This window comes from Cannabis sativa, chromosome 1 (assembly GCF_029168945.1).
Source record: "Cannabis sativa cultivar Pink pepper isolate KNU-18-1 chromosome 1, ASM2916894v1, whole genome shotgun sequence".
In the NCBI taxonomy this organism is placed as follows: domain Eukaryota; kingdom Viridiplantae; phylum Streptophyta; class Magnoliopsida; order Rosales; family Cannabaceae; genus Cannabis; species Cannabis sativa.
This window is the reverse complement of record NC_083601.1, coordinates 70,942,739-71,014,827: the sequence shown is the minus strand read 5'-3', so window position 1 is coordinate 71,014,827 and position 72,089 is coordinate 70,942,739. Positions and strand designations below refer to the sequence as shown.

Genomic DNA, 72,089 nt, shown 5'->3' with positions numbered 1-72,089 from the left:
CAAGTATACGCAATCAAGTAGTAAAATCTCACACAGGTGAGGTCGATCCCACAGGGAATTGGATTAAGTACCACTAAATTATACTTATGATTCTATTCGGTAAATCAAAAGTAATTATGGTTTAAAAACAGTAAAATTTGAAAGAAATTCAGAAAACTTAATAACACAGTTTAAAGTTGAGCAAGATGAGACAATAGGGAGGAGAATCCTGTTGTTGTTTACCCAAATTGTTAATGATTAATTACTATCCTATTCTTGGGGTGAATGACAGATTATAAAATAACCTAGCTCCTTTCAGATCTTCTAGATTCTAAATCACATGTTATCTAATTAATTCCTTAATTAAACTAACATGAAATCAGCATTAAGCAATAATCTACTCGTCACATAAGTCATGTAAATACTTTCGTTTCACATAGAACATCGATTATCTTAATTTTAGCATTCTCAATTCTCACTTTTCAGATTTTGAATTGAGATCATAGAGCATGCACAAGGTGATCAATCTTAAACATGAAATTAAACACAAATTAAGATAATTTCACACACACAAGAATTGAGGAATGGTAATTAAACATTAACTAGGAAAACATTAAACAACAATCATCATCCTCCCTAAATGGGAAATTTAGTTCAGAAACAAATCCATAACCATTCCTATAGCAATATTCAACATTAATAAATTAAAGAGGAATAAAGAAAAGAACTGTTTAAGGGTGAATTCTGGATCTTCACTTGAATCTCTACGCTCTTCCTGCCGCTCTCAGCTGTGTTTTAGGGTTCCAAATCGCTCTCCCTGACTTCCAATCGCAGTTTTCTATTTATACTTGAAATTTAGGGTTCGATGGACGAAATTACCCTCGGTCCGTACGGGATCTCGCCGCGGCGACACTTCCTCTCGCCGCGGCGAGAATGTGCCAAATTCTGCCTCTTTCTGCTTCTCGTATCTCGCCGCGGCGAGACTCTTCATCGCCGCGGCCAGATATGCAAAAACTCAAAATATGAAGTTTTTCTTCGGCTCAGCACGTCTTTCAGTGAATTTCTGCACCCGAGACCTCTTTTACTCCAAAGAACCTGAAAACATAGAAAACAAGCGTAATTCCGTCCCAACACAGCTAAGAATGCACATAAATCGGATCCAAAACATAGGCTAAAAATAGCCTAACAAACTCCCCCAAACTGACTCTTTACTCGTCCCCGAGTAAACTAAGACTAAACTAAAAAAAACTAAAAATGATAGCTGAACTTTCCAACAATTAAATTGTTACCACCACCTGCACAACTTCAATCCCTCAATAACCAGAATTTCAACTTGCGAACTCTAAGAACTAAGTTGAATGTGCAGTTTACAAGTAAGTAATTCATACAAACATAAAGCATCGCAATTCCCATCAATATCACAACTGTTCTAACTTTCCAACATCCCACTAACACATGATCAATAAGTTTGAATGACATACCTCTCTCCACTAATGTTGACAAATTTCTACCTGGAATCAATAGGTCTTTTTCGGTTAAAATCACATGGCTTAGGTACATGGGTAGATGAGAAGTCATTTAGGCTAAACTATACCATAAGCACTATTAACCAAGCAAGCCTAGACATTTATTTTGCTTTCTTTCCATATATCCCAAAAACAGAAATAAGAGATTGCAGTTTTTTTTCTTGTGTGTGCACCTCATAATTTTCTTAACTTTTTTTTTTTTTAGACACATTTTTTTCTTTTTTTTTTTTTTTCATAGGCACAACACACAATATTCTTATTATTTTTTTTTCACTCTCTCATTCCTACACTTTATATATTTTTTTTCACTTACAGCACTTATTTCCCCCCCAAACTTGCTTCAAGGCTTATGGCATAACAAAATATGTTCAGGGTGAAAAGAGTTTAGAATAACGAATTCAGCTCCGTGAAGTGGTGAAAATTTTAAAACAGGCTAAGGCTCAACTTTGGGTATACTAAGGAAAATTTTTTCAGGTAGGCTTGAAAGGCTCAATCGCTCCAAAGAAAATTTGCCTAAATCATTTTCCAAACAAAAATCATCAAGGATTTCGCTTCAAGAGAGTATGTCAAACAAATTCTATTCCATGTTCAATCAATCATTCCACAATCCAAATAGAACACAAGTGATATGTGAGAATAGCAAATGTTTTAAACCTACATGAATCACTTCCTAGCACACATCCAATTTAATTCAAACAGTTGCAAGTCAAGCACACAGTTATGTTTCAATCCATTGCACAAGTGAATAACAACAATTCAATCCATTTTTCAATTTAGCTATCACGCAAGACTAAAAAAAACTAAAACAAACTAAACTAAAACAAATAAACGCGAAAAAATAGATTAAATTAAATTAAATTAAGTTTCCCCCCCCCAAACTAAAATGCACATTGTCCCCAATGTGTGAAAATAAACCAGGAGGAGAGAAACTTACCTGAGCCCCTTAAAAGGGGTTTGGCGGCGGTGGCTGGTCATACGGGTTGAAACGGGGTGGCATGGGAAAATAGTTTGGATCATCCACACCGATGTTCATCCTCGTGACAAGGGTGTTCAATTGAGCCACCTGCTGCTCATCGAAGATACTCCTCTGGGCCATGTAATTCTGCATATGAATGTTCTGCTGAATCAGATAATTCAGCTGATTGTGAGTGTACTGCATGGCAGGGTCAAGAGGCCCGACAAGACGTGGTGGTTCGATGTCCTCACGTTCTTCTTCTTCTCTTGCCGGAGGACCTCCTTGAACTGGCGGTTGACCATGAGGATGAGGAGGTTTGAAGCGCAGAACAGTCGCCAAAGTAATAGGGCGCTGGGGCGGTACCTTTGTATCATATGAGTACTGTGGTACTCCATGTTTCTCACAGAGGTCAGTGATTATTCCAGCCAACCCCAGTCCTCCACCGGAAGATCCCTCAACCATAATATCAAAGGTTGTTCGAACAATATCCCCCACATTCAGATTATACCCTTTCATAATACCGTAAACCCATTTAAGTCTGTCCATTTGAGCATCAGAAAAATGCTTGTTGGGGAGCAGCCTTGCACTAACAAAGTATAGCCAAGCCTTGGCCACTGGATTGAGTTCACATCGGTATAATTGGTATGGTACCCCACTAAGCTCATGGAACCTAAGGCCAGGATACCCTAGAGTCTCAGCCATATCCACATAATTCGTACTTCTATTATAGAATTGTTGTTTCAATTGCTGTTCTTCATAGGTGAAAGTTCGGAGATCATAAAGGGCATGAATAGCTTCTACGGTAGCAGGCACTCTAACCCCCCTAACTCTAACTTTTCCCTCCTCTCTTTCAGGCCAGTTGGCTAAAAACTCCAAAGCTAGAGTTTGATTACCACGCTCAGTAACATCGACGAACTTAGTCCACTGCCTCTCTAGGATTTGATCCCTAATAGATGCAAAAGCAGGGGGAATATTGGCAGTTTGGCTTAGGTTGACTATGTCTATCCCTCTATCTTCAATGAACGCCCTATCTTTCAATTTTAAAAACCTCTCTTGAGCCTCTACGTTGGCAAACCTAACTCTATCAAGGTTAGGGCGTCCCCTAGATGGGTTGGATGATGAAGCTCCCTCTTCATTGACCCTTGACCTTTTTGGACCCATAACTCCCAAATTTTTTCTAACTTTCAAGATTTTTCAAAATTTTGACAGCACTTCCCCTTAAAAATTGACTTCCCGGGATTAAAATCCCTTTCAATTTAACCCAATGCTATTCACACAATCAATTTCAACAATGTATATAGCAAAAATCCCAAATATCCACCAAATAATTCAAAACTATCCAACAAATTCAGAAATTTTTCAATAAAAATTGGAATGGAAGTCTTAGAATCAATACCTCAATGAAAATCACTCTTTAGTCAACCTCCATTGATGAGAACCTTGAAGCTTTAGGGAAGAAGAAGATGAATAGTGATTTTTCTGAAATTTGGGTGAGGTTTAGGGATTTTGGAATGGATTTTTAGAGGAAAAGAGTGTTAGATGAGAGAAATAAGGGATTATGATGATTTGGGATGAAAGTTTATGGGTAATTTTGAGGAAAATTGGTTTGAATGGGATTAGATGAAGAAATTAGGGTGAAAAGAGGTGTTTTTCGGCTGGGAGAAGAAGGTGTTTGAATGAGGTGTGATTTTGAAATGTTAGGGTTTTTGGGATTTAAAAAGGGAAATCTGGCAATCTCGCCGCGGCGACCTATACCCTCGCCGCGGCGAGAATTCGTGAAAAACTGGGTGGTTCTGGAAGTCCATTCTCGCCGCGGCGGCCTTTACCCTCGCCGCGGCGAGAAATGTCGAAAATATGCTCCTTTCTGTCAAACAATTCTGGCCGCGGCCAGACATTTCATGGCCGCGGCTACTGACCCAAAAACCAAAATTTTTTTTTTTTTTTTTTTTTTTTCAGTAACGAAACAGAATGAACATCAAGAAAAATAAAAGTAAACTTAAAAAGAGAGTTCAACTAAATCAAAAGAACACTTGGGTTGCCTCCCAATTAGCGCTAACTTTATCGTCGCTCAGCTAGACGTTGATCGAGATCTTCAAAGTGGCGCCAGAATCATGGCGGACTTGGTTTGATCAAATTGACCCCCCAAGTAGAGCTTTAATCGTTGTCCATTTACTTTGAAAGTATTAGGACTTTCACCTTTTAGTTCCACTGCTCCGTAGGGAAACACTTTGATCACCGTAAATGGCCCTGACCACCTTGATTTTAATTTACCAGGAAACAACTTTAGCCTTGAGTTAAAGAGTAGAACTTGTTGACCAGGTTGAAACTCTTTTCTGACTAGATTTCTGTCGTGCCATCTCTTAGTTCTTTCCTTGTAAATCTTGGCGTTCTCATATGCTTCATTTCGAAATTCTTCCAACTCATCCAACTGTAGTAGTCTTTTCTGCCCAGCAGCTTTTAAGTCCATGTTCAGAGTTCTCATTGCCCAATACGCCTTGTGTTCTAGTTCCACCGGTAAATGACACGCCTTTCCAAACACCAACCGATATGGTGACATCCCGATTGGCGTCTTGAACGCTGTTCTATAAGCCCACAATGCGTCATCCAACTTTCTTGACCAATCTTTCCTTGATCTCTGCACCGTTTTCTCCAGAATCATCTTTATTTCTCGGTTAGAAATCTCAGCTTGGCCATTACTTTGCGGATGATAAGGTAGAGCTGTTCTATGACGAACACCATATCTCGAAAGGAGTGCTTCGAATTGTTTGTTGCAAAAGTGACTCCCTTCATCGCTTATGATTGCTCGGGGAGTTCCAAACCGAGTGAATATGTTCTTTTGAAGGAACCGAAGGACTGTTTTACCATCATTAGCTGGTGTGGCTGCAGCTTCCACCCATTTTGACACATAATCCACAGCTAATAGGATGTATAAATTGCTAAACGATGAAGGAAAAGGACCCATAAAATCTATCCCCCATACATCAAACAATTCAACTTCCAAGATTCCTGTCAAAGGCATTTCGTTTCTCCTTGAGATGTTTCCTGTACGCTGACAACGATCACATGCCTTCACAAAAGTACTAGCATCTTTGAAAAGCGTTGGCCAAAAGAATCCACTTTGCAACACCTTGGCAGCTGTTCTAGTTCCACTGAAGTGTCCCCCACATGGTAAAGCATGACAGTGATTAAGAATAGAATACATCTCCTCTTCAGGCACACACCTTCTTATTATCTGATCTGCACAGTGCTTGTAGAGGATTGGCTCTTCCCAATAATAATGTTTCACCTCAGAAAAGAACTTCTTTAGTTGTTGACGAGATAGCTCAGGAGGAGTGATATTGGCAGCCAAGAAGTTAACATAATCAGCATACCATGGTACCATCAGACTTTCCCTCACACTAAAGAGTTGTTCATCGGGAAATTGTTCATTTATTTGTACCTCTTTTGCATTCTGACTTTCTTCCAGCTCTAGTCTTGACAAGTGATCTGCCACCAAGTTCTCAGTACCCTTCTTGTCTTTTATATCTAGATCAAATTCTTGCAAAAGAAGAACCCATCGAATCAGTCGTGGTTTGGCATCCTTCTTAGTCATCAAGTATTTGATTGCTGAATGATCTGTATACACTATCACTTTATTACCAATTAAGTAGGGTCGAAATTTGTCACAAGCAAATACTATGGCCAGCATCTCTTTTTCTGTAGTAGCGTAGTTTAGTTGGGCATCATTCAAGGTTTTGCTTGCATAATAAATGGTTCTGAATACCTTGTCAACCCGTTGTCCCAAGACTGCTCCAATAGCATAATCACTTGCATCGCACATGATTTCAAAAGGTAGTTCCCAGTTTGGTGTAGTCACAATCGGTGCTGAGATTAACTTCTCCTTGAGAATTTGGAATGCTTCAAGACAATCTTTCCCAAATTCAAAAGGAACTCCACTAGCAAGAAGATTGGATAGCGGTTTGGCCACTTTGGAGAAATCTTTGATGAATCTTCTATAAAACCCGGCATGACCCAAAAAGCTTCGAACTCCCTTCACTGAAATTGGAGGAGGCAAGTTCTCAATTGTAGATACTTTGGCTCTGTCAACCTCAATACCTTCTTTTGAGATTTTATGTCCCAGCACTATTCCTTCTGTAACCATGAAATGGCACTTTTCCCAGTTCAGCACCAAATTAGAGTCTTCACATCTTGCTAAAACCAACTCCAAGTTACTCAGACATTGGTCAAACGATGAGCCAAACACTGAAAAATCATCCATGAACACCTCGATGCACTTTTCTATCAAATCAGAAAATATAGCCATCATACACCTCTGAAATGTTGCTGGAGCATTACATAGCCCAAATGGCATTCGTCGAAAAGCAAAAGTACCATATGGACATGTGAATGTTGTTTTCTCTTGATCCTCCGGTGCTATAGCTATTTGGTGATACCCTGAGTACCCATCAAGGAAACAATAGTACTCTTGTCCTGCCAACTTGTCTAACATCTGATCAATGAATGGGAGTGGAAAGTGATCTTTTCTTGTGGCCTTGTTGAGTTTTCGGTAGTCAATGCAAATTCTCCATCCCGTGACAGTTCTGGTTGGGATGAGTTCATTCTTCTCATTCTTCACCACCGTCATCCCTCCTTTCTTTGGAACAACTTGAACTGGACTCACCCATTTACTGTCTGAAATAGGATACGCTACCCCGGCATCTAACCACTTCAAAACTTCTTTTCTGACAACCTCCTTCATTGGTGGGTTCAATCTACGTTGTGCATCAATGGTTGGTTTCACTCCTTCCTCCATTAAGATTCTATGCATTACAGTTGAAGGGCTGATCCCTTTAATATCTGCTAAAGTCCATCCAATGGCTTTTGAATGCTTCCTTAAAACCCGTAATAGCTTATCTGTCTCTACAGAAGATAGGGAAGAAGCCACAATAACAGGAAGTGTCTTATTTTCACCCAAATATTCATACCTGAGATGCTCTGGTAGGACTTTTAACTCTAGTTGAGGAGGCTTTTCAGTAGATGGGGTAGGCTTTGTTGGTATGACTCCTAACTCTTCATAATACTTTCTATTCAGCGGTCCATAAGAATCGAGCCACATAGCATATTCAAAAGCTTCCTTACCATCTTGTTCTACCACCTCTTCTTGTACCAAAGTCAGATTAAGAGGATCTTCAGCATGTGTCTTTGTCTCCACCAACTGATCCACCACATCTATTGCAAAACAGTTGTCACTAGCTGTAGGATAGGTCATTGCTTTGAGTACATTAAATACAACTTCATCTCCTTGTACCCTTAGCTTTAACTCTCCTTTCTGAACATCAATTAGTGCTTTCCCTGTTGCCAAGAAAGGTCTCCCCAGAATGATAGGAACATTACTGTCTTCTTCCATATCCAGAACAATGAAATCAGCTGGGAAGATGAACTTGTCCACCTTTACTAACACATCCTCAATGACTCCTCTAGGGTGAGCTAGCGATCGATCTGCCAATTGAAGAGTTACAGTAGTTGGCTTTGCTTCACCTAGCTGCAATCTTTTGAACACTGACAAGGGCATTAAGTTAATACTGGCTCCCAAATCACATAGTGCATTTATCCCTTCAATTTTACCAATAGTACAAGGAATAGTGAAACTCCCTGGATCTCTGAGTTTTGGAGGGAGTTTCTTCTGTAGAATAGCGCTACACTCTTCAGTTAGAGCCACTGTCTCATAGTCTTCCATCTTCCTCTTCTTTGACAAAATTTCCTTCATAAACTTCACATAACTTGGCATCTGCTCTAGAGCTTCAGCAAAAGGAATGTTAATGTGAAGTCTTTTGAAGACTTCTAGAAACTTGGTGAACTGCTTGTCTAAGCTTGACTTTCTCAGCCTCTGAGGATATGGTATCTTTACATGATGATCAATACTAATCGGTGGAGATTGTTGTGGTGGTGCTGGGCTATCAGTAGCCTTCTCTGCTGTCGGTGTTGGTGTTGGCACTGGTTGAGCATTTATTTCTACATCTACCTCAACTGGTTGTGGTAACTCAGGCCCATTATACTTCTTACCGCTCCTCAGGGTAATTGCCTTGCGCTTTTCTTTAGGATTAACTTCGGTGGTGCTAGGCAAATTTCCTTGAGGGCGGGTTGCTACCTGAGTTGCCACCGGCCCATCCGAGTCTGTGTCTTTAATTGAAGATCTAGTTTCGGTCATGAATTGGAGCAAGAAATCTGTCCGCAAACTAGAACTTCCACCGCAGGATTGTTTCTGATTAAACTGTTGGTTCTGATTTCTTTGTTGATAGAACCCACTATTTCTTCGGTTGTTATTCTGGTTGAACCCATAATTGTTGTTGTTGTTCTGTGAAAAATTCCCAATGGCCTTAGCTTCATCCATTGGCAAATCATCCACATCTGCTTGGCACTCCGAAAAGTGATGACTTCCTCCACATAACTCACAAACAATTTGGGCTTGCTTAGCTTGCCCTGCAATGATTTTAGTCAATGCCTCAACTCGAGCCGTTAATTTTGTGATGGCATCGACTTCTAACACACCGGCTACTTTCTTGGATTGACTCCTTTCGCTTGGCCACCGCTGGTTGTTTAAAGCCATCTCCTCCAATAGATCATATGCCTCATTAGCACTCTTTCTCATAAAAGCTCCACCAAACTCGCCGCATCTATTAGAGTTCTAGTATTACCACCCAACCCGTTGTAGAAGTTGTGAACCAAAGATCCACTTCTCTATACCATGATGGGGACACCTCCCGATCGGTATCTTTAAACCTCTCCCAAGCCTCATGGAGAGATTCATTATCGTGTTGGCGTAAATTATTAATTTCTCCTCTCGCTTTGCGGACTTCGCCGGAGGAAAGAACTTTGACAAGAATTTTGTTGCCGATCATTCCATGTAGCAATAGAATTCGGTGGCAAAGAATTCAACCAACTCTTGGCTCGTTCTCTGAGAGAGAATGGAAACAACCTCAATCTAATGGCATCGTCGCTAACTCCATTAACTTTAAAAGTTTCACAAAGTTCCATGAAGTTAGAGAGATGCAAATTAGGATCTTCAGAAGGGAGACCACCAAACTGAACTGAAGACTGCACCATTTGAAGGATGGCAGGTTTGATCTCGAAGTTGTTTGCATCCATCGCCGTGGCCTAATACATGACCGCACTCCCGTCGAGTAGGGAGAATGTAATCTCTCAAGCTTCGGCCATTAGCTTGATCTTCCACAAATGCCGCCACCATTATTACCATTATTACGCCCATTGTTCCCAACATTATTGTTCACATTGGCAGCCATGATTTCTGATGTTTCAGCAGTTGCTGAAACTCTTTCTTGCCTCTTGTTCTTTCGATTCTTCCTGCAGGTTTTCTCAATTTCAGGATCAACTGGTAATATGACTGATTGTCCTTGACGGCGCATGCACTTAGGATTCCTGAGATAAATAAAGAAAATATTGCAAGAAAAAGGTTAGAAAAATCAGCAAGAGAAAATATACCAAAGTAGAAGTTAGTATAATTTTATGTAATATTAATCTTTAAACAATTCCCCGGCAACGGCGCCAAAAACTTGTTGCTATATTTTTAAACGCTACGCAAGTATACGCAATCAAGTAGTAAAATCTCACACAGGTGAGGTCGATCCCACAGGGAATTGGATTAAGTACCACTAAATTATACTTATGATTCTATTCGGTAAATCAAAAGTAATTATGGTTTAAAAACAGTAAAATTTGAAAGAAATTCAGAAAACTTAATAACACAGTTAAAGTTGAGCAAGATGAGACAATAGGGAGGAGAATCCTGTTGTTGTTTACCCAAATTGTTAATGATTAATTACTATCCTATTCTTGGGGTGAATGACAGATTATAAAATAACCTAGCTCCTTTCAGATCTTCTAGATTCTAAATCACATGTTATCTAATTAATTCCTTAATTAAACTAACATGAAATCAGCATTAAGCAATAATCTACTCGTCACATAAGTCATGTAAATACTTTCGTTTCACATAGAACATCGATTATCTTAATTTTAGCATTCTCAATTCTCACTTTTCAGATTTTGAATTGAGATCATAGAGCATGCACAAGGTGATCAATCTTAAACATGAAATTAAACACAAATTAAGATAATTTCACACACACAAGAATTGAGGAATGGTAATTAAACATTAACTAGGAAAACATTAAACAACAATCATCATCCTCCCTAAATGGGAAATTTAGTTCAGAAACAAATCCATAACCATTCCTATAGCAATATTCAACATTAATAAATTAAAGAGGAATAAAGAAAAGAACTGTTTAAGGGTGAATTCTGGATCTTCACTTGAATCTCTACGCTCTTCCTGCCGCTCTCAGCTGTGGTTTAGGGTTCCAAATCGCTCTCCCTGACTTCCAATCGCAGTTTTCTATTTATACTTGAAATTTAGGGTTCGATGGACGAAATTACCCTCGATCCGTACGGGATCTCGCCGCGGCGACACTTCCTCTCGCCGCGGCGAGAATGTGCCAAATTCTGCCTCTTTCTGTTTCTCGTATCTCGCCGCGGCGAGACTCTTCATCGCCGCGGCCAGATATGCAAAAACTCAAAATATGAAGTTTTTCTTCGGCTCAGCACGTCTTTCAGTGAATTTCTGCACCCGAGACCTCTTTTACTCCAAAGAACCTGAAAACATAGAAAACAAGCGTAATTCCGTCCCAACACAGCTAAGAATGCACATAAATCGGATCCAAAACATAGGCTAAAAATAGCCTAACAACCCCTGAATGTACATCCATCTGCGAATGAGATGAACTTAATTTCAGTGGATATAGGCATATTAACTCTTTGCAGAGAATGATCTTGTCAAAACCACTATGACCAAGATACAAATGCCATAGATTTATAAAATATGTGGTTGTATCTTTTGATGACTTACTTTAGTTACATCAAAGAGTTCTTAGAATAGTGCATGTGGATTCTGGTCACAGAATACTAAACTCATACAGTTTGAATCCATTGAAAGAAAAATGGTTATGAAACACTTGTGAAAGTGGAACTGTATAATTAGTAATTCTTTCTTGGACCACCACTACTAATCTAACTCTATGATTTGCCTATACAAGTAGGAGATATCTAAGATTGAGGATATATATCATTTTGGGATAGAATTCCGGGAATATAATCATATGCGTTATCTAGTTTCTTAAGAGAAAATAAGACTATATGATTTATAGACCATTCATCCAATGATATGTTATTAAGCTAATTCGAAATGAATAAGCTAAGAGGAATTAGGATAATTTCGTTTTAAATAAGAATCCAACGATGCTCCGATTAGCGAGAGTCAAAGTAATCTTATTTATACAATCTTCTTGTTTCATATTGTAAAACACTAGTCTAAGATGTCATCAATTGATGAACAACTAGACCTTGCGTATACAATATTTATCTTTCGAGATCTAACACTATTATGTTAGTCTAATGGTGAAAATCCATTAGGGATTTATCTCATTAGAAAAACAAATCAAGTTAGACCAACAATGAAGATTCGAAATTAAACTACAATTTAATAACAGAAAATAACATGGTTCAATAAAAATTCATACACAATTCAGAAATTATGAAGCACATAGCAAGTAGGAATGACAAGTGAAAATACTAAAACATACAATCCTAAATAATTTCCAAGGTTTTAAACAAAATGATATCAGTGTCCCGTTTAGGCGAGAGTCAAAGCTATCATCCATTGAATAAAGTTGTCAGCTCATCTAAAATGTCAAACATTCTAGCAACCTTTTATTCGATCAAGATGTGAATCCGCGTTGTCCCGTTTAGGTGAGAGTCAAGGCTATTCTATCTTATGAGCTTCCACCATTGTTTCATATTCTTGCAAGTCTTATACAGTCGCCACCATTAGGGTGAGCATAAACTATATAAAAAAAAACTTACGAGATTACTTATCTTTCTAGATTAAACGGTGCTAACTTGCTAATGAACGTTCCTCCATTAGGAAGGATTACTCACTAAAACAATAGCTATGTAAAACCAACAATGGAGATCGAATATCCTTATAATAATAAAGCTCATTATTTAATGAAGGTTTGTATTTTCTTCTAATATTTATTTTAATCCATTTATTTTAAATATATATTTATTTAATTAAAATTTCCAATTTAGAATGAAAAATTCCAAATATAAATTTTAATTTAATATTTATAAATTATACTTAGATGGATAAATAACGAGAATTATTTCCATCTTAGTAATAATTTCCATAAATATTTAGAAAATTATTCAATTTAAGTTGTTTCAAAATTAATTTAAATTAATTTACAACTCAAATTTAATTTTCTATAAATATATATTGCATTTCGAAAATGCTTTAAAATAAAATAAAATAAATCCTGGAAAATTACTCTAATTTTATGTTGGCCCAAAATTAATTAATAAAAATTAATTTTCAACAAAAAATATAATTTTCCTATTTAATTAAATATCTAAGAAAAATTTCAAATATTTAAGTATCATGATTAAAAAATCAACTTAAATATTAATTTTCTATTTGTTGACCGAGATTTTCGGCAACTATTAAAATATAATTATAATATTGAGCTGTAAGAAAGTGAGATGAGGATTTTACGTGGTTGGGGCGTTAATGAGCCTTAGTCCACGAGTCGTTGTTATTAATGGATGTATTTAATACAGATTCCACACTTGAGGGAATGTTACCCTATCAAACACAGAGAATGTTCTTGGTGAGTATTTGCTCTTCTTGCTTATATGCAACCCAAGATTCTCGATCCCATTAAATGAGCTTTGAGGGGGTATTTATAGTGTTTTGGTGGGGTAATCCCTAGGATTGTTCTTACAAACGTATCTGTAAGTATCCATAAAGTTGGGTATTCCCAATGAATATACCATGGGTGATGCATGATCAAATCCCTAGGTGCTGTAGGGTTTTTATGAGGAATGTCCTTTTTGCCTTGTGATTGACGTGACTCTTCGCAGAGTAGCCGTCGCTAGACTTAAATGATCATTACTGTGGCGCTGCTGTTTGGGGGTTGTGCCGTCAGACTTTATTGCGTGTTGCAGTCCCAACACACTTCCTCCCATGTGGCATTAAATGCGACTTGATTGCTCAGGAGTAGCCTGACACTTCGCGGAGAGGTTTTATGCCATGCGAGCGTCCGGGACTACCTTGTACTCCGGGTCCCTCCTCCGGGACTTATGCCCAGGGTGCTCCCTTGTGGCATACAAAGACTTTAACAAATATTTACAAGTAATTTGATCCACGTGTCCCTGTTCGATTGGTCCACGTATATTGGGCGAAATCAGGGGCAACATTTACCCCCCAAGCCTTGTTTACTTGGAAAATAAACCAAGGCTTGCTTAGGTGCCTCTGGTTGACTCCTCGGTTCCCTGGCTCAAGCTCAGAGCGCGTGGGAGCTCATTTAATGATGACATTTAATGCAGCGATTCGCTTTTTGCAGAGGCGTCTCCGGCCGCCTCCTCGGTTTCCCGGCACGAGCTTGGGGCGCGTGAGGGTGCATCTAATGATGGCATTAAATGCAGCGATTCGCTTTTCTGCAGAGGTCGATTCGTTTCACGCCCTTTGATTGATGCGGCGCATTAATGGTGTCAGACGGATACTCAAACGTTTCCACCGCCTTTATGGTAACTCGATCTGATCCGTTGATCTTTGGGTATTTGAATCGTGCATTTCCCCCACCGTACGATTGGTAGGTGGTGACGCCTGTTCCTCATGCACTTTTGCCTATAAAAGCCACCATCTTTCCTTCATTTCGGTTACTTTCCATTCCTTGCCATTTTTGCTCGAATTTCCCAGAGAGAAAATTCTTCAAAAACAGCACGAACCTTCTTAACACTTCGCCATTTTTTCCAGTTTTTCCTTGTTTGCTATCGTCAGTCCTTCTCGACTTTACTCGACTAAATTCAGGACTCCCAGTTCAACACTTTACTGTAAGTTTCTTGCATCCTTTGGTAATGACATGCTTTTACTTGCTTTGTTTGTTTTTTCTAGGTTCGCATTTTGAGATTTCTGGGCATGCAAGTGTTTAGGTTCTTCAGGTGTTCTGTTTCGTGTTTATTGCTTTAGTTGTAGGATCGCCATTATCATGCCTCTGTTATTATCGTGCATTTTTATTGAAGTAAACCATATGTTCTTCGTTCAACGGTTGCTTAGGGCATAGAATGGGGGCTTTTTCCTTCTGTTTCTCTTACTGTGTAAAACCACTTTCTGCGATTTTACTGCACCCGACACTTGTTCAGGGAATCTTTCTAGGGTTTCCCATGTGACACGTGTCCGGAGGGGGCCTCTTTCCAGCGGCTAGGGGACCCCCACTCCCTTTTTCTTGACTTAGGGTTTGGTATGGGACCTAACTGCTGGAATTTTTCTCTTTCTTTTTTTTTGTTTTTCACAGAATACAAAATGTCTGCCTCTGGTTCGAAATCTTCGAAGAAGAGCGGGAAGCGCATGGCCACTCTGGAGGAGGTTTCCCTGGGACCCGTTGCCCAGGAGGGGTACAAATCCCGAGCGACCGGGTGGGAAGCGGCTGAGCTTCATTCCACCCTAACCTGTCCTCACCAGCTGCAGAATATTATGGACGTTGCTGGGATCAAACCTTCCACTTCAGGGACCTATCACCGGCCACCCGCGACTCGGAGACGCCTAATCACAATTACGACGGCTTCGGGGCCTGGAGCCAGACACACCTGATGGCCGGTGCCATGCTCCCGCTTCAAGATTATTTTGTTAATTTCCTTGTATTTGTCGGCCTTGCGCCATACCAACTCATTCCTCAAGCTTATCGCCTGCTTTCAGGCTTATTTATTTTTTATGCCGCCCGCGGATGGGGATCTCCCAGCCCGGTGGAAATTTTATATTTTTATGAACTTGTATCCGTCCCTAAGAAAGGGGACAAACTTAAGGACGGTTTCTATGGGTTCCGGATCCATCCCGCTAACGAGGGGGTGGTTCCATATAATAGGCAGACTCACGTTAAGGAGTATCGCCACCGCTTTTTCTTTTCCTCCGGGTTCAGGGCCGTGGACCACCCGGAGCTCCTTACTGAGTGGGTGAGGATCCCACCTTATCAGCGGACGGCCCCTACTCAGACCTTCCTCCGGAGGGCCCAAGCCTTTGCCTCCTACGACCGCGCCGATATCGATGTCGGGGGTTTGGTCACCACGGAGAACTGCAGGAAGGCCAAACTTATCCTTCCTCATCAATCCGTGGAGGACTCCAACCTCTCACGGGTCATCTGTCCCAACGTAAGGGCGCCGGTTGCGGAGAAGGCCTTCCGGGATGAGCTTATCGCCACGGCAGAGAAAAAGTACCAAGATTATCTCTACCGGAAGGCCCAGGAGAAGGCATACTCTCAGGCCCAGGCTGCCTCTGGGAGGGGACTTCGCGTGGGGAGTCCGGTGGTGCGAAGGAGCCAGGCGATTGCCGGGAAGTCCGAAGCTAAATTTTTTGACAAGATTCTTCAAGAAGAGATTGGGGATTGTCCTGCCAGGAGGCCCCTTCGTATTGAGGATTCTTCGGAGAGGCAAACCCCCCGGCCACAGCCTTCGGTCCCAGAGCCAAACTCGGGGGCTCTTGGTGCTAGCACCTCCGGTGCTGGCGGTAAGTCTCCTTTGATAATTCGTTATGTTCCTTCCGTTGGTGAATACGCCAATCATAGGCTTGTAGGGTTCGACCAGCGTCTTCATAGGTTTAGGATGCCATCGACCCGGTGGGGGGATCGTTTGAAGGAATTTTATTTTTCAAACTTAGGAGATTTCCTAGGTCGGTCCCGGATGGGCTCCGGCCCTCCGGAACCTATTCCCTTAGGTCCTTCAGCTTACATATCGTCCTGCTGGTTCCGGCCCTCAGACAGTTATCTCGGAGATGATGCTGCCAGCATTAAAGTTCAGGATTTTGCTAGGGCCGAATTAGGAAGTTCGGGTAGGAGTAGCTTATTTGTTGTATCTTGTATAAGCGGTTCCCCACGGACATCTAACACTTGCTTATTTTGTGAAACAGGTGTCTCCATGGATGCCATCTTGGAACAGTTTGCTGGAGTTCACACTCCCGTGGCTCCTCCGGCCTTTACCTCTTCCCCCCCGGCCCCTTCCCTGAAGGTCTCTTCCAGCGCTCCCCCCGACACTATTGATTTAGTGGATGACGAGGAGGTGCTTCCGGGAGAAGGCCAAGGGAAGCAGTGGGACTTCTCCGAGGAAGTCGCTGAGGGTACGGGAGAGCCCCGAGCCCTTCCGGAGGAAGCTGAAGAAGGCGAAGAGGAGCCTGAGCTGGCTCTGATTCGTAACCGCAAGGGCAAAATGATTGCCCAGGACGAGCCCAAGAAGCCTCGGAGAGCTGACACTCCTGCCCATGGACTTGACGGCGGGGTCTCCCCTATGGAAGAAAATCCTGCTCCTCCCAACATCGTGCTTACTCCGGTCCCGGGGGATGAGGTGAGACAAGAGCTTCGGATAGCCAAGCATAACTATGCCATGGACGAGTACTCCCGAGGGTACGCCGAGGTGGAAGCCCTTAGGAGGGTTCTGCGGGCTGAGGTTGAGGCGAGCATCAACCACCCGGAGTACCAGGATCCGTGGGACCTTAACCTGGACCCCCTATCGGACTGGTTCCGTCGCTTCCTTCGGCCCACCTTGGCTCCTTTTGCCGCGGAGATGACCGGCGAGTTCGCTTCTCAGCTCACTCGATGCGCGCCTAAGCGGTTCGCCACCTGTGCTTCCCTGAACTCTATCTTCCAGGTCCAGGACCTCAGCCATTCTCTTACTGTGGTAAGTACTTCGCAATTTTGCTTTTCCTTTTATTTTTCTTCTTGAGAAACTCTTCTTTCTTACACTTGTATTATTGTTCAGCTTGCTGCTGAGGCTGGCCGCCTCTCCAAGAACATCATAAATCATGGCTTCGTTCTGTCCGACTTTGGGGACATGAACGATGTCAGGAAGGTCCTTCAGGACCTCACAGCGGAGAGGCAGATCTACCAGGAGGCTGCCGAGCGCCAGGAGGCGGCTGCCAAGGCCAAGGAAGAGGAGGCCAAACGGAGGGAGGCTCAGGCGGAGGCCATGATCCGGGACGAGGCCCAGCGGAGGGACAGGATGGAAGCCCAACAACAGGAGGAACTGAGGGCTCAAAGCGAGGCTGCTGATAAGGCCAGGCGAGACCTCCGGGAGGCCAGGGAGGCTTTGGATGAAATGGTCGCCAAGGTGAGATCCTTAGAGGAAACTCACCAGGCGAACATAGAGTCCAAGGCCGCTCTAGCTGCGGAGCTGAAGGAGCTCAGGGACTTCAAAGAACAATCCATCAAGAAGGCCAAAAGAGCCGAGCTCCTCTCTCCTGTTTCCTGCGCCCGGTGTCCGAAGCGCTTTGACGATGGAGTCTACATGGCTTGGTCCACCAACGACCAAAATATCAAGCTTACTTTTTATCCCAAACCCGAGGAAATGATTGCCAAATTTCGGGAAAAGAAGAAGAAGCTTGATGCCGTGTTAGAGGCACGTATCGGACCTCGCCTTCCTCCGCGCGCTGACTGAGCTGCCGTACAACCGACCCAGTATAACCAAGATTCCACCCGCTTCTTTTATTATTCTTTTTTTTTTGTACATATTTGCTGCTGCCTTAGAACAATATATATATATATATAGGTAGCAGTTTTTATTCGAAGGGGAGACAATTATATTTTAAGGCCTATCCCCGGGCCATTTATATGTATATGACCTGCCCTTTGGGCTAGGATATTTTATATGTGATCTTTCTTTTGCCACATACTTATGTTTTTTTTTTTTAACATGTCCTTTGGATCAGGGTTTTTATACTTATGCTTTTTATTTTTGTGCATACTTTTTGACCTGCCCTTTGGGTCAGGATATTTTACTTACTTTGTTTTTCTATTTGTCCGTGCGGTATACCCTAGTACCCCCCTGAGTGGCATAGAAACTTTGTTTTTAAGGCACTCAGTTTTATTTAATATGTAGAGGAGGTATACATTTGGACGGTACAAACCCTTTGAACAAAGTCTAAGTTTTATTTCGCTACTGGTGATATTTTCTGAGGTGATCGGCATTCCAGGCTCTTGGGACGGTGGTTCCGTCCATTCTTTTTAGTTTGTAAGTGCCGGAACCGATCTCGTCCTCAATCTCATATGGTCCTTCCCAATTTGGCCCAAGTACCCCCACTCCGGGTTCTTTGGTGGCTGGGAAAACCCTTCTTAGGACCATATCCCCAATAGCGAATTTTCTGTTTTTAACCTTAGAGTTAAAATACTTGGTCACCTTCTTTTGATAAGCAGCCATCCGTATTTGAGACTCATCCCGGAGTTCTTCGACTTAATCCAAAGCTTCTTGGAGCAGTGCCTGATTAGTGGCAGGATCGTAAGTCGTCCTCCTGTGGGATGGGAATAATGTTTCTACCGGGACCATTGCTTCACAACCGTACGCCATTGAGAAAGGCGAGTGGCCGGTTGTGGTTCTGGGGGTCGTCCGGTAGGCCCATAATACCCTTGGCAATTCTTCAGGCCAGTTATTTTTACAGGCCAGCAGCTTCTTCTTCAAGGTGACCTTTAGGATTTTATTGACCGCTTCCGCCTGGCCGTTTGTTTGAGGCCTGGCTACCGCGGAGAAGCTTTTCACTACTCCGTGTTGGTTGCAGAAGTCAGTAAATTCCTCGCAATCAAATTGCTTTCCATTGTCTGAGACTATTTTGTGAGGCAAGCCGTATCGACACACTATGTTTTTGATAACAAAGTCCAATGCCTTCTTGGCAGTTATTGTCTTCATAGGCTCAACCTCTGTCCATTTGGTGAAGTAGTCTACTGCTACTATTGCATACTTTACCCCTCCTTTTCCTGTAGGGAGAGACCCGATGAGATCTATTCCCCAGACCGCGAAGGGCCAGGGACTGGTCATCAGGGTGATCTCGTTTGGAGGAGCTCTCGGTATGTTCACGTACCTTTGGCACGAGTCACACTTTTGGACATAGTCTATACAATCTTTTTTCATTGTTGGCCAGAGGTACCCTTGCCTCAATATTTTCTTTGAGAGGCTGGGTCCTCCCGTATGATCTCCACAGAACCCTTCATGGACCTCTAGCATGATTTGTCTAGCTTCAGGGTCCGATACACACCTTAAATAAGGCATGCTGAGTCCTCTCCGGTAGAGAATTTGGTCCATCATTACATAACGATGAGCCTGATACTGAATCTTTCGAGACAGTGCCCTCTCTTGGGGCAACTCACCTGTGGTTATGTATTTTATGATGGGGACCATCCAGCTGGGTTCTTGCCCAACCGTTCATGTGGTCTCTTTTATTTTGATGCTTGGCTCTGCCAAGCGTTCCACTGGTACTACCCCCAGCTCTTCGATTTCGCTATCCGAGGCTAACTTAGCCAGACAGTCCGCGTGAGCGTTCTTTTCTTGGGGGATTCTTTCTATTTTATAGTCCGCGAACTCGTGGAGCAGTTCTCGGACTATTGTTACGTACGCGGCCATCCGCTCGCCGCGAGTTTGGTATTCTCCGGATACCTGGTTTACGACCAGTTGAGAGTCACTGTAGATTTCCACTCTTTTGGCCCCTACAGCTTTTGCCAACTTCAGCCCCGCTATCAAGGCTTCATATTCGGCCTCGTTGTTTGAAGCTGTGAAGTCAAATCGGAGGGCCGCCTGGAGCTGCAGTCCAGTTGGTGATATCATAGCCACTCCGGCTCCTGACCCGTTCTCATTAGAAGCTCCGTCTACAAATACCCTCCAGGTGGGGATTGGTGGTACCGGCGTATTCGCTGTTGCCTCGGCTTCGTTGCATTCGGTAATGAAGTCTGCCAAGGCTTGGCCTTTTATGGAAATTCGGGGGACGTAGTGTAAGTCGAATTGACTTAGCTCCATCGCCCACTTGAGGAGTCTTCCGGACGCTTCAGGCTTCTGGAGAACTTGCCGGAGCGGATGATTGGTTAGGATCTTGATTGGATGGGCTTGGAAGTATGGCCTTAACTTCCTTGACGCCATCAGGAGGCAAAATACTAATTTTTCGATGACCGGGTACCTTGTTTCGGCCCCTATCATGCGCTTACTGACATAGTACACGGGATGCTGAGTTTTTTCTTCCTCTCGGACCAGGGCAGCGCTGACTGCGTGCTCGGAGACGGCCAAGTAAAGAAACAAGTCTTCTCCAAGGACGGGTTTCGATAGGATAGGAGGTTTGGCCATGTGATCTTTTAGCCTTTTGAATGCCTCCTCGCATTCGTCCGACCATTCGAACTTTTGGCATTTCTTTAGCACGTTGAAGAAGGGTATGCACTTGTCCGTGGATCGTGAGATAAAGCGACTCAGTGCGGCTACCTTTCCAGTCAAGCTCTGCACGTCTTTATGCTTCTTGGGGGATGGCATGTCCAGGAGAGCCTGGATTTTCTCCGGGTTTGCTTCAATCCCCCTTTGGTTGACTATGAAACCCAGGAATTTTCCTGACTTGACCCCAAAGGTGCACTTTTTTGGGTTGAGTTTCATACCGTATCTCCGGACGACTTCGAAACATTCTTCTAAGTCGCTTGCATGGCTGTTGCATGCTTTGGATTTGACGAGCATGTCGTCTACGTACACCTCCATGTTTCGTCCCAGGAGGCTTTTAAACATCCGGTTAACCATTCTTTGATAGGTTGCTCCGGCGTTTTTCAGTCCGAAAGGCATGACTAGGTAGCAGTATACCCCCTTATCGGTCCTGAAGCTAGTGCATTCCTGGTCTGCCGTATGCATTTTTATCTGATTGTACCCAGCATAGGCATCCATGAAAGATAACAGTTTAAATCCGGAAGTGGCGTCTACCATTTGATCGATCCTGGGTAGCGGGAAGCAGTCCTTTGGACAAGCTTTGTTTAGATCAGTGAAGTCTATACAAACTCGCCATGTCCCGTTCGGCTTGGGCACCAGGACTGGATTGGCCAGCCATTCCGGATAGTACACGTCGCGGATCATGCCGTTGGTCAAAAGTTTGTCCACCTCTTTCTCTAGAGCCTCGGCCTTCACCGAGTCGAGCGGGCGTCTCTTTTGCTATACAGGAGGCATGTCCGGGTTGACATTGAGTACATGGGTGATGACATGAGGGCTTATGCCTGTCATGTCTTCTTGGCGCCATGCAAAGATGTCGATGGCGCCCTTCAGTGTTTTTATTATTTTGTCCTTTTCCTCCGGGTCCAGGTTCTTCCCTATCCGGCGTACTTTGGTGGAGTCGTCGTCGCACACTGGTATTTCTTCAACGTCCTCCATTGGTTCCACGACCCTTTCGGATCCTACACGAGGATCCAACTCATCCTCTTCAGCTTTCTCTACCTCTGGGGACTCCCGGACCATGAGTACGGGTAGGTGGGTGGCAACATTGTAACATTGCCTTGCTTCCCCCTGATTTCCCCTCACAGTTCCGACTCCAGCTTCCTGGGTAGGGAATTTTAGGCACAGATGTCGGATGGAAGTGATTGCACCAAAGTCCACTAGGGCCGGCCGGCCGAGGATCGCGTTGTAGGCTTTCGGTTAGTCTACCACCACGAAGGTGCAATATTTAAATGTGCTCTGGGGGGTATCTGGGCACAGAGTAACCGGGAGCCTTAATTTTCCCATCGGGATAAGCGTCGTCCCGTTAAACCCCGTGAGCTGCGACCCACTAGGCGAGAGGTCCCGGTCGGTCAACCCTATCGCAGTGAAGGCTTCTTTGAAGACCAGGTTCACGGAACTCCCATTGTCAATTAAGACCCTGGCCACCACTTTATTTGCGATGGGGGTCTCTATGACCAGCGGGTCGTGATGAGGAAAACGCACCGTCTTGGCGTCTTCTTCCGTGAACGTGATGGGTTGGTCCATCAGCCGAGGCCTTTGAGCTGGGAGTTGAGTAACTTCCCATATCTCATTGTGCTTCGCGACCTCGGCGTATCGTTTTCGCTCCTTACGAGTGTTCCCTCCGATATGGGGACCTCCAGAGATCATGGCTACCCGCCCATTAGGCCGGGGCGGTAGCCCGGGAATATGCTGGGCGTCACCTACGGGAGCAGCTGGAGCCAATACTCCTGCTGTACCCCCTGGTGTTCCCGGAGGCATACCCCCAGCCACCTGTCCCGGATTAAGGTGGGGCAACCTATTTTTGATCCACTCATAGAGGTGGCCCAAACGAATTAGATTTTCAATCTCGTCCTTGAGATTCTTACACTCATTGGTGCTATGACCAATGTCGTTGTGGTACTCGCATCTTTTGCTCGGATCTCTCCGGGAGCTGTCTTTGTACAACGGTTGTGGTCTCCGGTAGTGCGTATTTTGCCTAGTGGCGAAGTACACACGTTCCTGAGAGTCCGATAACTCCGTGTACTGAGTATATTGGGGTGTGAACCCCTTCTTCTGGCGCTTCTCTCCCGTTCGGGTGCTGCCTTTGGAGGACCTTTTGCTCCTTGACCCCTGAGTAGGGCCTGTTAAGCTAGCAGTCGGGGCAACCTGTGAAGGAGCTTGTCCATTCACCCCGGATGGGTTGCCATAATGGGAAGATGCTGGCGCCAAAGCTTGGCCCTGGCTATACCCGGGGGTAGCAGAGAACTGTATTCCACTCACTTGTGGAGTCGCGGTCGGGGTAGTACCCGAGGGCGATACTCCGGGCATGTACCCTGCTATCCCGGTGGGATAATAGCCTCCATAAGCCACGATCTGGGCTTCTTCGAGGTTGATATACTTTTGGACTCTTTTCTGGAAGTCCTGGAGGCTAGCAGCCCCTTCTTGCTGCAACTCATTCCAGAAGGGAGTCCCAGTGCGGATTCCTGCTTGGAGAAGTGCAAGCTGTTGTCCGTCATCAACCTTCTTGGTCTTCGAGGCTTCCTCTCGGAACCTCTTGATGTAATTCTTCAAGGTCTCAGTGGGCAGCTGCTTGATATTGGTCAAGGCACTAACCTCCAAGTTAACCTTTCTGGCGGCGACAAACTGTCTTCGGAAGTTGGTCTGGAGTTTGTTCCAACAGCCCACGGATCCTGGTTCCAGCTTTTTGAACCATTCCTCCGCTGACCCACTCAGAGTGAGTGGGAAGCACAGACATTTGGCATCATTGCTGACCCGCATGACTGTCATGACACGGTTGAACCGCGACAGGTGGTCACTGGGATCGGAGTTCCCGGTATATGCCGCCATTTCGGGCATCTTGAAGTTTTTAGGGAGCTCCACCTCCAGGATGTGCTTGGCACATGGCTCCCGATCCTCGCTGTCCGAATCGGAGTCGTCTCCCTTCTGCCTCCGGGAGACTCGAGCAATGTCCTTTCGAAGTATGGCGAGTTCCGCCATAATCCCTTCGTTTAACGTACCCGAGGAAACCACGGGCCCGTATCTTTTTTGGTCAAGGTGGTCCCGGAGGTCACCTTGATTCCCATTAATTTGATTTCTCAGATCAATGGGAGGGCATCTCTGTCCCCTTCTCCCTCTACCCCCTGGTTCCTGGTGCACAGAAACGCTTTTCCGGTCCCCTCGATCCTGAGGGCCAAGACTCCCTTTTTGGGGCTTGCCCCTCCGCGGACCTTTCCCTTTAGGGAAATCTGAGCAGACCCTTCGCGGATCCTGCACCTTTTTCTTTCGCCCAGGGGTAGAAGTAGGGTTTTTTGTCTGATTTTCCTCAGCAGGGTACCTTATAGGGCTAGGTTCCCTAGATTTCTGCTGTTGGGAATTAGGCGAAGACGTCGCTGGCTCCCTGTTGAGCCCAGCGGTCATTGCCTTGGGGTGCACGTGAATGCCAGCTGCCTCCATGGCTTTCTGCATGGCTAGCATCACTTCCTGCATTTTCTAGTTTTGCGCTTTCTGAGCTTCGATCTCGGCTTCATGATCGATAGCTTTTTGTCTGAGAAGAACCAGCTCTGAGTAACTTCCTTCGTCATAGGCATACTCGTCGAGGTTCCCCTCGTAGTCTTCGTCGGGGACTATTTCTTCTTCTTCCTCGGACTCCTCTACTGCTCTTGAGGCTACATCTTCCTCATTTGGATCTTGAGCATCTTCCAGAGGGCGAGGCTGACGTGTACTTCTTGTCTCCACCATTTTTGTGAAGTCAAATGCTTGTTATGTAGCAGCTTTCCTTAGCTCTCAATGAAAGCACCAAAATTTTGACCGAGATGTTCGGCAACTATTAAAATATAATTATAATATTGAGCTGTAAGAAAGTGAGATGAGGATTTTTACGTGGTTGGGGCGTTAATGAGCCTTAGTCCACGAGTCGTTGTTATTAATGGATGTATTTAATACAGATTCCACACTTGAGGGAATGTTACCCTATCAAACACAGAGAATGTTCTTGGTGAGTATTTGCTCTTCTTGCTTATATGCAACCCAAGATTCTCGATCCCATTAAATGAGCTTTGAGGGGGTATTTATAGTGTTTTGGTGGGGTAATCCCTAGGATTGTTCTTACAAACGTATCTGTAAGTATCCATAAAGTTGGGTATTCCCAATGAATATACCATGGGTGATGCATGGTCAAATCCCTAGGTGCTGTAGGGTTTTTATGAGGAATGCCCTTTTTGCCTTGTGATTGACGTGACTCTTCGCAGAGTAGCCGTCGCTAGACTTAAATGATCATTACTATGGCGCTGCTGTTTGGGGGTTGTGCCGTCAGACTTTATTTGTGTTGCAGTCCCAACACGCTTCCTCCCATGCGGCATTAAATGCGATTTGATTGCTCAGGAGGAGCCTGACACTTCGCGGAGAGGTTTTATGCCATGCGAGCGTCCGGGAGTACCTTGTACTCCGGGTCCCTCCTCCGGGACTTATGCCCAGGGTGCTCCCTTGTGGCATCACTGTTCGATTGGTCCACGTATATTGGGCGAAATCAGGGGCAACACTATTTAATTAAATATCACTAGAAAAATACTTCAAGCAAAACAGATAATATCTATCTAGACTTTCATAGACTAATTAATCCAATTTCTAATTATAATATATTTTAGTTCATTTATTTTAATTAACCATTAAATTAAAAAGTCATTGATTTAAGTTGGTCCAAAATTAAATAAATCATTTTTAACTTTAATCTATTTTTCAAATAAAATTCGAAATTTCTACATTAAAGAAATGTAATTTCGAAATTTTGGGAAATGATTAATAAAATAAAATAAAATATATTCTGAAAATTATTCAAACTTAAGTTATTCTGAAATAAGATTCCAAACTTAAAATAATTTTCAACTTTAATTAAATAACATGAAAATAACAATATTAAAGTATCATGATGAAAATCAACTTAGATATTGAAATTTTCAATTTAATTAAATGTATTAAATTCAAGAAATATAATTAAGTAAAGAGGAAACTTAATTATTAATTCTAGTTTAATACTAGGAAAATATTCTAAACTTAGATTGTACCAAAATTAATTAGGAAACAATTAATTTCACAATCTATGATATTTTCCTATTTAATATTAGAAATAATAACTAGTACTAGAAATAACTATCTAGAATATATCATTGACTAAGTGTTTTTCTAAAATTAACTTTAAAATATTACAGTGAAAAATAAATTTCATATATTTTAAAAGTTAATTATGTTCCTAATTCAATTTTAATTAGGTTAGACTAATATAATTAATCTAATACAATTATTTAAATAAGGCAAATGGGCCTTCACAATTGGGGTAGTTCATGTGAGGGGGAGCTGGGTTCAGTATGTCGTACCCACTTCTATGGCCCCCAACTCTCACACAAGGCCCAAAAGAGAGGAATTTAACCTTAAAATAAACAATTGTTATTCATTGAATAAGCCCAAATCTAATTGGGCCTAAATAAATTTCCTTATGTCAAAATTTATTTTAGCAACCTAGTCCATTTACTTAGTAAAAACTTAAATGGGCTCCCTATATGTATCTAAGCCCAAAAGCAAACATATAGGCTCACACAGGTCAAATGATTTGGATGGACCCTATCATGTTACTAGGTTTACACAGATGAAAGAAGTACAAAATTTACCTGTTACAAATTATTTATAAGATCTATCGTCAATTGGACTATGATTAAAATCAGATCATTGGATCATGATCTGTCAACAAGTTAATCATAGCAATTTAGATCAGATAAATAATAGGTTTCTTAAAAAGTTTTGAATAAACAATATAAGTAAAAAAACATTGTCCATGTAACAGATGTGAATCAAGATATTAATATAATTAAATTATTATTCTTAAACTAACCAAATAAAGGAAACTAATTTTAAAATATCTAGGTTTATTTGAATCAAATTAAATATCTAATAAGATCAATGATTTGAAAGGAAAGAATCTTCAATATCACTTTCAGATCTTATAATTTAATAAAATAAACCAATTTTAAAATAGATTTGGTTAGATAATTATTATTTTAGGAATAAAATAATAAATGAATAATAATTACCATAATTATATGTCAAAATATCTCAAATTAAGCAATATTCAAATCTCTACAAAAATATCTATGTTATTTAAATATTTAAGATATGATTTATAAATTTCTAATAAGGAAAAAATGATATATATATATATATATAGAAAAAATATTATTTTTAAACTTATAATTTATAAATAATTAAATATTTAACAAAATAACAAATTTTTGAATTTGAAAAACATTATGGTAAGTATATCTATAAAAATATCTATGTTAATTTCAAATTTATTAATTATTTAATTTGTCATATAAGATAATTTTAATATAATATTTTAAATAGAAAGATAAAGTTATCTTTTAATTTAAAATATCTTAAATATCAAAATATCCAATCTTATAATTAAATAACAAATAAATATTAAAGAAGTTAACAAATTTTTAAATCTCACCATAATAAGAAATATTTAAAATTGGAAACATTCCAAAATAAAAATATTTAAAATTGGAAAAATAAATTTTGGGAAACAATCCCATGAAAAAATTGGATTTTTGGGGAAAAAACCTCAAAAATTCGCAATGTGTAGGGAACTGCCAAGATAGGCTGCATGCAGCAACCATGATTTCCAATCTTCCAAAATTCATATCATTCTCAATTTTTATCGGAATCGAGTTCCGTAAAAAACAAAATTGCTTAATTTTTCACAAGGAATCCAAATAAAATATTTTCAAAAATTGAAAAAATATATTTCATGGAAAAATTTCGTACAACATAAACATTCATCACATAAGCACATAAACCAACATGAAACCATCCAAATCAACACAGAAACATGCAATCATCGTTTTAATTCATATTACATGAAAGTAAATCATTACCATGGCTCTGACGCCAGTTGTTGGAAATTATATTTTACCAGGATCTAGATTTACTAACAAGTATGTTGGATTAACAACCTAATATGAATTCTAAAACAATGAAAATAAACACATATAAAGTTAGAAAACCTTACAGTGGGTGCAGCGGAATAATATGACTCCTTCCGTTCAGATCTCTAGCCCTTGATTCCTTTCTGTAGCAGAGCATCACCAAGATCTGAACCTGGATCTCCTTTTCTCCTTGTTTGATGCAGAAATTCCATAGTGTTCGATACTATGATTGAGATACCACTTGATGTGTGTGGGCACTACTCATCTCACAAGGATTTCGAAAATTCTCTCTCTTTTCTCTCTTAATTTCGTGGCTGGTCATGCATGCAAGAGAAGAGAACAAGGTTGCTTTATATAGGGAGAAGGGAGAGCACAACTTTCCAAATAAAACAGTTTCCTCTTTTACTGTGTAATTGATTAACTGCCTTATTTAGTGTGATCCACCACTTTCCTATTATAGCTAGGCTTTGATTAGTAATTACATGACAATTAAAATTGAAAATAATAATTGGGAAATAAGCAAAGAGGTGCCGGCCATAGGGAGATATGGGCCTCACTTGGATTTTGCAGTTTCCTCAATTTTATTTCAATTTCTCCAGAAATGCCATTTTTCCAATTCTAATCATTTAAATGCCAAAACTAATTATTTAATAACTAAAATAGATCATTAAATAATATTCTCATTTAAAATAATTATTAATTAGACATACAAAGTCTCTTAATTAATAATTAAACCTAGAAACCCTTTTCTTTACGATTTCATCCTTAAACTGTGAGAATTCATAAAGTAGACATAGTCTAACTTTTAGAATTATAATTGATTAATTAAAATCAATTAACTGAGTCTTACAAGTAGTATGGTCTCAACTAGTATGGGGACCATGGGTCTATATAACCGAGCTTCCAATAAGTCGAACCGAATTTACCAAGTAAATTCCCTAACTTATTAATTCCTCATTGAATCCACACTTAGAACTTGGAATTGCACTCTCAGTCCTATAGAAACGCTCTATATGTTCCACGATATAGACACGTCATTAGTTATCCATTGTTATAACCCTAATGTGATCAATGATCCTCTATATAGATGATTTACACTGTACAGGGATTAAATTACCGTAACACCCTACAATGTATTTTATCCTTAAAACACTTAACCCTGTATAAATGATATTTCACCTAAGTGAAATAAGATCTCCACCATTTATCTTCATTTGGTTAAGCTCGAAGGAAATCATCCTTTACTTCTATTTGCCAAATAGAAGCTATAGATTCCATATTTATGTTCGCGCTCCCACTCAATTGCACTACCGCGTTCCCAAAATGTACGTATCACCCTGATACAAAACTAGGCTTAACTAACAAATCAAAGAACACGAGTAACACTCTTGAAATTGAGCCTAACCATATCAGGATTTCGATCATGTGATCTAGGATCAACAGGTGATATTGAATAGAATAGATACTACGGTAAATTTCAAAATCTAATTCAAAGTTCAATATCGGTCCATTCCAATGTATACTCCATACATCCGATACTGGTAAACTTTGCCAATGTCCTGGAAAGGACATAACACTTTTCCAAGGTGTAAGAATACCTATCGCTGATTATACCATGTCAGTCTAAATCCAGTGTTCTGACAAATCAGGGAATAAACTTTTGAACATATAATAAAGATTATATTCCACTGTGCTGACAACACTATAATCTTTAACCAACTCATATGTTTTGGACTTAAAAAGAATTCATACATTATATACCTATAATCATGAAATAAATCATGTGAACCATGCAACATAAAATGTTATTTCTGATCTTTATTAATAAGTAAATCTGATTATATGAAATGAGTTTTATTTAAGGCATAAAACCCAACATGAATCTCATTAAAAGATGTCTGAAGCTAATTAGTGAAGGTACAAGGAATATGCCTTCCTATAGTGAGATGGATCCCTCGCTATTAGTTGTTCAGATTCATCCAAATGTTATACTTAGTGTAAAGACCGCTTAGTTTAATTTGGAAATTAGCAGTTAATTATGTTTAATTATGAAAATTATTTATAGATATTTAAATAATTATTTATACTGTTATTTTTGAATTCTGAATGCATTTTTTTATGTCATATAGTGAAATTTCATAATTTTGCATTTTCAGTGTCCAGCATCATGGAACTCGGTGTATGGCTCAGTAGAATAACAAATTAATATTTCAGTATAGTGGGACGGTTTATTTAGACATTGGGAATGTCGGGATTAGTCGGGAATTTAAAGTTTTCCGAGAATACCCCTAAGTACCCTTTTATGCCTTTTATTGTGGAAAGGGCAAAATGGTCTTTTTGCCATTTTGTATGTTTGTCTTTTAGTGAATTTTATGTTAGTGGGAAATCAGATTTTTAAAGTTTATTTTGGCTGAAGTAATTTAATAAAACTATCATTTTATCCAATTTTATCCATTTCTCTAAAAAATCAAAGAAAAGAAGCAACTTTTGCATTTTCTCTCAAGAGCTCTCTCTCTCTCTCTTTTCGGTTTTGATTGGGGCTGCTGGGGCTTGGATTTTGCTCTGAAATTCTTGATTATTTCAGATTGTTGGTAGTGATTCAAGCTAAGAAGGTATGGTTCTTGAAAAATTCTTGGTGTTCTTGATTTGTTTGAAGAAAAATAAGTGCATGCTTGGTGATTTAATGTTGATAGCTGCTGTTGGTTGTTGTTGTTGTTTTCTATAGTTTAAAAATGTTTAATTGAATGAAATAAAATAGATTTTTATGCATGATTAGTTGATTTTAAGCAAGTGTGAAGTTTTAACTCAAAACTATGGTTTTTATGGAAATATGTTGAATCTGTTGCTCTGCGTGCTGTTGTTCTTTGCTGCTATCTTCAGAGGCTTAATTATGCATATTTGAGTAGGTTCTAGCAGGTTTTGATGCATGTGAATGGGGTTTATCGAAGCTTGAGTTTTGAACTCAAAGCTTGGAGCTTTAATGGCATTTTTTGTATTTGTGCATGAAGCTTTGTTTTATCACTTGAAAAATGTTTATTAGGGTCTAATTAGCAGGTCTGGAAAGTTTGGTTAAGTTTGGAAACGTTTTGGTTGGAGAATTTATTTTTGGTGTTTTTTGGGTAAAACCGGTTAACCGGTTTTACACTGCTTGTAAAACCGGCTACCTGGATTTTGCAGTAGGGTGAGAAACCGGTTTTTCTCAACTTGTCGTTTTGTGCTAGTTTCGGGTTTTCTGGCAGTTTGTTCTCTGCTAGTTTGGGGTATTTTTGTATATTGATACAGTAGGTTAAGTTTGGTTTTAAAACTTTTGTCCCGGTTGTGATTTAGCGTGGCACTTATCGGTGTTGTGATTTTTACAGTTTAGGAGCCTGAAATCCGCCGAGCTGATAGTTCCACTCAGGTTGACCCGCACACCTGAATTCAAAATTGAGGTAAGATTAGTATAACAGTATGCATATGTATTACATGTTTAGCGTGCATGTAGGAAGCCTGTTAGATTACATTAGATATGTATTTTGGCTTCGAACCATCCGACTGTGTCACATCGGTACAGGCTAGAGTATGACTAGCAACTGGAGTATGACCAGTGTACCGAGTATAGGCTGACACTATATCACATCGGTACAGGCTAGAGTAGGACTAGCAGCTGGAGTATGACCAGTGAACCGAGTATAGGCTGATACTATGGTTGGTGGTACTGTACTATTTGACCGTATCACATCGGTTAGGCTAGAGTATGACTAGCAGCTGGAGTATGACCAGTGAACCGAGTATAGGCTGATACTGTAACACATCGGTACAGGCTAGAGTATGACTAGCAGCTGGAGTATGACCAGTGTACCGAGTATAGGCTGTTACTTGTCAATAGTACTGTCTTATGAACGTTCGGGACTCAGTATCGTGTGGGACACGGCAGTTAGGGTTATGGTCAGGGGTATGGGCGTCTGATCATAACCTGAGATTTATGTATGTTTATGATTTATGCTTTTCTTACTGAGTCTGTCAACTCACAGTCCTATGTTTATGTGTAGGTAAGGGCAAGGCTAAGGCTTAAGAACCGTGAGAGCGAGCCGGTGAAGATTGTACATGTCGGGGCGGTTAGGCTTGGAGCGTACGATCCTCGGGAGAGCAAGGCTTTTTGTAATTAGTCGCTAGGCGACAAGTATTTTGTTTAGTCAGTAAACTTTTGTAAAATGTTTTATAATCGGGATCTCGAGTATTTTTGTATAAATATTTTATAAGTTTAATTAAAAAGCAAAAATTTTAATTGATCACGATTCCCATAAACCTCGTTGATTAGCAACGAGCTGCACAACATGTTTAAAAATCACGTAATACGCCTATGCTATTTAGGATGTTACAATTTGGTATCAGAGCCGCCAGGTTGTCTTCCGAAGATCGTCACGACATGTACAATCATCATCACCAGTTAGCTCGTTCTACGGTTCAGTAAGCTTTTATTGCTTTAGTAGCTTATTTAATTATTATGAAATAAGAAAAGCCTGATAGGAAGCATGTTAGTAGCCTGATAGTAGAATAGGCGCATGTTTTTAATTTCCAAATTAAGCAGCATTAGTAAGCTCTCGTTGGTCATGACCTGATGTGCCAACTCTGGGCTTCGAGGCTGTTCAGACTAGACGGACGCCAGGCGAAATACCAGGAGTCAGGGCAACTCGGTCGGGTAAAATCAGGGTCAAGGAGCTCGTTTCCCCCGAATGTTAGGGGCCGTGGTAGAGGTCCTAGGGGTAGGGCTCGTGGTCGGGGTGATGTTAACCCGCCACAGGCTGCCCAAGCCAATCAGGAAGCCCAGAATTGGGAAATTAGGTTTGCTGAAATGCAAGCCAGAATAGAGGAGCAAGATAATGAGATTCAAAGATTAAGACAGCAGGGTGCTCCTGCAGTGCCTGTGCCAGAAGTTCCAGTGACACCTGCCCCTGTTGTCTAGGCCGAACCAGTAGTAGCGGCGAATAGAATGGAACCCCTGTATGAAGGGTTCCGGAAGCAGGCACCCCTGGTTTTTCCTGGGAGGTTTGGATGTCATGAAAGCCAAACAGTGGCTAACAGTGATTACGAGAATAGTGAATTATATGAGTGTGATAGAGTACAATACCCAGTTTGATCGGGTGGCGAGGTTGGCCTCGGGAATTGTGCCAACCGATTCCAGTAAGAAGAAAAAAATAAAGATTCAGCTTCAGGGGTTACTTGACATATGGTTTATTTGGCCTAGTGTGTCACCCTGGGGAGCCCCGGTTTTGTTCGTCAAGAAGAAAGATGGAACTATGAGAATGTGTATCGATTACAGAGAATTAAACAAGCTAACAATGAAGAATAAATATCCACTACCTAGGATCGATGATCTTTTTGATCAACTTCAGGGGAAGACGGTCTTTTCCAAGATTGATCTCTGATCAGGTTATCATCAGTTAAGAATCTGAGAGGAGGACATTCCGAAGACAGCTTTCCGTACTAGGTATGGACATTACGAATTCTTGGTTATGTCGTTTGGACTAACCAATGCTCCTGCTGCCTTTATGGATTTAATGAATAGGGTATTCAAGGATTTCCTCGATATCTGTGTTATCATGTTTATCGACGACATCCTTGTGTACTCTCAGTCAGAAGAGGAGCATGAGTTACATCTTCAGATGGTTTTGCAGCGGCTTCGGGAACACAAGCTTTACGCCAAATTCAAGAAATGTGAATTTTGGCTATCTCAGGTTTCCTTCTTAGAGCACATTGTTAGCAAAGATGGGATCAAGGTGGATCCCGGGAAAATAGAATCCGTTAGGGATTGGCCGAGACCGAAGACAGTGACAGAAATTAGAAGCTTCTTGGGTTTAGCTGGGTATTATCGTAGGTTCGTGGAAGGGTTTTCTAAGATTTTAACACCCTTAACCGAACTTACAAAGAAGAATCAGCGATTTGTCTGGTCAGATAAGTGCGAAGCTAGTTTTCAGGAGCTGAAACAGAGATTGATTACCGCTCCACTGCTAGCTTTGCCTTCCCACAAAGAGAAAATTTGTAGTCTATTGCGATGCATCCAGACAGGGTCTGGGGTGTGTGCTAATGCAAGCCGATCGGGTTATCGCTTATGCCTTTCGTCAGTTAAAGGATTATGAACAGTGATACCCGACTCATGATCTAGAGTTGGCCGCGGTGGTCTTTGTATTGAAAATCTGGCGGCATTACCTTTATGGAGAAAGCTGTGAAATCTATAGCGACTATAAAAGTCTCAAGTATTTCTTTACTTAGAAAGAATTGAATATGAGACAAAGGCGTCGGTTGGAGTTAGTGAAAGATTACGACTGTGAGATTCTCAATCACCTTGGGAAGGCCAATGTAGTGGCCGATGCCCTGAGCAGGAAGGGTCCCAGGCAGGTAGCTAGCATGATTCAAATCTCACCTCAGTTAGCTGAAGACATGGTTAGATCCAGCATTGAGTTTGTGGTAGGTCAGCTTCACAACTTGACGCTGCAATCTGATCGGTTGGAAAGAATTAAAGCCGCTCAGATGTATGATCCAGAGTTAGTGAAAATCAGAGATAAGGTTTTGGCTGGTCAAGCCAAGGATTTCTCAGTGTCAAACAACGGGATGCTTCTGTATAAAGCTAGGGTTTGTGTTCCGAGTAGTGTGGAACTCAGGAATGAGATCTTTGAGGAGGCTCATTCTACCCCTTATTCTTTGCATCCCAGCACCACTAAGATGTACCAGGATCTTAAACCGTACTTCTAGTGGAGCGGTATGAAGAAGAATTTGGTAGAATTCATATCGAGATGCCTCACTTGTCAGCAAATAAAGGCTGAACATCAGAGACCAGCAAGGTTGTTGCAGCCTTTAACCTTACCGGATTGGAAGTGGGAAGTATCACGATGGATTACGTGGTTGGGTTACCTAGAACAACGGGTTTGTTCGATTCCATCTGGGTTGTGGTGGATCGATTCACGAAATCTGCTCATTTTCTCCCTGTTAGAACAACCTTTACAGTGGATCAGTTGGCAGAATTGTACGTTAGAGAGATTGTAAGACTTCACGGGGTACCGAAGTCTATAGTTTTGGATAGAGATCCGAAGTTCACCTCCAAATTTTGGTAGAGTTTGCAATGAGCAATGCGTACAAAACTAAAATTCAGTACAGCATTCCATCCTCAGACAGATGGGCAGTCCGAAAGGACAATTTAGATATTGGAGGACATGTTACGAGCCTGTGTTATGGATTTGGAAGGCTCTTGGAACAAATATCTACCGTTGATAGAATTTTCTTACAACAACAGTTATCAGAGTACGATAGGGATGGCTCCCTATGAACTGTTATACGGTAGGAAGTATAGATCTCCCATCCACTGGGATGAGACAGGGGAGAGGAAATACCTAGGTCTGGAGTCAGTGCAGTGGACCAACGAGGCAATTGAAAAAATAAAAGCTAGAATGCTTGCCTCACAGAGTAGACAAAAAAGTTACGCAGATCAGAAGCGCAAAGATGTTGAGTTTCGAGTAGGGGACCATGTGTTTTTACAAGTATCTCAAATGAAGGGGATCAAACGCTTCGGGAAATGAGGCAAGTTGTGCCCTAGATTTATAGGACCTTTCGAGATTCTCGAGAAGATAGGTCAAGTGGCATACCAGTTAGCATTGCCTCCAGCTTTATCAGCAGTTCACAACGTATTCCATGTCTCTATGTTTAGAAAATACGTTTCAGATCCCTCTCATATACTCAGTTATGAGAGCCTTGAACTGCAGCCAGATATGTCTTAAGAAGAACAGCCAGTGCAGATCCTGGATAGAAAAGATAAAGTCCTTCAGAATAAGACCATAGCTTTGGTCAAAGTACTGTGGAGAAACAGCAAGGTGGAGGAAGCCACCTGGGAGCTAGAGTCAAATATGAGAGCTTAATATCCAGAGTTATTCAGGTTAGATTTCGGGGACAAAATCCTTTTAAGGGGGAATAGTTGTAAAAACCGCTTAGTTTAATTTGGAAATTAGCAGTTAATTATGTTCAATTATGAAAATTATTTATAGATATTTAAATAATTATTTATACTGTTATTTTTGAATTCTGAATGCATTTTTTTATGTCATATAGTGAAATTTCATAATTTTGCATTTTCGGTGTCCGACAACATGGAACTCGGTGTATGGCTCAGTAGAATCACAAATTAGTATTTCAGTATAGTGGGACGGTTTACTGAGACATTGGAAATGTCGAGATTAGTCGGGAATTTAGAGTTTTCCCAGAATACCCCTAAGTACCCTTTTATGCCTTTTAGTGTGGAAAGGGCAAAATGGTCTTTTTGCCCATTTGTATGTTTGTCTTTTAGTGAATTTTATGTTAATGGGAAATCAGATTTTTAAAGTTTATTTTGGCTGAAGTAATTTAATAAAACTATCATTTTATCCCATTTTATCCATTTTTCTAAAAAATCAAAGAAAAGAAGCAACTTTTGCATTTTCTTTCAAGAGCTCTCTCTCTCTCTTTTCGGTTTTGATTGGGGCTGCTAGGGCTTGGATTTTGCTCTGAAATTCTTGATTATTTCAGCTTGTTGGTAGTGATTCAAGCTATGAGAGCCTTGAACTGCAGCCAGATATGTCTTAAGAAGAACAGCCAGTGCAGATCCTAGATAGAAAAGATAAAGTCCTTCGTAATAAGACCATAGCTTTGGTCAAAGTACTCTGGAGAAACAGCAAGGTGGAGGAAGCCACCTGGGAGCTAGAGTCCAATATGAGATCTCAATATCCAGAGTTATTCAGGTTAGATTTCGGGGACGAAATCCTTTTAAGGGGGGAATAGTTGTAAAGACCGCTTAGTTTAATTTGGAAATTAGTAGTTAATTATGTTTAATTATGAAAATTATTTATAGATATTTAAATAATTATTTATACTGTTATTTTTGAATTCTGAATGCATTTTTTATGTCATATAGTGAAATTTCATAATTTTGCATTTTCGGTGTCCAGCATCATGGAACTCGGTGTATGGCTCAGTAGAATCACAAATTAGTATCTCAGTATAGTGGGACGGTTTATTTAGACATTAGGAATGTCGGGATAAGTCGGGAATGTAGAGCTTTCCCAGAATACCCCTAAGTACCCTTTTATGCCTTTTATTGTGGAAAGGGCAAAATGGTCTTTTTGCCATTTTGTATGTTTGTCTTTTAGTGAATTTTATGTTAATGGGAAATCAGATTTTTAAAGTTTATTTTGGCTAAAGTAATTTAATAAACTATCATTTTATCCCATTTTATCCATTTTTCTAAAAAATCAAAGAAAAGAAGCAACTTTTGCATTTTCTCTCAAGAGCTCTCTCTCTTTCTTTTCGGTTTTGATTGGGGCTGCTAGGGCTTGGATTTTGCTCTAAAATTCTTGATTATTTCAGATTGTTGGTAGTGATTCAAGCTAAGAAGGTATGGTTCTTGAAACCTTCTTGGTGTTCTTGATTTGTTGGAAGAAAAATAAGTGCATGCTTGGTGATTTAATGTTGTTAGCTGCTGTTGGTTGTTGTTGTTGTTTTCTATGGTTTAAAAATGTTTAATTGAATGAAATAAAATAGATTTTTATGCATGATTAGTTGATTTTAAGCAAGTGTGAAGTTTTAACTCAAAACTATGGTTTTTATGGAAATATGTTTAATCTGTTGCTCTGCGTGCTGTAATTGTTTGCTGCTATCTTCAGAGGCTTAATTATGCATATTTGAGTAGGTTCTAGCAGGTTTTGATGCATGTGAATGGGGTTTATCCAAGCTTGAGTTTTGAACACAAAGCTTGGAGCTTTAATTGCATTTTTAGTATTTGTGCATAAAGCTTTGTTTTATCACTTGGAAAATGTTTATTAGGGTCTAATTCGCAGGTGTGGAAAGTTTGGTTGAGTTTGGAAACGTTTTGGTTGGAGAATTGATTTTTGGTGTTTTTTGGGTAAAACAGGTTAACCGGTTTTACACTGCTTGTAAAACCGGTTACCCAGATTTTGCAGTAGGGTGAGAAACCGGTTTTTCTCAACTTTTCGTTTTGTGCTAGTTTCGGATTTTCTGGCAGTTTGTTCTCTGCTAGTTTGGGGTATTTTTGTATATTGATACAGTAGGTAAAGTTTGGTTTTGAAACCTTTGTCCCGGTTGTGATTTAGCGTGTCACTTATCGGTGTTGTGATTTTTACGGTTAAGGAGCCTGTAATCCACCGAGCTGATAGTTCCACTCAGGTTGACCGGCACACCTTAATTCAGAATTGAGGTAAGATTAGTGTAACAGTATGCATATGTATTACATGTTTAGCGTGCATGTAGAAAGCCTATTAGATTACATTAGATATGTATTTTGGCTTCGAACCATCCTACTGTGTCACATCAGTCCAGGCTAGAGTATGACTAGCAGCTGGAGTATGACCAGTGTACCGAGTATAGGCTGACACTGTATCACATCGGTACAGGCTAGAGTATGACTAGCAGCTGGAGTATGACCAGTGTACCGAGTATAGGCTGATACTAGGGTTGGTGGTACTGTACTATTTGACCGTATCACATCGGTTAAGCTAGAGTATGACTAGCAGCTGGAGTATGACCAATGAACTGAGTATAGGCTGATAGTGTAACACATCGGTACAGGCTAGAGTATGACTTGCAGCTGGAGTATGACCAGTGTACCGAGTATAGGCTGTTACTCGTCAATAGTACTATCTTATGAACATTCGGGACTCAGTATCGTGTGGGACACGGCAGTTAGGGTTATGGTCAGGGGTATGGGCGTCTGATCATAACCCGGGATTTATGTATGTTTATGATTTATGCTTTTCTTACTGAGTCTGTCGACTCACAGTGCTATGTTTATGTGTAGGTAAGGGCAAGGCTAAAGCTGAAGAACCGTGAGAGCGAGCCGGTGAAGATTGTACATGTCGGGGCGGTTAGGCCTGGAGCGTACGATCCTCGGGACAGCAAGGCTTTTTGTAATTAGTCGCTAGGCGACAAGTATTTTGTTTAGTCAGTAAACTTTTGTAAAATGTTTTGTAATCGGGATCCTGAGTATTTTTGTATAAATATTTTATAAGTTTAATTAAAAAGCGAAAATTTTAATTAATCACGATTTCCATAAAACTCGTTGATTAGCAACGAGCTGCACAGTACGTTTAAAAATCACGTAATACGCCTATGCTAGTTAGGTTGTTACACTTAGGTTGTATAATGTATATTATACGCTAAGTGTTCTAACAGTCAACATGCCTCGTCTTAACCTTTTTATACGAAGCGAGGTTGGTGCCTCACTTTGTATTAGTGATGTCATCCTTACGATTGCGTCTTCTGATGCGAAATGGTTTCTCGTTAATGCATGAGTGAATATATTGTTCATCCTCATCTCGCTTAAGACTTTACTGTCAGCGAATTATAAATATATTCTATCAGCTCCACATTTAATGAGCTATTCTATTTTAATATCCTTTAATATAATTGCCATTATATTCGTTGATTCGTATTCTTCAAGGTTGACACATGTCCTCCTCTAAAGTGCTAGTCGAATTTCAGGTATAACAATTTCCCTTTAAAAAGACCCTTTTTAGTAAAAAATGCTTTTTAAATAATTACTGAGGGTATTTTTGTCATAATTCATTTTGAAATTATGCATGCCTTTGATTTTGGTAGTTTAATGGTCCCAATGCACGTCAATATCATTAATGAACCGTCTTTTCTACTTCTCTTTTATTTTCATCCATTAGATCTTCTGTTTTAGGATCTGATGGTTATTAACTTTAGAGTATAAAACGGTAAGAATCCAATTTTCTACCATCTTCGTCTTCTTCAAAAACTTAAGCTTTCTAAAACTTGAACATCCTGAATCCGTGCATGCCATCCTTATCTTTGACCTTCTTCCTACGCATTTACTCGGACTCGCTCTTCGACTCCTAGTGTTCGAAAAACTCTTCTTGCAGGCCATCGCGTCTCCATTCGCAGAATTCTCCAACACCCGGTTTTTTGACTTAACACAGTAAGTACCTCATCCTTTTACGTTTCCCTCTTTTTTTGGGTTATGATTGTCTTGCATTTTGTTACCTCATTCGAATTAACAATTAGGATTCATATTTTCTGGGTGATTTATAGGGTTTAGACATAATTTAGGTTTATCACATTCCTTAAGCCTCTAGTTTGATAAATTTCATCAAAAATTGGGATTGTTTTTCTTTTGTAAAAATGTCCCAGTCTGGTTCCGAAGTTTATTCTCCTGAATTTTTAGAACCAATATATCCTAAACATCTAGCCTCTCCATATAAACCTAGAAATTTCAAACCTCAATCAAAATTAGAAGTAAATGATGCCAGAATTAGAGACCATCTAATTAAGTCGAACCAAGAAGAGACTGTAAGTCGTTATAGGCGATTCCTATAAGAAATTTTTGAGGGCAAGCATCATTTCTTACGAGACGTGGCCTGGCCTGAACCCATGATATTAACTTCTATTCCACTTGTAAGATAAATGTTTTTACCCAAAGTCATTGTTGCTTTTGAACCAGGTGACCTTGAGTTTGAAATCATGTCTCCTAAGCCTCGCAAATTAAAGACCCCACAGGACCCCAATGTTACCTTTGAGGCAGAACTTATCGAGTCCAAGGTTAGGTCTATTGGGGCATACATTAGTGGCATCCTGAAGTCTTGCGGCATTAAGCAGCGGAAAGGGTGCATTATAAGGTCTGTGGCACGTAGGGAATTCAGCTGTTGTCCCCCAGAAAGAGTAATACGCGAGGATGTTGGGCTTTGTGCCCTAAATAAAACTCTATTTCAATGTAATCTTTTCTATTTAATTATCATTAAGGAAACAGATTTAATTTTATTACTTGTTTAATGTATTATTTGGTTCATGTGATCATTTATTTACTTAATTGATTTATAAATTCATCCAAATCCTTATCACATTGATATTCTTGTTTATTGTGTCGTTAGCACAGTGGAAGATAATCAAGATTATGTGATTAAATCTCTTCTTATGATTTATCAGTACACAGGGTTTAACTGATATGATAATATACAATGTAGTTTACTTGCACCTTAGATAAGTGTTATGTCATTTCCAGGGCATTGGTTAAAGTAAGCTTGGGTTGGATGCATGGAGTATGCATCAGAAGGGACCGATATTGAACTTGGATTAGATATGTTAAACTTACCATAATATCTATTGAATTCAATATCACCTAGTTGATCCTAGATCAAGTGATCTCAATCCTGAGATGGTTAGGTTCTAGTTCAGTTTCATTATTTGTGTTCTTTAATCTATTAGTTAAAGTCGAGCAAATGGTTCTTCACGGGACGTATATGTAATATCCCGATAAGCCTAATGGTAAAAAATTAGAGTTTATATTTATACTATGGGTTAATCAGGTAATTAGTGGGATTATGATCTTACTAATCTATTTCAGTATAAAATTTAAATTTAACTATAAGTGAGTAAATAATTGTAATTTGTTAATTACGGAGATTTATATAGCATGTGTGAATGTAATATGAGCTATATGTGAAATAAAAATATTTTCAGGTTCGGCGACCTTGGAGACTCAATAAGTGGATATATAAGCGTAATTTGTTAATTACGGGGATTTATTTGAAATATGTGGATATAATATGAGTTATTTGTGAAATACAAATATTTCTAAGTTTGGCGACCCTGGAGACCCGATTGGCGGCCAAAAATGTCACAACAGTTTTAGTTAGAAATATTGACGAGATTATTGGGATAAGTTGATTTTAGAAATATCAGGGTATTTTAGGGTACTTGAAGTTAGCCAAATACTTTAAAAGTAGAATTTTCTTAATGGCTAAGAAATAATAAGATAACTATTAACAATAAAATTTTTATTAATATTATATTATTATATTATTATTAATATATTATATTATTATATATATATATACGAAACTTATCAGTATATAAGTTTAATATATGGTGTATGTTTTAGAGCCAAAATATAAGTTTTATTTTAGTGTATTTATACCGCGGAGTTTTGTAGAAAACCCTAGATTGTCTTATGTGAATATAAGCAGTGTTTTAGGATAAACACTTATTGGTTTATCGTTGTTGTGACATAGGGTCGAGATCATCGGGGATAGTTCTCCACTTGGGTTGGCCGAAATGTACGAACCTGGATTACAGGTAAGAAAAGTATTGTACTGCATAGTACGTTGTATGTAATACAGTTAGCATTGTTATGAATTGATCAATATTGAGATATAGTTAATATTGTTATATATTGAAAAGTATATTGTACTGCATAGTACGTTGTATGTAACACAATCAGTATTGTTATGAATTGATTAATATTGAGATATAGTTAATATTGTTATATATTGAAAAGATTGATTGGTTGAGTATTGATAATGTGATAATATTATGCATGTGATATGTGGGCTCACCTGATTAGGGGATGCAATTTTCCTGGTAACGTACTGGCGTAAGTACGGGCGTCAGTGATATATGATGAGTAACGAGTGTAGGTACGGGCTCACCTGATTAGGTGATTCGATTTTCTTGGCGATGTACTGGGCGTAGGTACGAGCTCGTCTAATTAGACGATGCGATATATTGGTGCGAGATTGTCGCACGCGCTCACCTGATTAGGTGATGCAATTATATGATATATGGGTGCAGGTTTTTGGGCATAGGCTCACCTGATTAGGTGATGTAGTTATGCGACATATGGGTGCCAGGCTCTGGCATGGGCTTGCCTGATTAGGCGATACAATACAAGATCATCAGATTAAAGCATCGACTTGCCTGATTAGGCAACATGATGTCATGAAGATGGTTGTTTTATGAGGTAATATATATATATATTATTTATATGATTAAATGAATATGAATTCCATTATTGGTATAATGGTTTTGTATTACCAAATATTTGTATACTAATGTTTATTCGTGGCAGATGCAAGTAGTGATTTGGATTTCATCTTATGAACAAAGTGTGATGGTTTGATTTTTATTGTTTATAAATGACAATATTCGAATAATAAACTATATGATTGTTATTATTACTTTTCTTGCTGAGTCCTTGTGACTCGAGGGTGTTATGTGGTGCAGGTAAAGGCAAAAAAAAGCTAGATCAACCATGAGGAGGCAGTCTTCTCTAGCAATGTACATATTGACCTCACCGGCCTACGTGCCGAGTTGCCAGGAGTTATTTTGGACTGGCTGTATCTGCTGTGTATTTTGATTTTATGTTTAAATGGTTCTCCTATATATTTCTTTAGCAAAACTTTTTATAACAGGAATTCCCGGAACACGCTTTTTATGCCGTTATAATGTTCATTTTGAGTGTTTTATTTTAGTCAAGTTTTTTTTTACATTATCACGGTTTTTAATGATTGATTAATCTATTAGTATTAAACTAGTTTATAAAATCACACACGTGGCGTTCCTATAGACTCGGGCGTTACAACTTTGTATCAGAGCAGCCATAGTTTTAAAGGTCCTGAAGACTGGTCGAATATGTACATTTGCTGCGAGGAAAGGTCGACTCATGGTATAGTAAGTGTTTATATTATTTGCTATTGGATTACTTGCCTAGGCTATTATAAAGCATGTTGGAAAGTAGCATACTGATAATTTTGATAAGAATATGTGTATGGTATATGCATATTGATATTAATATTCGTCTGAGTTTTAAATAGTCAGAAGATGTGGACTAAATATGTGATAAGTTATACAGTAAGGGCAATCAAATAGTATGATTAGTGAGCTATTTGGGCTTAGGGCAAACAATATGGAAGAGAATTATTTATTGCCATAATGCTGGGAACATGTAAATTCTGTTGTACGGGATATGATTAGACAACAAGGGGAAATAGATCTGAGATCTAAAGGAACAATAGGCTCATCTTGTGTCTGTTCTTGTATTACCGACACTTCCTGTTGTACCACTAAATATGGTGGAATATATGAAGCCAACTTACTAGTAGATCAGGAAGCGAAAACTAAATGAACCACCAATTATGGGACAGGACAAAAAGGTTCCAAGGTGGTCAAGATAGCGGTCAAAGTGAGTATAAGAAATGGTGACCTTATCCTGAGTGTTCAAGATGCAAAAAGGCGCCATTTGAGCCAATGCAGAGCCATATCTTGTTTTTTTATGGGGTAGTGGGTCATTTGAAAAGAACCTACACGTCGTTAAGAAAGACTTATGTTAAAGGAGAACAGTGTACGGGTCTTGCCCAAGTGTTGGTTATGACTCAAGGGGACAGGGATATCGGTCCTTCTGTCGACTCAAGTTAGAATTTATGGGCAATATTATAATTGCTATTGATATGAAACATTCTACATTTAGTTAGAGACATTAAGAAATCTGAATGGACGGTGCATGTATGTTATTTAATGGTAACCCATTTAATAGGATAGACAGATTAGAAAGATGACAATATGAGTTAAATTGTTGATATTCCCTAGTGGAATATAGAACATGAGTAGTTAATGGAGGCATCGATCAAATTGATTCAAATAACAAAATCTTTTGTTTAGAAGTTATCTAGCGTTACCGAAGGTAAGACAATTTATGAGTATTGTCTGGAATCCTAGATTAATTGAAGGCGACAATTGTGTAGTAATTTTGAGATTATGTAGGCGTGGGACTACCTATGTTAGCAAGAAGCATCTTATTTTGGTAGCTCACAATGAAGGAACTCCATGGTTGAGTGTCCTTGAATTGGGGTGGTTTCATTTAGGAAATTTCCCCATGAAGCGTGCGAGTCACAGCAAAGCACGTTAGAAACATTTGGATTGGTGCGTCGGACTAGACGTCAGTCCAGGAAATAGCTAGAGTGATGCACTCGTGTATAAGAGCCATCATTCTATGGGCATAAGGGCCCAGCGGAGGCTTGAAGCAGGGACGTTACTGGGGTAACATATAAAAGAACATCAGGAAGAGTAGTGGTATCACTAAGGTAAAGAAGATTATCTAAATTACTTAAGGTGATACGGTAATGATGGAGAGTACTTTATAATTGACTGGATAGTCAATATGGTATATAAGGAGACCATTGACATTCGGGGAAAAGATTACTTTATTATGAAATTATGGAAAGGCATACTCACCTAGAATGGTGAAAAGCTTATGGATTGAGATGCAATTTAATAGACACGTAATTGAGTGATTGGTGGATGTTGGATCACAAAGTAAGTTGTTTATTAAACAACGAGTTGTATGTTGGAATTTATTTTACCAGGATCTTAGATCTACTCACAAGTATGTTTATTAACATCCTAAATAAGAACTTTCTAAAACGATGAAATAAACACATATAAAGTTTAGGAAACCTTACATTGGGTGCAGCGGAATATAATGACTCCTTCCGTTCAGATATCTAGCCCTTGATTCCTTTCTGTAGCAGAGCATTATCAATATCTGAACCTGGATCTCTTTCTCTGAATCCTTGATGCTGAATCTTCTTTGCTGATGATCTTTCTTCACGATCTTCCTCACTATGATTGAGGTATCACTTGATGTGTGTGGGCACTACTCAAATCACTAAGGATTTCGAAATTCTAAGGAAGAAGAGAGAGAGTGGTCAGCTAAAGATAGGGAGAGAGAAGGCTCAGTTTTTTCTGAATAGAAAAAGTCAGAAGAAAAGTGTTATTTTTCTGAAGCCTTCACTATCTATTTATAGCATTCCACTAGGGTTAGATTTGAATTATATGGCATTAAAATAATTAAAAAATAAATTTAAAATGCTACAATAGGTGGCCGACCATGCCTTTAATGGATTGGGCCTTGGGCTTTGCAATTTTGCAATTTTAACACCTTTTGTATCTGATTTTCTCAAAAATGCCAATTTCTTAATTCAAACATTTAAATGCCAATTCTAACTATTTAATAACTATAAATAATTATTAAATAATATTGTCATTTATCATATTTATTAATTGAACCATACAAAGTATCATAATTAACAAATATGCCCCTATAAACTCTTTCTTTACAATTTCGCCCTTACTTAGTGAAAAATTCACAAATAGACATAGTCTAATTTGAGAATTATAATTGATTAGTTAAAACCAATTACATGAGTCTTACAAGCAATATTATCTCAACTAGTGGGGGGACCATGGGTCTATATAACCGAGCTTCCAATAAGTAGATCAAGAATTTAGCACTAAAATTCACTAACTTATTAATTCTTCGTTGAATCCACGCATAGAACTTAGAATTGCACTCTCAGTATATAGAATGCTCTATATGTTCCACCATATAGACATATCATTAGTTATCCATTGTTATAATCCTAATGTGATCACTGATCCTCTATATGAATGATCTACACTGTAAAGGGATCAAATTACCGTTACACCCTACAATGTATTTATTCCTTAAAACACTTGACCCCGTATAAATGATATTTCAGCTTATGTGAAATGAGTACTCCACCATTTATGTTCGTTTGGTCAAGCTCGAAGGAGATCATCCTTTGCTTACTATTCGCCAGATAGAAGCTATAGATTCCATGTTTATGATAGCGCTCCCACTCAATTGCACTACCGTGTTCCCAAAAAGTACGTATCACCCTGACCAAAAGGTAGGCTTAACTAACATTTGAAGGAACACGAATAGCCTTTCAAGATTGAGCCTAATCATAACAGGATTTAGATCATTTGATCTAGGATCAACTAGGCGATATTGACTTGAATAGATTTTACGGTAAGTTTAATTAAATCTAAGTCAAAGTTCAATATCGGTCCCTTCTGATGCATACTCCATGCATCCATTCTGAGCTTTACTTTAACCAATGTTCTGGAAAGAACATAGTATTTCTCCAAATACAAGTAAACTCTTGTTGTAGATTATCATATCAGTAAAACCCTGTGTCTGATAAATCTAGGAAACTTTATTCACATAGTCATGTTTACTTTCCAATGTGTTGACGGCACAATAAATAGGATCAAGTATGTGAAAAGGGTTTTAGATGAATTTATACATTATGTACATATAATCATGAAATAAATCATGTGAACCATGCAACATTAAATGTTATTTCTGATCTATATTAATAAGAAAATCTGATTATATTGAAATGAGTTTTATTTAGGGCATAAAACCCAACAAACTCCCACTTGCACTAATATAAAACAAAAAGTGCGTTTCAAATAATCTCAACACCTTGATATACAAATCAAGTGTAGTAGTAGTAAACTCCTCGTAATAGGATCTGAAAGGTTGAATTAAACACAACCTTTTCTCCACCATTACTCTTCCTTTAATCACAAAATCATTGATAATGTGAAATTCCTCTCTATATGTCTACTCTCTTGGGATACTGGATTCTATACCTTTGGCAACTACTTTTGGTTAATCAGGAAATTAACACTAGTAGTTTAAGGCAATTTGGAATGGTGCCAAAGATGTATAGAACTTTCCTTAGACTGAATAAGTACCTTTCCTGCAGCTTTAACATTCAGTCTCTCTCTGGTAGACCTAGAGACTTCAGATAGGTTTTTACACTTCTCCAAAATCACTATTCCACCCCCAGAGTAACCACCATCTTATCAGAAATATTTACTAGCACATAGGCAAATTTCGAAAATCTGATATGGTGTAGTCTAAGAGTTTTAAACACACCCTTATAGACTAACATATAGTTCCTCTTCTTAATCTTAAGATTTACTTGATTGTCTTCCAATGTTCTTCTCCTGGATTAATCTGATACCTACTCATTACTCCCACTCAACAAGAAGTGTACGGTCTAAGGCATACAAAAGCATATCTAAGACCTTTCACTGTTGATATAAGAAATTCTTTCATGGCTTTATCTTTTCTGGAATAGTTAAGACTTTTCCTTAGATAAATAAAATCTATACCTAAGAAGTTGTGAAGCTTCTATAGATTGCCATTAGAAAGAAAATGCTTCAGCATCTTACTAAAGTAAGTTGCTTGCATTAGAGTAAGTAATTACCAGGTATACCACAAGCCATAGGTTTAGATAAACTCAAACCTAAAATACTAGGAACAGGAAGTTTGTTAAGTCCATAGAATAGACTTATTAACTAAAATTTCCTTTTATGTCCTTGTAATAGAAAACTTTAGGTTATTCCATGTGAATGGATTAAACCATAGTTCTATTGGCTTTCTTCTTAGTTTCTTATCTTGACAATCCATTACTTGTTTAAACTCACAATGGATTTTAATCACTAGTGTCTCCCAAGTCATAGGAAAGTGAGTTCCTAGAAACTCTCCCACTACGACAAGGTACCGTGAATTATGTCGAAGAAAACTAAATGGTATTGATCTCCTCGGTTGTGACAAGACAACAGAGGTAGTGGGATCATCATATGTTATATAAGATGATAAAACACTTTTGGAATCAAGAAAAATATCTCCTTTATTTTCTACTTGTTTTCAGACTTAGTCATTTTCTTAGAAAAGTAGTATTTGTTTGAACAAACACTTTCTTATCTATTGACAATGGGATGGTCCACCCCTAATCACTTAGAATAGCTAAGAAACCATGGTTAACAGTTCTAGCTTTTCTTAAGATTTTGATTAGGTCATCCATGAATCTAGTAATGATTTACATTAAGTATACAACCATTACATCATTCTGAAATTGTATTACCATTGAAGGATTTAGGCAACGACTAGTAACTAATCATCAACATGCAACTCGAAATTTCTGGGGAGGTAAGTTTGGATATAATTCAAAAATCAATTTAATGATCTTTGAACTGCATGTCTACTAACTATTTCTCCACCCCTATCAGTTCGCAAGATCTTTAACCACTTACCTTAATGGTTTTAACCATTGCTAGAAATTAATGAAATATTTAAACATTTCAAATTTCTTGCTAAAAGGTATAATCTAGAGTTATCGTTTTAAGAATACAACGAAAAACTCATATCCACCCCTGAATGTACATCCATCTGCGAATGAGATGAACTACTTTCAGTGGATATAGGCATATTAACTCTTTGCAGAGATTGATCTTGTCAAATCCACTATGAACAAGATACAAATGCCATAGATTAAAAAAAATGTGGTAGTGTCTATTAATGACATAAGCTTAGTTACATCAAAGAATTCTTAGAATACTGCAAGTGGTTCTTGGTCACAGAATACCTAACTCATATTCCATACATTTTTAATCCATTAATAGAAGATGGATATAAACACTTGAGAAAGTGTCACTGTATTGTATTCTGGAATTAGAAATATAAGAAAATTTCTATTTGGAATCTAAAATTAAAGTCAAAGACTTAAATTTATACCAAATATAATGAGTAATTCTATCTTGGACCACCACTACTAATACAAACTCTAAGTCAGATTTGCCCATACAAGTAGGAGATTTCTAAGATTGAGGATTTATATCAATTGGGAATAGAATTTCGGGATTATAATCATATGCGTCATTTAATTTCTTAAGAGAAAATATAGAATGACATGAAATGATTTATAGACCATTCATCCAATGATATATTATTGAGCTAATTCGAAATGAATAAGCTAAGAGGAATTAGGATAATTTCGTTTAAAATAAGAATCCAACGATGCTTTGATTAGCGAAAGACAAAGTAATCTTATTTATGTAATCTTCTTGTTTCATATTGTAAAAATACTAGTCTAAGGTGTCATCAATTGATGAACAGTTAGATGTCGCATGTACAATACTTATCTTTCGAGATCTTACACTATTATGTATGTCTAATGGTGAAAATCCATTAGGGATTTATCTCATTAGAAAAACAAACATGTTAGACCAACAATGAAGATTCGAAATTAAACTACAACTTAATAACAGAAAATAACATGGTTCAATATAAATTCATACACAATTCAGAAATTATAAACATATAGTAAGTAGGAATGACTAGTGAAAATACTAAAACATACAATCCTAAATAATTTCCAAGGTTTTCAACAAACTGATACAGTGTCCCGGTAGGCGAGAGTCAAAGCATCATTTATTGAATAGAGTTGTCAGCTCATCTAAAATAGAAACCATTCTAGCAACCTTTTATTCGATCAAAATAAGAATCCAACATTGTCCCGGTAGGCGAGAGTCAAGGTTATTCTCATTTTACGAGCTTCCACCATTGTTTCATGTTTTATGAGTTTATCTCTAAGTAGTCACCGTAGGGGAGAGTCTAAATAGAGACGAAAACTCACAAAACACTTATCAAATGAAATCTTACGGTGTTAAATGCGTTCAACGAATAACCATCCATAGGGAGACGAAGTCTAGCGTCTCGAGGTTATATTGAAAACATTTAACTTTTGTAAGACCAACAATGGAGATCGAATATCTTAATAATAATCAAGCTCATTATTTAAAGTGAGTTGTATTTTCTTTGATTCTCTTTATTTAATTTATTTATTTTAAATATATATTTATTTAAAATTTCCAATTTAGAATGAAAAATTCTAAATATAAATTTTAATTTAATATTTATAAATTTTACTTAGATGGATATGAAATAATATGAATTATTTCCATCTTAGTAATAATTTCCAATAAATATTTAGAAAAATATTCAATTTAAGTTGTTACAAAATTAATTTAAATTAATTTACAACTCAAATTTAATTTTCTATAAATATATATTGCATTTCCAAAAATTAAAGTATATAAGAATACAATTTTCGAAAAATGCAAATTAAAATAAAAAATAAATCCTGGAAAAATTATTCTAATTTAATGTTGGCCCAAAATTAATTAATAAAATTAATTTACAACAAAAAATATAATTTTCCTATTTAATTAAATATATAAGAAAAATTTCAAATATTTAAGTATGATGATGAAAATCAACTTAAATATTAATTTTCTATTTAATTAAATACACTAGAAAAATACTTCAAGCAAAAATATCATCTATCTAGATTTTCCTTTGACTAATTAATTCAATTTCTAATAATATACTTTAATTCAATTTATTTTAAATTAATCAATAAATGAAAAAATCATTGATTTAAGTTGATCCAAGAATTAATTAAAATAATTAATTAATTTACAACTTAGTCTATTTTTCAAGATAAAATTCGAAATTCTAGCATTTAAGAAATGCAATTTCAAAAATTGATTAATAAAATAAAGAAAAAATATATTTTGAAAATTATTTAAATTTAGTTGAAAAAATAAATTTCAACTAAAAATAATTTTCTATTTAATTAAATGTCATGAAAAAGAAATTATAAGTATGATGATAAAAATCAACTTAGATATTTAATTTTCAAATTAATTAAATGTATTAAATTCAAGAAATAAATAATTAAGTGTAGAGAAGGCTTAATTATTAATTTCTAGTTTAATACTAGGAAGAATATACTTAAAATAAATTGTACCAAAATTAATTATAAAAATAATTAATTTCACAATGTATAATATTTTCCTATTTAATATTAGAAATAATAAGTAGTCTAGAAATAACTATCTAGAAAATATCTTATTTGACTAAGTATCTTTTCCATAAAATTTGAAAAAATATCTAATTTAAGTTGTATTAGAAAAAATCTAGAACTTAAATATTTTCAAATTTAAATTTAATTAAATATCAAAAAATTAAGTTGTAACCACTTAATTTGAAAAATATTCCATTTTAAGTTAATATTTGAAAAGATATTAACTTAAAAAATATCTAAAGAATCTTAATAACCAATGCCTAAAATTCCTCAACTTAATTTTGAAATTTGAAATTCAAAAGATATTCAGATTTAAGTTGGTTAGTTGTAGATAACTAAATATCAACTTAAATAAGAATATTTAATGAAAAATTTAAATTAAGCTCCAGAAAGAATCTAGATGGTTATAATTCTGTATTTAATTAAATACAAGAAAATACATATAGTTTAACTTAGAATAAAGAAAATTCTTTAAACTATAATTTTCTTAAATTAATTTCAAAATAAATGAAATTAATTATGTTGCTAATCAATTTTATTAGGTTAAACTAGTTTAATTAACCTAGTACAGTCATTCAAATCAGGCAAATGGGCCTTCACAATTGGGGTGGTTTGTGTGAGGGGGTGCTGGGTTCAGTATGTCGTACACACTTCTATGGCTCCAAACTCTCACACAAGGCCCAAAAGAGAGCAATTTAACCTTAATAAGAACAACTGTTATTAATTGTAACGTCCCCGCTTCAAGCCTCCATTGGGCCCTTACACCCACGGAATGAATGGCTCTTATACACGAGTACGTCACTCTGGTTGCTTCCTGGATCGATGACTGACCCTACAGACCAACACGAGTGTTTCCAGCGTGCTTTGTCCTCACTCGCACGCTTCCCGGGAAAACTTCCCGGGGAGGTCACCCATCCCGAAATTGCTCCTGTGTCAAGCACGCTTAACTGTGGAGTTCTTTCGTCATGGGCTACCGAAAAACAAGATGCACCTTGTTGATATAGGTAGTACCAATCAATCCATTTAAGCCCTCTTCAACTGTGTAGTCCCATACCTACACAGTCTCAGAATCATCCCACTTGACCTTCCCCAGGCGGTGTGGGATTGCACAGCTTACCCGGTGTTTCCCCTTACGGATCACGGGACTACTGACTATCACAATCACCCCCCCTTACGGGGTCCGACGTCCTCGTCGACCACACTTCCGGCTGGGTCAAGGCTCTGATACCATTTGTAACGTCCCCGCTTCAAGCCTCCATTGGGCCCTTACACCCACGGAATGAATGGCTCTTATACACGAGTACGTCACTCTGGTTGCTTCCTGGATCGATGACTGACCCTACAGACCAACACGAGTGTTTCCAGCGTGCTTTGTCCTCACTCGCACGCTTCCTGGGAAAACTTCCCAGGAGGTCACCCATCCTGAAATTGCTCCCAGGTCAAGCACGCTTAACTGTGGAGTTCTTTCGTCATGGGCTACCGAAAAACAAGATGCACCTTGTTGATATAGGTAGTACCAATCAATCCATTTAAGCCCTCTTCAACTGTGTAGTCCCATACCTACACAGTCTCAGAATCATCCCACTTGACCTTCCCCAGGCGGTGTGGGATTGCACAGCTTACCCGGTGTTTCCCCTTACGGATCACGGGACTACTGACTGTCACATTAATTGAATAGGCCCAAAAACTAAATGGGCCTAAATAAATTCTATCAATAACTATGACAATTTATTTTAGCAACATTAACCTATATGCATCTATAATAAAATTAAACACATAGGCTCACACAGGCACACTTTGGATGGGTCCTATCATGTTGCTAGGTCATACAAAGATGAAAGAAGATTGTAAATTATACCTGTTACAAATTATTATCTTGACCAAGGGAGCCATCAGATCATTAGATCTCGCAAAAGGTAACCATGGCTATTTGCAATCAAGTAATAATAGGTTTTAAAAACTTACATACAAGCTAAAACCACATACTCCTACAACAAGGTTAGTTGGATAGTTGGATGTAGGATTTATTTAATTTTAAATTAAATATTTAATTTCGAAAATAATTAATTAAATAAATAAAAATAAAAAATTTCAAAAATTTTTAAAAAATTTGAAAAAATTCGAAATTTTAAATAAAAATTTAAAATTAAACCTACAATTTTTGAAAAATTAGGTTTCAACCAACCTAAATATCATTTCAAAAATTTGCTAACTACTTTTAAATTTTAAATGTTATTTTATAAATAAAAATTAAATAAAAAATTAGAAAAGATAAATAAATATCTTTTTCAAATTTTAAATGTAATTTAAATAAATAAAATAACAAAATTTAAAAAATTAGCAAAATATCTTATATCTATTTAAAATTACATGATTATAAATATCTTATTTTAAATTTAAATAAGGTCAAAATATCTAAAAAGATTTAATTTTAAAAAAAAATCTTAAAAGATAAGATATAATTAAAAATATCTTAAAATATCTTAAAAGATAAGATATTTTAAAAATATCTTAAAAGATTTTATAAATATCTTATAAAATCTGACCTTAAATTTAAAAAAAAAAATATAATCAAATTTACAAATAAGATAGATATTTAAGCAAGAAGATAAATACTAATTCTATTCGAATTCAAATTACACTAATATCTTGAATTAAATTAAAAAAAAATATTAAATTAATTCAAAATGATAATTAGAATTGAATTAGGAATAGTAATAGTATAAATACAAAACTATACAAAAAATTGGAAGTTAATTCCATGAAAAAGCATGAAAAATCGAAGAAAAACAAAAAAATTCGAAACTATACGGACAGTTCTGCGATCGCAGGAAAATATCAGCACAGCCCCGATTTTTTCAAATCTTCAAAAAATCATAACTAATTCAAATAAAATCCAAATTGAGTTCTGTAAAAGGCTAACTTGCTTAATGTTTTCCATACTATCCAATAAAAATAATTCCAGAAACGAAATCACAATTATTTTTCACGAAAATTTCACAAACATCAATCAATAATCAAATAACACTCAATACAACATGATATCATCCAAAGAACATACAAACAATCGTTTTAAAGTCCAAATTTCTTGCAAGTAAATCAGTTACCATGGCTCTAAGGCCAGTTGTTGGAATTTATTTTACCAGGATCTTAGATCTACTCACAAGTATGTTTATTAACATCCTAAATAAGAACTTTCTAAAACGATGAAATAAACACATATAAAGTTTAGGAAACCTTACATTGGGTGCAGCGGAATATAATGACTCCTTCCGTTCAGATATCTAGCCCTTGATTCCTTTCTGTAGGAAAGCATTATCAATATCTGAACCTGGATCTCTTTCTCTGAATCCTTGATGCTGAATCTCCTTTGCTGATGATCTTTCTTCACGATCTTCCTCACTATGATTGAGGTATCACTTGATGTGTGTGGGCACTACTCAAATCACTAAGGATTTTGAAATTCTAAGGAAGAAGAGAGAGAGTGGTCAGCTAAAGATAGGGAGAGACAAGGCTCAGTTTTTTCTGAATAGAAAAAGTCAGAAGAAAAGTGTTATTTTTCTGAAGCCTTCACTATCTATTTATAGCATTCCACTAGGGTTAGATTTGAATTATATGGCATTAAAATAATCAAAAAATCAATTTAAAATGCTACAATAGGTGGCCGGCAATGCCTTTAATGGATTGGGCCTTGGGCTTTGCAATTTTGCAATTTTAACACCTTTTGTATCTGATTTTGTCAAAAATGCCAATTTCTTAATTCAAACATTTAAATGCCAATTCTAAATATTTAATAACTATAAATAATTATTAAATAATATTGTCATTTATCATATTTATTAATTGAACCATACAAAGTATCATAATTAACAAATATGCCCCTATAAACTCTTTCTTTACAATTTCGCCCTTACTTAGTGAAAAATTCACAAATAGACATAGTCTAATTTGAGAATTATAATTGATTAATCAACCAATTACATGAGTCTTACAAGCAATATTATCTCAACTAGTGGGGGAACCATGGGTCTATATAACCGAGCTTCCAATAAGTAGATCAAGAATTTAGCACTAAAATTCACTAACTTATTAATTCTTCGTTGAATCCACGCATAGAACTTAGAATTGCACTCTCAGTATATAGAATGCTCTATATGTTGCACCATATAGACACATCATTAGTTATCCATTGTTATAATCCTAATGTGATCACTGATCCTCTATATGAATGATCTACACTGTTACACCCTACAATGTATTTATTCCTTAAAACACTTGACCCCGTATAAATGATATTCAGCTTATGTGAAATGAGTACTCCACCATTTATGTTCGTTTGGTCAAGCTCGAAGGAGATCATCCTTTGCTTACTATTCGCCAGATAGAAGCTATAGATTCCATGTTTATGATAGCGCTCCCACTCAATTGCACTACCGTGTTCCCAAAAAGTACGTATCACCCTGACCAAAAGGTAGGCTTAACTAACAATTCAAGGAACACGAATAGCCTTTCAAGATTGATAGCCCCTCAACTAGCTTCTGAAATGGTTAGTGCAGGGATTGAGTTCGTAGTTTGGAAATTTGCATTATTTAACACTTCAGTCTAATCTAATAGAAAGAATCAAAAAGGCACAGTTAGAAGATTCTGAGCTAGTTAAGGTTCAAGATGAAGTAATGGCTGGTCGACCTAGAGGCTTTTCAGTCTCGAACAGTGGAATGTTGTTATACAAAGCTCGAGTTTGTGTTCCTAATGTTGATGAGCTTAAGAGAGAGATACATGATGAAGCTCATACCACGCCTTATTCATTGCATCCGGGAACCACCAAAATGTATCAGGATTTGAAACCGTACTTCTGGTGGTATGGGATGAAAAGAGATGTGGTGGACTACGTGTCCAAGTGCTTAACCTGCCAGCAGATTAAAGCTGACCATCAGAGGCCGGCAGGGTTACTGCAACCTTTAGTCCTTCCTGAATTGAAGTGGGAGGACATTAATGGATTTCGTAACTGGTTTGCCTAGAACTACGGGAATGTATGATTCAGTATGGGTCATCATGGATAGATTCACAAAGTCAGCTCACTTTCTACCAGTGAAAGTTACATATTCAGTGGATCAGTACGCTGAATTGTACGTGAAGGAGATAGTTCGTCTCCATGGAGCCCCTAAATCTATTGTGTTAGATAGGGATCCAAAGTTTACACCGAAGTTTTGGGTGAGTCTTCAGAAGGCTATGGGTACCAAGTTAAAGTTTAGCACAGCCTTTCACCCTCAGACTGATGGTCAGTCAGAAAGAACTATTCAGATTTTGGAAGACTTACTGCGAGCCTGTGTCATGGACTTTGAGGGTTCATGGAGTAAGTACTTGCCTTTAATTGAATTCTCCTACAACAATAGCTACCAGGGTACAATAGGGATGGCTCCCTATGAGATGTTATCTGGTAGAAAATGTCATTCTCCTATTCATTGGGACGAGACGGGAGAAAGGAAGTACTTGGGTCCAGAGTTAGTGCAGAGGACCAATGAAGCTATTGATAAGATCAAGGCTCGGATGCTTGCTTCTCAAAGTAGGCAGAAAAGTTATGCTGATCTGAAGCGCAGAGGTGTTACATTTTAGGTAGGGGAACATGTTTTCCTGCGTGTTTCACCAATGAAGGATATTAGGCGCTTCGGTAAGAAGGGTAAGCTAAGCCCTAAGTTCATTGGGCCATTTCAGATACTTGAGAAGGTCGGGCAGGTAGCGTATCGGCTAGCTTTACCACCAGCGTTATCGGCTGTTCATGACGTATTTCACATCTCTATGTTAAGGAAATACGTGTCAGACCCGACTCATGTCTTGAGTTATGAAGCCCTTGAACTGCAGCCAGACTTATCCTATGAAGAGCAACCTGTGCAGATTCTGGATAGAAAGGAAAAAGTTCTTCGGAACAAGACTATTGCACAGGTTAAGGTGCTCTGGAGGAATAGTAAGGTGGAAGAAGCCACCTGGGAGTTGGAGTCTGATATGAGGACTCAACATCCAGAGCTATTCAGGTTAGATTTCGCGGACAAAATCCTATTAACGGGGGGATAATTGTAATGACCACTTTAGTAATTTGGATTAGTAAAGGCAATTAGCACTAATTTTTATTATTTTATTATTATTTGTGAATTTATTTAATTGTGGATCCCAATATTTAGAAATAAAAATTAGAGTTATAATTTCTCAATTCTGGAGATTATATTAAACTCTAGGGGTATTATTTAACTTATATGTGAAATATGTTATTTTTATAATTTTTGCTCGGCGACAACGGAAAATGCGATTGATGGCTAGATTGATCACATGGGTAAGTTTAGAACCCTATTTCTTAGTGGGAAATATTTTAGAGAAAATAAAATATCGGGGTTGAGCGGGGTTATGGGATTTGACCATTTTACCCCTAGCTTAAGAAATACCCTAGTTTTATGTGTAAGGGCATTTTAGTAAATTGCCAAGGGGAGAGTAGGTTGCAGCCTAGGGTTGTGACACCTAGTAATTTAATCAACTTAGCAAGGGAATTAATCAATTAACTCCGTTTTCATTTGAAATAGAAAATTAAAAGAAAAAGTCAAACCTAAAACTTTCTTTCTCTCTTCCTCTCTTTCGGCTGAGGCAAATCCAGGGCAAGGGCAATCATTTTTCTTCCATTTCTCTGGAATTTATCAAGGATTCAAGGTTGTAGTAAGTGAGGTAAACCCTAGAAACCTTTACCTTTTGAATTATGAGTTCTTAGTTGAGTTTACTTTGGTTTCAAGCATGATTTTGAATTATGGTGGCTGTTAAGTTTAGAAATGGTTAGGGTTAGGTTTTTATGTTCAATATTGGTTGATTAAGGGTTCTGGTAGTTAACTTTGATGTTGGGTGTTAGTTTTAAGCAAGCTTGAGTTTTGAAATTCAAGCTTTGAGCATTAATGGCAAGTTGGAATTTATTGGTTTGTTTTGTGATTTTCTGGTTGGTTTAGGTTGTAAATGCACTGTACAGGTATACTGGAAAGTTTGGTGAAGTTTGGATGGATTTTGAGGTCAAGAGGAGAATTTTTTGGGTTCCCAGCACAGAACCGGAATTCCAGTTCTGGGGGACCTGTTGCAACCGGTCCACCGGTTGGTGACCTAGAACTGGAATTCCGGTTGGGAACCGGTTTGCCGGTTGGGGGAATTTTTGGAACCCTAGTTTTTCCCAATTTTGAGATATTTAGGGTATTGCCATGTGGTTTATCGATAGGGAAACTTTTAGTTTCAAGTTTAAGTCCCGGAAAGTGATTTAGCTAGTCACTCATCTGTGTTACAATTATTGTGATTAGGGCATCCATCTAGCACGAGATTTTCGTTCAGGTCGGCCAGCACACTTGAATTCAGAAAACAGGTAAGAACTGTGTATAATGTATGATGTGATTATCTGAATGTATATATGTGTTAATATGTATACATGCTTATTTATTGTGGTTCATACACTACCAACACTTGTATGGTTGCGGTACAAAGTGCATTGGTAAGGTGTATAATGTTTGGAAGTACGTCATGGTGTTACCAGCACTTGTACGGGAAGGTACAAGGTGTCTGTGGTACCACACTAGATAGTACTCAAGGTGCGGTCATACCTTACCTACACTAGTACGAAAGAATACTGAGTGCATGTGGTACATGGTACATGGTCGTATCCTAGTTAGAACGTTCATACTTATCTGTTAAGCTCTGTAAATAGGTGTATGGGCGCCTATTTACAGGTCGGAAATTATATGATATGTTATATGCATTTCTTACTGAGTTTGTCGACTCACAGTTCTGCTTCCATGTGTAGGTAAAGGAAAGGCTAAGACTACACAGCAGTGAACCCGAGCTCAAATGGGATTGTACATGTCAAGCAGCGCGACCTGGAGTGTTCGGTCTCGGGACATCTGGGAGTTGTATTTTGAAAGTCGTTGTGTGACCAGTAAATTTGTGTATTTTGGAAAGTAAAATTTACAAAGTTTGAAAATGGGATCCCGGCATTTGTAAATATTTTATTATATTACAAAGTTTAATATTTAATGCAAAAGTTTTAATTTGACACGTTTTTCGAGAAACTTCTTTGATTAGCAAAGGTTGCACATTAATTGAAAAAGCACTGTAGCGTGCCTTAGTTTTAGGGCGTTACACCCCTAGTCTGATCAGTGTTCGATGACCCAACAATATGTTGTAAGCCGAGGGCAGGTCAACAACTAAGAAGTCTTGCATGACCGTATCAGATAAAGGAACCTCGCCTAAAGTTAATGCGAGCTCGATTATGCCAAGGCTGGCGATAGCGTCTCTGGTGAATCCATAAAGGTTCACCATACAAGGCCTTAATTTAGCTTTTTCGAACACCATTTTCTTTAAGGTCTCCTTGTAAATGATATTTACTGATCTCCCATCGTCTATTAATACTCTCTTGATCCTTTTATTGGTGAGCTAAATACCAACACCGAGTCACAAGATACTTCAACAAAAAAGTCAACAAACTATTCAATGTTGGAGACTTGGTGTTAAGACTAGTCTTTCCAAATACGAGAGATGCATTAGAAGGAGTGTTCAACAAGAACTGGGAGGGTCCATATGTTATCAAAGCAGTAGTTGGAGTAAGAGTCTATAAATTGGCTCAACTTGATGGCTCGCTAATAAAGAACTAAAGAGACTAAAAGGTGACAGTTCACTTCATCACGGAATAGTTGCCAAAATGTCGATCACATGGAGCTCACGTACCTGCTAGCATACATACAAGTATCAAAAGTCCCCATCCGAACAGATGTTTACATGCAGACTTATGGGGCAAATGTCATTACAAAGTTTGCACATTTGACATGTCACTTACATGTGGCATAATATTGTTGGGCTTTATGCCTTAAATAAAACTATATTTCAATGTAATCTTTTCTATTCAATTATCAATAAAGAAATAAAATTATTTTCATTACTTGTTTAGTATGTCATTTCGTTCATGTGATCATTTATATGTTTATTTGATTTATAAATTCATCAAAACCTTTATCACACTTGTATTCTTGTTTATTGTGTTGTCAACACAGTGGAAAGTAATCAAGATTGTGTGATTAAATGTATTCCTAGATTTATCAGTATACAGTGTTTAACTTATATGATAATCTACAACATAATTTACTTACACCTTGGATAAGTTCTATGTCCTTTTCAGGGCATTGGTTAAAGTAAATCCTGTGTTGGATGCATGGAGTATGCATCGGAAGGGACCGATATTGAATTTTGATTAGATATGATAAATTTACCGTAAAATCTATTCAATTCAATATCACCTAGTTGATGCTAGATCAAATGATCTTAATCCTGACATGGTTAGGTTCGATCTCAAGAGTTTTATTTTTGTTCTTTGATTTGTTAGTTAAGCCTACCTTTTAGTCTGGGTGATATGTATATTTTGGGAACATGATAGTAAAATTGAGTGGGAGCGCTAATCATAGATTCGGAATCTATAGCTTCTATCTAGACATAAAAGTGAAACAATGATTTCCTTTGAGCTTGGCTAAACAGAGATAAATGGTTGAGTACTCATTTAAGTAATTATATAAGTTCACTGAAATATCATTTATAGGTAGCTAAGTGTTTTAAGGATAACATACATTGAAGGGTATAACGGTAAATTAATCCCTATGCAATGTAGATCATCTATAGAGGATCATTGATTCTTGGGATTATAATAATAGATAATTAATAGCGTATCTATATCGTGGAACATATAGAGCGTTCTATGTAATGAGAGTGCAATTCCAAGTTCTATAGTGGTTCAACGAGGAATTAATAAGTTAGAGAATTTACTTGGTAAATTCTAGATCTGCTTATTGGGAGCTCGGTTATATAGGCCCAGGGTCTCCATACTAGTTGAGACAAACTACTTGTAAGGCTCAGTTAATTGATTTTAATTAATCATTTATAATTCTAAAATTAGACTATGTCTAGTTTATGAATTTTTCACTAAGATATGGTTTTATTGTGAAGAAATAGTATTTTAGAGTGAATTTATTAATTAAGAGACTTTATGGAATTTAATTAATAAATGTTATAAATGACAATTTTATTTGATAATTATGTTAATTGTTAAATAAATAGTTTTGGTATTTATAGGGTTGAAAGTGTAAAAAGTGGTATTTGTGAAAAATAGATAAAATAGTTGAGAAAAATGGCAAAAAACCAAACTATTAAAGGGCCCACTATGTGGTCGGCCACTAGGTTGTTATTTTACACTATTTTTTTTATCAATTTCTTATTCCAAATAATTCAACCCTAACCCTAGTATAAATTAGTATAAAAGGAAGGCTATGGTCTCATTATCCAACTAATGCCTTTTAAGCTAAAAACCTAGTTTTCTCTCTAGGTTCATGAGACCTCTTCCTTCTTATTCTTCTTCTAATTTCAAAATACTATAGCCTTCCTCACAAATAATTTCAATCCTTAGTGATTGAGTGCATGCCCACACATATCAAGTAAGTTCTCAATCATAGTGTGTAAGACTGTGAAGAATCCAAACAACAAGGAGTTTCGGGCTTAGATCCTGCTGATACTCTGTTGCAACCAATGTAAGGTTTCTCATACCTTTTATGTGTTTATTTTATATCGTTTTAGAAGTTCATATTTAGGATGTTAAAAATATACTAGTTAGTAAATCTATATCCTGGTAAAATATATTCCAACAAATATAGCCAACCCTTTACTTGACAAGGGACTTCTGGGCAGAAGTATACCTAACAAATCTTATATGAGACTGATATCTATGAGCTACAAATTGCCTTCCAAGAACTATCTGGCTGGGCCGTCAACATGCTAGCCAGAGAAGGGGAAATTGACTCACCTTGCAGGAATTTTTTACAAGAAATCCCACAAGGAAGATAAGTCTCAAAAAGGGCTTGGCCGGGTAGTCAATATGCCGACTAGGAGAAACGACACCAGGAATGTTGAGAAAGGCTACACGAGCCTTGATTTCTTCTTCAATAACATCCACAAAGGGGAGTAGGTCACTACCTATAACTAACGGGACCAAACATCTATAATTTTGTGTGTTATTTCTATTTATTTATTATCCTTAACTCCTTATTGGTGATTAATCAACATTTATTAAACTCCGAGTCAGTTGATAATTTTCCCAGTCAACAATAACTATTTGTTAATGTTATGATTCTTTTTATGAATAAACTAGGGAACTAAGCCGCGCTTCGCGCGGTATTACCCAATTTTTGTAATCTTTATATATTTTAATTTTTTAAGTATTAATTAAACGATATAATATAAAATATAATATTTTAATATATGTATTATAAATGAAATAACATTTTTGAAATTATAAACAAAATTTATTATTTGTCAAAATATGTGGAAAGATTGTAATTTTATGATAAATATTAAAAATGATAGAATTAACAGAGAAATGATATATGTTTTTATAATAAAATAAATAAAAGATAATAATTTTTAAGTTTAATAAACTCTCTTGTGACTGATGATGCATAAAACTATTTACACTTTTTTTTCCTTCAACAACAAAGAATGATATAGAAACTATCACTACTACAATATGGGCCTTTAGCTTCCCTTTTTTTAACCCATTTTATAAAAAGGGAAGCTAAAGGGTGTGAGAACACCCACCAGATTCGAAATTGACATTTAGAGGCGGTTTTTTGGTAAAAATCGTAGGTATATATATTAGTAAACCCTATCCCGTCGGTTGGAAATTGGGATTTTTTAAGGGTTTCTGGGAGACCCTATGCCGTCGGTTCCTAGCAAAGAATCGACGGCATAGGTGCACACTTTATTGACACGTGTGCACCTATGCCGTCGGTTCTTTGCTAGGAACCGACGGCATAGGGTTTCCCCTTAATGACCCTCTGCATCGTCTTCTTCTTCCTCACTTCTTCTTCTCCAGCCTACCCAGCCACTTACAGCAGAGAGAAACCCACGAAAAACCCACGAAAATCCTCGCCAACCACCTCTAAAAACCCACATATCTCTCTCATTTCTTCACCATTTCACCTCATTTTTGTCTTAAAAGTTTCTATTTTCAATATCTAATCCCATACACTAAAAAAGTTTTGTTTTTTCACCCATTTACACTGTACCCAAACCTATTTTAAAAAAAGGTGGTGATTTAACTCCGACCACCGCTTTTAGCGGAGAAATCGTTCAATCTCAACGTTCATTAAGGTATAAATATGATTTTTGTTTATTTTATTAATGTACATTGGTATTATTTCGTTTTTGTAAATTTTTTTTAGGATTTTTTCATTTTATTAATATTATATTGTGTGTGCTATAGGTGGCCGGATTTTTGGTCGCAATTTGTCGCTGGATTGCGTTTATAAGGTAAATATTTATTTACTTGATATATAATATATATGTATATATTTTGTATTTTATTATTTGAATATGTGTTTATATATATGTTGTGTGTATATATATTGTGTATATACTATTTGTGTATTTTATGTATTTGTATTGTATATATATTTGTTGTGAATGAGAATGAGAGGTAGTAGGAATTTAATTAGTTTAGAGTTAAAGTTTTTAAAATAATGGTAGTGTGATATTTAATTGATTATATATATATATATATGTATATGTTATTTTAAAAAAAAAATTATGGAAATTAGTAACTAGTAACTTGCTACTTTGTTTAATAACTAGTAAGTAATTTAATAATTAAAATTTTAATTTGGTTGTATATTGCATTATGTTATAGGTTGTGTGCTAATATTTGAGAGTCGATCGACATATTTCGGTGTTGATCGGATTTGCAATAGGTATATCCACCCGCTAACCTTTTGTTAGTATAATTAATTATCAAGGCATGCTTAGTTGAGTTTGAATATCTTAAATATTCATCCGTAGTGAAGTAGGTTCTGCGAATACATGTACAGCGGTCGGATTGGTGGATAAATTTTGTATTGTTTATGTTAGTTTCTTTGTTCTGTATTGTTATATTTGTTTTGTTTGTTACTTTAGGCACTTTTAAAATTTTTGGGAACGTCCAATTACAGCCGTTATGCTGCCAAAATTTCGGTAGAATTTGGATCAAATTTCGGTAGAATTTAGTGTTATTAGTAGCATGATATTCAATTTTGTTTGTTAATGGTGTAGATATGGCCAACTCGAGTTGAGGATCTGATTCAGACCCAGAGGCAGAGTGTCCAATAGTAATACCTACAAGAGGGCCTACTCAAATGAATGAAATATCCAAGCTAATGGATCAAGGCAAAAGAGTGGCCCTCGAGGTTAATGACAAAGGACAATACTGCGGGAAAAGCTATGCTAAGCTCGTATCCACTCTAGGTGTCGATGATCTTAGGCGGACGATATGGTTGTCCTATAAAACCGGAAAGAAGTCAACTGAGCTACGAAAAATAAAGTTTGGAACGACATACAAGTAAGCTGTTATTTGTTAGAATTTTGATTTATTTTTCTATTAATTCAAATGTTCACTCTAACCGTGTTTGTTTCCCTTCAAACTAGACGAGGTTCATTGTGCCGGACTCCTTCAAACATGATTGTCTCATCCTAGCTGGGAAGTTAATGAAAGACTTCAAGAATAGGATGACAAAAGACATCATAATGCCTGCGTTTTAAGAGAAGGATCTGGGACGACTGGCACAAGTCCCTGAAAAGCACCCCGAGATCGACGCTGCTGATTGGTGCACTTTTGTTGAAACTCGACTAACTCCTGAATTTCAGGTACGCTAATTATATTAACACTAAGATAAACTCTTAAATACAAGTACATGTATCTAATGTATTTTTTTGGCATTGTAGGAATTGAGTAAGGTGCAACGTGAACGTTCATCAAAAATTCAATCCAGACATCGTAGTGGTCGGAGTGGAATGGTGAACGTACGGGAAGCTGTGGTAAGTAATGCTTAAAATTTAATGTGCTACAATTTTGCTATAAAATTTAATTGGTACTCATTTAATTATTATAACGTGATGTAGAAAAAGGATCTCAAAGTTGCAGATCCCCCCCGCCACCGTGTTTGGATTAAATCTCGCACCAAGAGTCGAAAACTTGTCACTGATTACGACAAGGAAATTGCAGAGAAGATAGTAAGTATATATTAATCCTTAATTCAGTTCTACTCATGAGTTAGTGTATATAATTCATATACTAATTGCTTGAATATATGCGTGCATTAGGCTCAATTAGAGGAGAAGCTTAGTCAGGGAGAAATTCAGATCTAGGGCCAAAACGATATCCTGACGCAGGCGCTCGAGACACCAGAGCATCCTAGACGTGTCAGGGCTACTGGGTATGCTATTACTTGAAATGTTATTTATTTAGTTACACAAATAAAATCGTAGCTAATTTGCATTTTATGATTTGTAGGTTCCTCACCAGGGCATCTCAACTGTTTGGCAGGAAGAAAAGGGAAGTGTCTGATGTTGTGGCTCGGCAAGCGAAGGAGATTGAAAAATTAAAAGCCGAAGTCCAATCCCTTAAGCAGCAGAGAAACGCTTACGAACAAGAGGAAGAAGGAGAGGTGGCTGGTGAGGCGTATGTTCCACAACCATACGCTCCTCAGGATGAGGTACAACCACAAACTTATGCTGAGGAGTTTATTTCCCTCAACGACCAAGGTATCCTGTACAATTTCGATGACAATGCGGCCCTTAATCAGCAAGTACATCTCTGCTCTGACAACATCGACAACATTGTGGCCCGAGCATATTTGTACGAGCATGTTGGTATGATCAAAGTTCACTGCCAGGAGTACGATGATTCACATGCCCGGATTATGGTTTCGGAAATCCTGCAAGAGGACGCTGAAATCCCAGTCCCAATTGAAGAGTGCAGATATGTTAGGGACGTATACCAGATGTTCCTTCCTTGGCCTAAACACTTAATTTTAACAACCGAGGTAACTTCTCAACTCAAATTAATTATTAATGATTAGTGGAGTTTGAATATCTTCAATATTCATCCGTAGTGAAGTAGGTTCTGCGAATATATGTGCTGCGGTGGGATGGATGAACAAACTACTATTATATATGTGTTATTTGTCGTTATACAGCCATGTTCAAAATTTTTGGGGTCATTCAATTACAACCGCTATGCTACCGAAATTTCGGTAGAATTTGGATAAAATTTGATATATATATATATATATATTATGTTCTGTTTTGTTTAGGGTCCACTCGCTCAACCGCCCTCAAGACTTGATGCGTCAAAGGGGAAAGCTCTGATGCTTTCTCCACAAGGCCGTGGTGCACGGGAAGATGACTTGTTCACGGAAGAGAAGATGGCGTTGATCCCTAATTCGCTAAAATGGATGATTCATGAATTCCTGAGGCTCAAAGATAAACGTGATATAATCACAATTCATGTCCCCCGAGGATTCATTGCACCGCGTACCCAGATCACGTTATTTGGAGAGGATTTGCAGCAGGTTGCTACGTGTGACTACATCGGCAACCAGGGAATGCTGTTTGGAATGATGTATACTCTTCTTTAATCTAATTAACCTTATATCAAATTATAGTTAAATTATTATAAGACACTAACAATTTTTTTGGCAGGCACATATGGGAGAGCATCAACGGTCTGAGAAAAATTTTCAAGTTTTACAACCCAGAGCTTCTCATAGTGCATGGGATCAACGATGAAGAAAAGAGTCAGTCTTTTGACGATGCGGCAAGACGATTGGCTAATTGGTTATCATTAATGAACAACAACCACCAAATGTTCTTTATTCCTTGGAATATCGGGTAAACTTTATTAAATTCTTTAGTGCTAATTGTTCATTTCTATATTATGTCTTCAAATTATTTTTATACTATCTTACTTATATTCCAATATAATTTTCTAGGAATATAGAGGATCATTGATCACATTAGGGTTATAACAATGGATAACTAATGACTTGTCTATATCATGGAATATATAGAGCGTTCTATATGACTTAGAGTGCAATTCCAACTTCTAAGTGTGGATTCAATGAGGAAGTAATAAGTTAGGGAATTTACTTGGTAAATTCGGTTCGACTTATTGGAAGCTCGGTTATATAGACCCATGGTCCCCATACTAGTTGAGACCATACTGCTTGTAAGACTCAATTAATTGATTTTGATTAATCAATTATAATTCTAAAAGTTAGACTATGTCTACTTTATGAATTTTCACTAAGCAAGGGCGAAATTGTAAAGAAAAGAGATTCTAGGTTTATTTATTGATTAAGAGACTTTATATGTGTAAATTAATAAATATATTAAATGGCAATATTATTTAATAATTGTTTTTAAGTTATTAAATAATTAGAATTGGCATTTGAATGGTTAAATTGGAAAATTGGCATTTTTGAGAAAATGGGAATGAAAAATAACAAAATGGGAAAGTTGCAAAGTGAGGCCCAATTTCCTATTCTGGCCGCCCACTATGCATAGGCCTTTACCATTTTATTTTTTCATTATTTTAATCCCACACAAGTCTAACCTAAACCTAGAGGGAATTCTATAAATAGAAAGTGTTGGCTTCAGGAAACAGACACAAACAACTTCACACATTGTTTCCTTCAGAGAAAAGCCACACGCCGCTTTCTCTCTCTTTTCTTCTCTTCTATTTCGAAACCCATGAGTGAATGAGTAGTGTCCACACACATCAAGTGGTACCTCAATCATAGTATGTAAGACTATGGAAAATCTGCATCAAAGAAGGAGAAAAGAAGATCATGATTCAGATCTTGATTATGCTCTCCTACAGAAAGGAATCAAGGGCTAGAGATCTGAATGGAAGGAGTCATATTATTCGGCTGCACCCACTTTAAGGTTTTCTAACTTTATATGTGTTTATTTTCATTGTTTTAGAATTCATATTAGGATGTTTCTCAAACATACTTGTTAGTAAATCTAGATCCTGGTAAAATATTTCCAACAACTGGCACCAGAGCCATGGTAATGATTTACTTTCATGTAATATGAATTAAAACAATGATTGTTATGTTTTTGTGTTGATTTGGATGGTTTCATGTTGGTTTATATGCTAATTGATGAATGTATATGTTGTACAGTACCTTTTTCCATGAAAAATATTTTTTTTCGTTTTTTGAAAATATTTTATTTGGATTCCTTGTGAAAAATTAAGCAATTTTGTTATTTACGGAACTTGATTCCGATAAAAATTGAAAAAGTTATGAATTTCGCACACACTCAGGGCATTCATAACATGACTATTCCGCCAGAAACCAACGTCCAAACGACCATCGGAGACGCAACTGAATTGCAAAATCTCTGTGCTGCGCTCGGACTCATGTAGGGTCATAGCAACACTCTGCACCATGATCAGGATGAACTGCGTGCCATTGTAAATCTCGTGTTTGACGAACAGAGGCGTATGTTCGCTAAATAGAGAGACAAAGAGATGGAGGCATTAAGGGCTCACCATGCAGTGATTGAAGATCTTAGTCGGCAAGCTACCATGCTGATACAAAGAGCCTACCAGACTGTGGGCCAGCAAACGCCGAACGTCTTTCCCCTGGGAGAAACGGAGGATGACCTGACGATGAATGCCTCCCAGACAACCAATGGTCAGTCGTCAAATCCCCGGTCACAAGTTCCACTCATAGGCCAAGAGGTAGGCGGGGACACCTTGTCCGAGAATTCATCAGGAGGAGCCATACCTGACGGATCCAATCAGAATAATGGAGTCATTCCGCTTGTCAACCAAGCGAATCAATCGCTAAGGCAACTAGGCTCTTCTGTGTTCGATAGGTTGGGAACGACCCATGACCTAAGAGACGATCTAAACAGAAGAAGGGGAACAGACGAGCAGAATACTACAACGATCGTGCAGCCCAAAGCCCATACTCAAAACCCCGCTCAGAAAGACGCTGACGTAATCCAAACCGACCAAAATGCCAATCAAGTCAGCCTAGCCGTACAGGCCCAGCTTGACGAGTTGAAGAATATGTTTCATGGCATGGCCGAACAACGTAACAGTGATCTTGAGTTAGACCGAGCTCGTGGAACTCCCTTCTCACCAGAGATCAATCTCCTGCCACTGCCCCACAAGTTCAAAATGCCAACATGGAAGATGTATATTGGGAGAGAAGATCCTTTTTCCCATCTCAAATATTTTGAGATGCAAATGGATTTACAAGGAGTACGAGGGGACGTATGCTGCAAAATCTTCCCCGCCACTCTGTCGGAAGCCGCATAACAATGGTATTTCAAGTTGGCTCCTAGAAAGTTTAGTTCATGGAAAACCTTCTCTTCAGAATTCCATGCACAGTTCTCTTCCTCACGACAACTCCCTTTGCATCTGGGAGATTTGGTCGAAGTAAAGCAACGACGAGGCGAGGCACTCCGGGCATACATCAACAAATTCATAACGGAAATGACCAAAGTGTCGCGGGTAACCGAGGATGGAAAGTTATAATAGCGATACTGGGGGGCATTGAAGTGCTTGGTTAACTATGGAAGGATATAAGGAAGAACGGACCGGTCGACTCCATGATTGATTTCCTTGACCGAGCTGAGGGCTTCATCAAGCTCGAAGAAGCCATTCAACGAGCAGAAGGTGAGCAGAAGCTGGGCAAAACGAAGGCTCCTTCCACTGGAACATCCGCCCAACTTCCCAATTATTCCAGCAATTCAAGTGGCAAGCGTTCCAGCAACAACCACAAGCAAGGAAACGGGAAGAAAGGAAAGTTCACCGAGAAATCCGGACAGACTCCCCGTGATCATGCCAAACACACTGCATTCACTATTCTAACTGAAGATATAGAGAGTGTGTATATGGCAACTCAGTCGTTAATTCCGTACAAGAAGCTCGGGCCCATGAAGAAAGATACCAACAAAAGGGACATGACAAAATTTTGTCGGTTCCACAGAGACTACGACCACGACACCAATGAATGTTACAACCTGAAGCGGGAAATAGAATATCTGATCAAGAAAAATAACCCCCACTTATAGAAGTATGTCAAGGCCAACCAAGGTCAAAACAACCAGGATCTGTTACCTCCACCGATAGATGGACACTTGCAAGTCATTATTGGAGGCCCACACATCGCTGGAGATACAGGCAAAGCTCGAGAGAGATATGCCCGAACAGCTCAGTACGAGCAAGAAGAAGTCATGCTGGCCATGGAAGAGAGGAAGCCCAAAATTCCACGAGCAGGAGAGCCAACCATAACTTTCAACGATGAAGAAGCTGTCCAGATCAGATTCCCGCACAACGACCCGCTGGTCATGGAAGTCCAGATAGCAAACAAAATGGTGGCTAGAACCATGATTGATAATGGAGCTTCTTTAAAAATTTTGTTCAAGACTGCTTACGAGAAGATGGGGCTCTAGCTCAAGGATCTGACTCCATGCCTCCAGCCTGTCTATGGTTTCTCTGGTCAAGGAGTTGCACCTCTAGGACAAATACGGCTACCCCTCACAGTTGGACAAACTCCGACGAGCATAATTATCATGGCACAGTTCCTAATATTGGATGTTCCTTCAGCCTTTAACGTACTGCTTGGCCGACCAGCCTTGTAGGACTTAAAAGCTGTCACATCAATATTTCACTCGTGCCTGAAGTTCCCAACCAAAAATGGGGTAGGGTGTCTTAGAGGGAGTCATCAATCTACTCGGGAATGTTACAACCTTGTAGTGGCCAAGGCTAAGAAAGAAATATCCTCCAGCCAAAGCCTAGACAATGGAAAAAACATTCCCAAGTAGGAAACTTCCCAAGGCGAGGATGAAGATGTGGATCCTCGACTTGGGGACCCAAGCAGCAATGTTGGACCTGTGGAAGAGTTAGAAGAGATCGAGATCGATCCAGCTATCCTGGCCAGAAAGCTAAAAATTGGAAAGGGTTTGTTGCTCAAAGTAGAATCAGAGTTGATAAAATTTCTGAGAGCAAACCTAGATATTTTTGCTTGGTCACGTGCGGATATGGTCGGAATCAACCCTTCCATTATTTCACACGTCCTAAAAATCGATCCTAACATCCAGCCAGTTCAGCAAAAACAAAGATTGGTGGATAAAGAACGAGCAATAGCCTTGAAAGATGAAGTTGAAAAGCTGCACAACAGTTACGAAAATTAATAATAGTACGCAAGTGTACGTAATCAAGTAATAAACTCACGCAAGTGAGGTCGAACCACAAGGAATTGGATTAACTACCACTAACTTATACTTATGATTCTATTTGGCAAATCGATAATTTTCAGGATTAAAACAGAATAAAATTAAATCGAAAACTTTAAGAAACAAGTGAATATTAATCAAGATGAGAGATTAGGGAGAAGAATCCTATTGTTAGTTTACCAAATCGTTAATGCCTAATTGCTATCCTTTTCTTGAAGTGAATGAAAGATTATAAATCAACCTAACTATTTTTCAGATCTTTTAGGTTCTAAATCACATGTTCTCTAATTAATCTCTTAATTAAACTAACATGAAATCAGCATTAAGCAATAATCTAATTATCACAAAGGCTATGCAAATACTTTCAATTCACATCAAAACCTAGATTATCCAATTTTAGCATTCTCAATTCTCACTTTTTTAGATTTTCAATAAAGATCATAGAACATGTAGAAGGTGATCAAGCTTACACATGGAATTAAACACAAATTTAGATAATTTCACAAATCAAGATTGAAGGAATGGCAATTATTCATTAACTAGGAAAAACTTAAAACAACATTCATCATCGTCCCTAAATAGGAGTTTAGTTCAAAACATCGATAATCAAATCCATAATTAACATTGAAACAGAAAATAGCATAGAAAAATTAAAGAGAAGAGAAAGAACTAGTTGAAGCAATTGATCCGGGTCGCCACAAGCCGCTCTTCTAGCCTCTTCCTTTGTTTCTAGGGCTCCAAATCTGAATGAACCCTAATTTTCACGAACTCCATCTATTTAAACCAAGTCTCATCTTTAAAATTCGTGAAATTACAAAACTGTCCAAAAATCCCGTCACTGGGTCCCTGTCGCGACTGGCAATGCCCCCGTCGCGACGTGGTTAAACATCATTGTTTCAAA

General features: G+C 38.0%; 1 protein-coding gene across 1 annotated transcript; it reads left to right on the top strand.

Annotated features, from left to right (window-relative positions):
* The first annotated feature begins 40,175 nt into the window (after nt 1-40,175).
* Nucleotides 40,176-66,684, top strand: LOC133035709 (uncharacterized). The gene is made up of 3 exons (XM_061111849.1): nt 40,176-40,430; nt 65,560-65,973; nt 66,244-66,684. Exons 1-3 carry the CDS (start codon nt 40,176-40,178, stop codon nt 66,565-66,567), a joined length of 993 nt encoding a protein of 330 aa, XP_060967832.1. The 3' UTR covers nt 66,568-66,684.
* Nucleotides 66,685-72,089: the final 5,405 nt, after the last annotated feature.

Coding starts and splice junctions, on each gene's coding strand:
- LOC133035709 (XM_061111849.1), top strand. CDS start 40,176: ATGTTTTTACCCAAAGTCATTGTTGCTTTTGAACCAGGTGACCTTGAG. Junction 40,431..65,559: donor GCTGTTGTCCCCCAGAAAGA/GTAATACGCGAG, acceptor TCCCTTAAGCAG/CAGAGAAACGCTTACGAACA. Junction 65,974..66,243: donor ACTTAATTTTAACAACCGAG/GTAACTTCTCAA, acceptor TGTTTTGTTTAG/GGTCCACTCGCTCAACCGCC.